Genomic DNA, 72,089 nt, shown 5'->3' with positions numbered 1-72,089 from the left:
CCAGCCAATTACTTCCCTGTTCTAGGAATCAGGTAGTTGGCTGATTTGCAATCAGATACACAGGCTGTCTGTCCTTTGGGGGTTTTCTGTGGGAAAGCTTTCTGAACTGCATACATATCACCCTATCAGAAGAAAAACAGAAAAAAATAAAAACACTTCAGCAAGCTGCAAGGATCTAACTCACAGTGTCAAAGGGAAAGACTCAAGGTGACAAACCTTCATGCTCACTTTCCTGAGAGACACAGAATTTGCTGCTACTAAACCAGGTCTGTCGAAAGGACAGCTCATGAAAGTGGAATGAGGGAAAAACAAGTCTCTGATGGCTCTTCCCAGTGAATTGAAGCAAAGGGCTTGATTTTGCTAGGTGTATTGATAACAATTTATACAACACTTTGTAGACAGGATTTCCTGCTGAACCATTTCTATGCAATGTTAGCAGATTAGTATGAAAAATCTGTTATTATTCCTGCAATGACCTCACTCATGAAGAGACAAACTGGTTGTGGAATTACCTTGCAAAAGCTGAAGTCCAGCTTGCTGGATGCCCTTATATGTAGTTTTATAAGAAAGCCTAACTTTCTACCTGAAGAATTTTTTCCAGGTCTACAAGTTCCTTTAGAAGTCATATAAAAATACATCTTATTTTGCTGCCATACTGAGAGAATGATTCACTATGAATCATTTATTAAATGAGTTTAGCCTCTTTTTCTCGCTGCAGAATGTCTACAAGCTTATCACAGCTTTCTTGCATATATTTGTTATTCTAAATTACTTGACAGGTCTTTTTTGTGTGTGAATTTGTTTACTCTGTAGGTTGTAATGTTTATTCTGAAATTATAACTTAGTTATCAATTTGTGACTGGTTATCTAAGTCAGGAAGCTGTCTTTTTTTTCGCTGCTTGTCAAAGTACTCACTCCATTTAGGACAAATCTTTTGGTATGGCCAGTGCTCTATTTGAAGTTAAGGACACAGCTTCATGCATACAGGGTCAGTCCTTCAGGATAGAAGCAGAAATTTTTTGTGAAAGCACATGTTCATAAATTTAAAGTGGTTGGGTTTTTTCTTTAATGAATTTTTTGTAAAAGCCAATTACATCTTAACTTACTATAGGTAAGAGGATCAGAAACCCTCTTACAAAAAATGTGAATGCTATTATTTTTTCATTAAGAGCTTAGAGTCTTTGTTGTTGCAAAGCCCTGTAAAATTACCTATGCAAATAACCTGGTAGCCAGTGAATTCTAAGTGTCAAATGTACAAGCTTGGGAGAAAAAAATAAAGTTAAGGGATTTCCACTGAGAAGAATAATTTCTTCTGAACATAGTTCAGGCAAATGTTAAGGCAAGTTGACACAAATAATCTCTTAGGTCAATACAAACAGATGGAATCCCCAATGTCTGCTGAGCCCTGTTTCTTTCTATCTATCATTTTTATATATAATAAAAAAATTTTCATTAATCTAAGGAAAATAACAGTATTCATAGTAAATTTGAATTTTAGATACACCATTTAAAATATAACTTGAAAAGAATATTTTATATATAATTATCCTGTGTGATCTTTCTGAGTGTGTCTGGAGCACTTGGCATGAATGTGATCCCAAATTCCTCCTTGCAATCTCTGTGGAACTGTTCACAGATACTGTTAAGACACTTATGCAAAAGGCATGGAAACAAAAAATTTAAGTGAATCACAATCTGCTCGTACCATTTTTACAATGAGGTACGACTATTGATTTTAGTGGATGAAAAGCAAATGAGAATTCCACCTGTTTTGTCAGTGCAAGCTTTAAGTTGACACACACGTGCAAAAGAATGTTCTCATTTGCCCCAGAGGGGTAAGAAGACCTTGTAGTAAGAGGAAGGAAAAAAACTTCCTTTACCAATGAGAGATGTTCATCCATTGTCCTCAGAGAGACTAAGCTAAAATGGCCATCACAAGCTGAGCATTCGTATATTAAAGCTAACAAAAAAAACTCATTTTAATAGCTAATCTGAAACAAAGGAAAAAGGTTTCTGTTGAAATATAGAGGGGATTAGCTGCGGACATGAAAGGAATTGGAGCAATGGACCCATTGTTTTCTAGCCAGGGATTTAAAATTTAAATGTACAACTAGACTGTGGTGGTTTCCAGATCTCATTTGCACCTTCACTTCAGGAGAAGGAGGGGTGGCAGGGAAACTGGCCTAGCAGTATTACCCACAGTGATAATAAGCATAGGTTGCCCCAAGGAGAAAGAAAGGGAAATTAGAAATATAACATACATTAGAGAGAGTATATACTGTTGACTGAGAATTAGGCACTGACAGGCAGCAACTGCAGGGGAGCTGTCAGTGGTTCCACTAAGCTTTTCTAGCAGGCATCACTGTAAGATATTGGTGGCAAATAAACTGGAGACAGATTGGAAGAAAAACTGAAAAATTTTATAATGGAAGGAATGTATTCACACGTCCCCAGGTGTCCATGTGTGTGTAATGTCTTTGTTGTCTGTACTATCCATTTTAATAAATAACCTCATTTCTATTATAGAAATATATGCCATTTATGTATAAATATTTCTATTAGAATATTTCTATATTCTATATATCATTTATTATCTAAGCAATAACCTATTTCCAATCAGAAAATAATGTGAGCAATATTTCTGAGATCTGTGCTTTTTTTTCAATTCATGCTGGAAGATGCAGAATTCAGCCAAAACAGTGGCCTGTTCACAGATACCTACTAGATAGAAATGTTCTACTGACATGGAGTGGAACTAGGGGAGCACAGTGAGTAGTTTGGTGTGTAAATGCATAGTTGTGTATATGCACAAGCATGACTTTCAGCCCCACCTATGTATTCTTTCAATCCAGACTTGATATATCACCACTGCTGAGTCTAAACTAAAGGCAAACCAGCATGGTACCATTTCAGTAGCAATCATCCCTACTGTATGTGCCTTCAAGGGGCAGATTTGTTCTATTTTTAGGCTCTATTCCTAATTTTCTAATTTTCTCTCATTGCAATATAATTTTATTGTGTGGTTTTATACTTCTCATTCCTCCAATATCTTGCCCTTTAGACACTATTTCGATTTGTGTTCTGCCTGACTGGTTCCACAGTACCAGACACCTCCTTGTCAGACAGTCAGAAGAGACTGGCTTTATTGCCCATAACAAATAAAAGTTATCTTCCCTCTTTAAAACCTATCTTTGATTTGGACAGTCTACAAGTTCAAAACAGTGTTGATGGAAGGCTATAATATGAATGAGCAGATGAGACAATTAGACTGTAACCATTTGTTTAAAGGATTTAGGGTCTCTTTATAGCCTCTGTGAGCCATTATTAGTATTTTATTACTTTGCCTTGTGATGGAAGGACACATAAGACAAAACAGAGTTTTTCAGGGGCTTTTTTTTTTTTTGTGAAAGATCTGATAGGAAAATCCATGCAAACTTATGAATTACCTAAGGCATGTTCATGAAGAAGCTCTTTAATTGGAAAATTTTCTCTAAAGAAAACAGTTCTTCATTGTTTCTTTTGTTTTCTTGGTTGAAAATTACTTTATAATCCAAGAATTTGTGTAGTAACTGTTCCCTTAGAAATTGTACTCATAGGTTTTCTATCAGCTTTGCTGAGAAGTATATATGAATAATTAGAAGCAATTTTACTACATTCATTTTGTGTCAATTACAGGGAAAGAAAAAAAATTAAGTTTTCAGTCCAGGGAAAGAGTGACATTCAAGAGTAAAGGAGGGGTGGGGTGAGAACACTAAATACCAAGACCAAAAAGAAGGAGCCTTTTCAAAGGCCACAAAATCAAGCACGCAAATTTTTATTACAAGCAGAAGAATTTTGACCATAATGCCCCAGTCAAAGGTGGTAGATATGCAGGTCAGGGGCAAAGGTGTTTTGAGTCAGCACTGCATTCTATTTCCATTGGCATGTTTCAGCATCTGTGGGCAGCAAATTGTTTGGATAGCCAGCTGGTTATTGACACATTACAGAGAATTCACTTTTTTCTTTTTTTAAATTACTCTTATAAGGATATTTCCAAATAAAGCAAACACATTCCATGGGATACATTGAGTTCTTTGGCTCACAGGCTGCTCCAAGAAAACTGTACATTGGAGGACTGTGAGATATTCAGAGACTTGAAAAAGGCAGCTTCACAAGCTACATTTAATGTTATTTTTCCCTTTAATTTTTAGGCATCTCAAACTTCAGAGTTCAAAGCTTGTTCAAGCCTTTCAGCTTGAAATGTTAAGAGCTTTACAAAGCAAACATGTTTTTATCCTCAAAGAATGACATTTGAAAAAAAGTGAGTAAGGGTAATAGTACATTTTGATTTTTGCTTATAATTCTAGGCCAAACAGTATAGCATCTTTTTTACAGCACAGTAAAAAAGATGCTATACTTTGTCAGAATGTCAGTGCTTTAATTTATTTATTTTTGGCTAAGAAAAGATTAAGATAAGAATTTTGCAGTAAAATATGCAATCATAGAATGACTGCAAATGTGATACTGAGAAAAGAAATCTGTAATTGCTTATTATCTTAAAATGAAAATTTTTATTTGCATCTACTTCTAATTACCACCAGCAAATGAAATCAGCTATTTCAAATAGCTGTGTTAGAGAATTGTAGCGTAATATCTCAGTAATTAACATGGTGCAAATTAAGAGACAAACAATAAGGATTCCACATACAATATGATGGACCAAAAAGTTATCTTAGGGTAGGGCAAAAACACTTGCCTGATTTGTAGTAGTCACATGTTTGTTCAGTTACCATCCATAGTACCTAAAAAAGAAAGAAAATATTTAAAAATCACCTTATAATAGTCATTACTAAGAGATAAAAAGTCACCAAAATGAAAGTAAAACTAGATTGAAATTAAAGTAGCCTTTTAACATCATTAGTAGATTAAAAAGATCCTTAACATTTAGGATGCTTTGATCAAAATCATGTTTCCAGTACAAAATGGAAGCATCACCTTGTGTAAATCATGACCCATTTGAGAGAGACATTCTTGTCTGCTAAAAGGAGACACTGTCTGAAAAAAGGAGCCAGTTCTATAAACTGATGAAATATCTGAGCTAAAATGAAAGTGTGATCTTAAGATACCCCCCGCTGCTGCTCATTCTGTACCAGCTAGATGTGAGCTGAGTAAAACCTCACTGCATTTGCAGACACCTTCAGCCCTTTTCAAAATGACCTTGCTCAGCAAATTGCATAACCAAATTTTGTCCTCAGTTGCCACTCAGGGTGACCTCTCCTAAGTCTTCTGATTTCAGTGTAAGATGTCAAATGTCACATGAGTACAAGAGATGATAATCTTTTAGTTGTGTCAAGAGACAGCAGGAAGATGCTACTTTGCAGATCCACTTGTATTATATATCGTTAATCACAAAGTAAGTCTCTAAATAGATTGTCACAAGTTCACATCACCTGATGACTTGTTTCTGATGCATTTAGAACAGAGGGACTTAGTGGAAAAGCAAATGAGTGTGGATTTAAAAGATACTTTCTCAATAGATTTAATAACTTATGGAGTACTTGGAAAAGGTGAACATCAGTAAGTGCTTATTTTGAGTGTCTTCATTAAAAAAAAAAAGAAAAAAGAAAAAGAAAGCAAAAGAAAAAAACAAAGAAAAAAAAGTAAAACCAATATTGCTTGCAACAGTATTTTATGAAGGTGAATATTCTAACCTATGAGTCACAGACTGAAATGGCAAAGTAAACTTGGGATGTGTTTTGTTATGATATTTGTTTACAAGAGAAACATGACCAATGTTTGATGATAGGTGAACAGTATTTAGCTGATATAATGAAAGAAAGAGCACAAAGAAAGAGAGAAACCTCTCCCTGGGGAGATCAGGGATGTCTGAGAAGACAGGAGGTAGAATCTATTTATTAAACCATCCATCCACTGTGAGATTTATAGTGTGTAACGAAAGAAAGGAGTGATGCCATATACACTATTTCTCTGCCTCATGGCAGGGTCAGTTAAAGCTAAGTTGTTCCAGAGTGGTATTTGTCTAAACTGTGTAATGGATATTTTGCATTAGTCTTAGACTTTCTATCTGAGTAATTGGCTATTTTTATCCTAGGTTTTCTTTTGTTTTGCTTGTTTTTGTTTCCCTGAACTGTTTCCCAATTATTCTAGAATCTATCTTGTTGTGCTGTAAGACTGCGTCTTATTATCCTACACAAAGTAGACCTGGAGAATAATTTATTCCTTTCATCTTTACATGTCTGACTACCTCTTTCCGATAACCTTCCCAGGTATATAATCCAATTTTTTTTCACTCTTTCCTTACAAGTAATATTCTAGACATCTGATCATTATTTTCTGCCTGAAATTCAGCCTGGCAAAAATCTTGTATTGTTCTAGCACGATCCACTAAAAACAGAGCGAGAAATAATTTCACAATTTTTTACAAACGACCGTCATGTTTATGCACTGAGGGATGATACACCCACCACTGCATGTCAGTACTCATTCCTATTCACTCTGTGGTCTTCTCTAAAGCACAGGTCCTCCTCTGGACACCAGCTACATAGACCACACCAGTCACCCTTCTCATCTCCTGCAACTCACTATTTTACTTCTCAGTATTTAATGCAAAACAATCTTTTTTGGTAATTTTTGTAAATTTTTGGGGCCATTTATAAATCTCATCTTTTCTTCTGGATTGTTTGATAGCTCACTCACCTTGGTATCAATAGTAAATCTTGAAAGTACCAATCTGTGACATTCTGAGCATGACTGGGACAGGACATCCTGTTGATCATACAATATCAATAACTAAATGACTTTGAATACTATGACTGCAGAGAACACACAGTGCTCATATTATTTGAATAGAATTTCACAGCTGCTTCTATATCTACATTATAGAACTTCTATCTAAATCACATTTCCTTGTTTTTTAATTCTATCAGAAAAACAGTGTTCAACTTCTGTAAAGTCAAAAGCAGTCACATCAATTGTTTCGTCATTCAAAAAGGTTCTCTTAACCTGTGATACAAATAAATTAGTTTAGCTTGAAGATTGGGTTTTTTTCTTTACAAATATATGCTGGCTTTTGCTCCTCTTCTTGTTATATTCTAGTTGTTTACAAATTTTTGGCCAAGTCAAGATTTTTAGGGTATGGAATTGTTTTGGTTTGGGGCTTTTTTTTAATTTGGTTTTTGGGGGTTTGTTTGCTTTTTGGGTGTTGGTGTTTGGGTTTTTGTTGTTGTTGTTGATTTGGTTTTGGTTGTTTTGTTTGGTTGTTTGGTTGGGTTTTTTTGGGATTTTTTTTGTTTGGTTTTGGGGGTTCCTTTGTGTTTGTTTCTTTGTTTGTTTGTTTTGTTTTGGGGGGTTGTTGGGTTTTTGGGGTTTTTTTCATTTGTTTTGAGGGAGTGGTTTGTTTGGTTTTTTTGTCTTTTGCTTTGCTGAAAGAGAAATTAAGGGCAGGTGACTGTTCTGCAAATTCATGGTTTGTTCAGCTCATTTAAAGAGCACCATGTGCCAAATCCTAACAACCTACATTAAACTCCAATTGCTACTATCAGTCCTTCGTATTAACTGAGTGTATCTCAAGGACTAGAGCCTTAAAAGGAAATATGTGATACAAACGTTTGCATGATTACTCATACAGGTTTGATTATTTTTCTGTGGTTTCTTTTTTCCAGCCTTCTGGAAGGTTGTTATGTAACAGGAAGTAAGACCAATGGTTTTGAATTTTCATTTTTAAGCAAGTAGGATAACTCTTAATGATGTTTTAGTATTTAGTGTTCTTCCCACTAAAGAGCCACTAAAACCAAATTATTTTGCTTTTGACTGAAAACCAGAACAGATTTCAGCTTTTAAAAAAGAATGCTAAACTTTCAATATTGACTTCTAGATCTGATGAATGCTAATATATGAAAGTACACATCTTTTTCTAAATGTGTCTCATATCTGGAAAGAGAGTAAAATAATGGAAATCTCCTACTATGCAGACTGTAGAGAGTCAATGGTTTTTTCCTATTCTGATTTGAAATGAAAGTAAAAAATTCTGAAATAAAGCACCTCCATTCCTTTCCTCCCATAAGACATTTTAAAATCAAATTGGTTTAAATTTTCTTTTATATGTATGAATAAAAGTGGACAAAAAGTTTTTCTAAAAGAAAAAAATTCCTATAATTTTATTTTTAAAGTTCTGAAAAATGAAAATTTAATGTTCCTGGAATGTATTTCTTTCTCTTTTTTTCTTTTTTTAAACTTATTTTGTTCAATTTACTTTCTTCTACAGAAGAATATGAGGCATTTAAACTTCATTTTTCCTGAGGGAAGACAGCTTTTTTCAAAAAATCATGTCTTTTGAATAACCCACATAAAATTCTGCAGCACTGAAGAGACAAGATTATTTTAGAAAATAAAAATGGACTGAATATCAAATCAAAGAATCTTCACTAGAGCTTTTATTTTGTGTCTAAATTGCCTGAACTAAGATGAACCTTCTTTTAAATGATGATATCAGAAGTCAAAGCACAGCTTCCAAACTCTTGTCTTGCAATTATAGCACTACTATCCACATTTTGAGTAAATTTGAGAAAGAAGCCATTTAATAATAATTGCCAAATGACAAAAGATTCTTCTGTAGTCACAGAGGATGCTAACAATGAAAAGAAAATTATTTCTTATGAAAATCAGAGCAACTCCCGCATAGTATAAACAAGTAATTAAAAATAAAAATAGCTAAATCAGTATATAATCCAATTTAGCATTTATTGTTTGGACCTTTTAAGTAACAGGAGAGGATAAGTGAAGAACTCATTTGAGGAAAGCACTAAGTCATGTAAAGAGAAATGGATTGTGTCAACTCCACCCACCAAATAATCACAATATATTCTCTCCTGAAAATTAAAAAGAGGGAAATAAAAAAAGGAAACATTTCTAAGTTATAGTCTAGGGTAAAGTGGACTTTAGGTGCACAAATTGAAAGAGAATTTATCTCAACTGACACTGTATTTATATGTTTGGCATTTGAAACGTATGCGGTGCTGTATTAATTAAGTGGGATTAACTACCTGTCACAATTTTCAACAGCTTGATATAGTTCTGAGAGTCAGGGGGATTAGCAGCAACTGTGACTTCAAACTACAAAAAGTATCTTCTTATGTTTCATTTCCAAATCGCCATCAGTTTAGATCTCTGAGCAGACAAAGATTTTGAATAAAAGCCCCACTGTTTCTTTCTATTTCTAAATAGCTGCTGAAACAAGGCCTTTTAGTTTTTCAGTAATAAAAAGCAGTCACCTCACTTTACACCCATGTGCTGTAGTTACTCTATCTACACTATTAAACTCACAAGATTTGACAAAGGTCTAAGAAAAACTGTATATTAAAAGCCCTTGTTTGCTTTTATCATCAATTTTATTTTATCAGTATATTGGAATTTCAGAAAATAATGTACTGCAGCCAGAGCTTGAGATAGATCTTTGTGATATATACCTAAACTGGATTCAAAATTCATGACTGGAGCAGGTCAAGGGATCTCTCTGGAGGATGCTGATGCCATGCAGGCTACATCTTGTTAATTCCTATGACATTGCTCTCAAGTGAGTTCATCTGAGTTTTTAAATTTAATGCTCTGCGGGAGTTACCCTGGTTAGATACCAGGTGCCCAGAAAAGCCACTCTATCGCTCCCCTCAGCAATTGGACAGAAGAAAGGAAATATAATGAAAGGCTCATGAGCTGAGATAAGGACAGGGAGAGATCACTCCCTGATAGTGACAGAAGTCATGTGCAAAACAGACTCACCAAGCTTGGGAAAATTACTTGACCCTTATACCAACCAAAATCAGAGCAGGATAATGAGAAATAAAAGAAATCTTAAAAACACTTTCCCTCCACCCCTGCCTCCTTCCCAGGCTCTACCTCCTCCACCCACAGCAGTGCAGGGAGATGGGAATGGGCGTTATGATCAGTTCATCCATCCCATGTTTCTTCTGCTGCTGCTTCCTCCTCAGAGAGAGGTGTCCTTCCCCTGCTCCAGTGTTGGGTCCATCTCACAGCAGACAGTCCCCCATGGACTTCTCCAACATGAGGCCTTCCCTCAGGCTGCTGTTCATCACAAACCGCTCTGATGTGTCTCTTTTTCCCGGGGTGCAGTCCTTCAGGAACAGGCTGCTGCAGTGTGGGTCCCCCATGGTGTCACAAGCCCTGCCAGCAAACCTCCAGGCTAGCCTCCTCTTTCCATGGCTCTGCAGGTGCCTGCCAGGAGCCTGCTCTAGCACGGGCTTCCCACAGGGTCACAGCCTTTTTCAGCCATGAGCCGTCTCTGTGCTGGGGCTCCTCCACAGGCTGGAAGTGGATATCTGCACTCCTATGACTGCTATGGGCTTAGGAGGACAGCCTACCTCATGCTTGTCTTCACAATGGGCTACAGGTGAATCTGCTCTGGTGTCTGGAGCACCTCCTCTTCCTTCTCATTCTTCAATAACCTTGGTGTCCGCAGAGTTTTTTCTGTCACATGTTCTCATTCCTCTCTTTTCTTAATTTGTTTCTGTTTTGGCTGGAAATACAGCTTTGTGATTGATAAAAAAAAAATTCCTTGACTGTAAGAAAATGCAATTTGTGTTGAAAGGTAAGGGATAAACTCCAGTAGTTGTAACAGTCTAGAATTTGCCGAATCTCAACCTGGAGAGGGAATGCAGAAAAAGCAGTCCAGTGTAACCACTTCTTCTGGAGATGAAAGTCTATAAACTGCATAAAAAATTACATTTGTGATCTAAAAACTGCCTTGGTTTTAATGTTTTGGTCTAATTAATAGGGCTGAAAACAAATGAGCAAAACCAGCACAATCATTCATTCTCAAAATGTGTGATGCAGCTGTTCAGATGAGGATAGTGGTGGTGATCTGTCTCCATAGTGCAACATTTAGCTGAAGTCATTCAATTCTTTTTTTAGTCAGTAGTGCTCTTGGCAATATATTTCATCAAGAGATTTTCATTGTGACTTTGAATAGCCCACAGTAATGAAAAAAAAGACCTCTTCATAGCAGTCTTGAACTATCTTCCCATTCTGCAGGAACTTAAAAACCAAGCTATGCAGAACCTAGTGAATTGTTTCAAGAGGGTTATGAAAATATTTGCTTAACAGCTATGTGCCATGCAGTTTTTGTAAATATTTGCTCAAATTTCAATGTGACTTGGCTGTGCACCTTCTCAGCTGTAACAACTTGTTTTGAGAATATATTTGTGTGAACTTTGCAAGCCAAAAGCCTGTTGTGCAGCTCAACTTCACACTTTTGTCTTGGCCAGCTACGTGATTAAGAAATGTGATGTTGCCTGGAACAAGGTTTGTCTTTCATTTTTCAAATATTACTGGAAAATCCCAGCTGTTCTGGAAATGTTACTGACACAGAGGTAGGTAGTCTTTTAAGAACACACATGAGGAAAAAATGTGATATCTCGGACAACTAGTTTTACATAAAATTAGCCCTAACTGTCAGTATGCAAATTAGAATTATGCAAATTTTACTTAAATTACTTAGATTACAAATTGTAATATGCTGGGACTCTCTTTTGTCTGGTGTTCATAAATCACCTAGCACAATACAGACACTGCTTCATCCATCAACTCTTAAATACTCACAAATTAGTATTACATGGCAGTGTAAGCATTTGAAACATTCTGATTCATTTTAGTTTTGCAAAATACATCCAAAACACTAGTCTAGGTTCTCGGGACACTTTTCAAGCAGTTCCATGTATTTGGGTATTAACAAAGGCAGCTGTTTGAGACAACTGAGGAGATTCAGCACACCAGAAGGACTGAACTGATTTGATACATCCAAGATACGTCAATTATCTGAGCTAGCTCAGAGGTGTCTCACTATTCTTTCATGATTTCTAAGAAACTACTGAGTGGAGGGGTTAGTCAATCAGTTGGATGGCCATGCACGTACATTACTCATCTCTTCAGAATAATAACAAGTGTACAATTTAAATTTCTTCCCTTTGCAAGTTATCTAGATACAGGTCATGAATTTTACAAATATATATTTCTATTTACAGCTCTTCAGTAAATAGCTTGTGTCAATAAATATTTACTCATGATTTATTTATGATATGATCATTGAGAATATTCATTATTTATGCTATATAATTTGTCCTGTAAATTACATGGCATTATTTATATTCCCTGAATAGGTGATTTATAGATAGCATTGTAAATAAAATTAATTGTATTTTCCTTTATCAGATAAACTGTGAAATTTCCTTGTTGTTCAAATCATCCAAATAATAAAAGCAACCTGCAAATTGCACTGCTGATCCCCATAATTCCAGTGAAATTGATGGTATCTTTGTTGTTGGTTTTTTTATTTAGAAATGTCAAAAATAAATACTTATGCGTTGGAATATAGGTAAATTAGTGAATGGCAGAAATTGCAAACAAAACTGTTGGAGGTATTATGAGTTCTGTTCATATAGAAGCAATACAGTGGTTCATGTACTGAGATATGTGAAAACATTACAGGGGAGAAATATAGGGTAATTCAGGCCAGCCTTAAGATTTCAGGGCCATTACTGACTTCACAAGAGCAGACATATTTCTCTTTCTTACTTTGAGAAAGAAGACACTTGTTTTTAAAGTGTGAAACATTTTACCAACAAAGAGAAGTGAAGGGTCCCAAAGTTATTGAGGGTGGGGAAACTAAAAAAATCACATAGCAACAAAACCAAATTACTGTTTTCTTTTCAGTGCTGCCTAGTCCGTGAGCAGTAACAGGCAGTGTGCAGAACAGCATGGTGCAATCCAAATGTCACTGGTCCTGGGGATAGCAATGCCCCTGAAACAATGAGAGGAGGTGGCACAGCTGCAGTATTTCCCACAGACTTGCATTTTACAGAGGTATTTAGAGCAGCAGCGGCATCTGGGCCTTCCAGCTCAACTGCACAACACAGTAGGGGTTGAACAAAAAGAAAAGAAATGGGAAGCAATGTACTTGATTGGAGTCCCACATCTGCCTAGCACTTAAATACCATTGAAAATGCCAAGAACCCATTTCTCTGGGATTTCTTTAAATAATAAAAACAACAAAAAAACCCTCACCATGAACAAATACACAAAGTCTTCATTAAATTCCTTTTCTAATAAAACAGACAATGAAATGACACAACAGATTTGCTTCAGGGATGTCTTTTATTGAAATCACCTAGGATGCAAGGGAAAGCAGTAGCATGAGCTGACTGCTCTACATCAGGAGCAAGCTAGGAGCCACCAAGGCAAGAAGGGCAGCATCCTTCCTGACAAACACTGCAGCCCCACAAGGTCCAAACAAGAGAAGTGGGGCAGGCATGGTGACAGTCACCAGGAACCTGCAAAGAGTGGCAGACTTAGCACAAGAGTTTAAATGTGGTACCTGAGACAAAAAGCAGAAGATGCATGGGCAGAGGTCCCAGCTGAGCTCCTCACAGTTTTTTGCCACAACTTAGCGCTTTCCTAGAATTTTGGTCCAAGGTCACAGAGATAGATGCTATCTATTGACAGTGAAGGCTACAGGTAGGTCAGGGCATTTAAAGTTTGTCAGTGAACTGAAGACTCTGACAACCATAACACACCAGGCTTTGCCTTAGATCTCATTTTGATTTTGGTACTTATTAAAACAGGCTTTATACTAACTGCTAAAGGAGATGGGTAAAATATTTCAACATTTCATTGCCGTGGTGGAGTCCTTGAAAGTCTTTCAATGGTGATTCTTTTACTACAGTTTGGGGACTGCTGACTAAACTCAATTTGCTGCCCTCTTGGGTCAAACCTCAGAAAAGCAAGTTATCCCCATCTGAAATATGGTGAAAAAGAGAAGTTCTCTTGCTGAGAGATGGCAGCTAGGCAGGGAGAAAAAAATTAAGAGGCAAGTCTCTCCCGTCAATTATGATCATGACAAATACTCTGGATGAATATGGGCAGACGCTGGGATGAGAGAGGAGAAGAGCATTGCCTGCCTCAGACTGTCCATATTGCTCAAGTTACTGGAGTAAATATCTTCTTCCCAAGCAGAGGAAGCAGCTCTGCCTATGCCTGCCTTTGTTCCCAGCCACACAGATATTACTGAATAATGAAGCTTGGTTTTCAGAGGATTAATCTTTCCCCTCCCCAGTTTAATGCCTGGTTTTGGGAAGCACTGGTGGGTGATTATGTGGTCTCTTATGACAGCCGAATACTTTGCTGCAGTTCTCTGCCTCTATCATTGAGTCAAGCACTTTGATTCCCTTATAGCAAAGATCTACAAACTACTTTTTTATTAGAAAAAAGATTGGGTTGGGGAAATAAAAAAATCAAACAAGCATGAATGATGCACTAAAACTATCCATGTTTTCTGCATTTCTGAATATATTATTTCTTTTGTGCCATCAGTTATGAAGATAAAATACCTCTGCTGGCCACTAAATATTCTGAATTAATAAGAAAAACTCTCACCATTAAGTTATATTAAATGTCCCATAGAAATGTTGATTAAAATCATGTTTGGTGATTGGAAAGCTGATCATAAGTACCAACCAAAAGAAAAAAAACAAACAAAACAAAAGGACAAAATAAACCTCAGCACTGAGTAAAGAGATCAAGGGATATTTGCATATTTTTCCAGTTATTATTAATCTAAAATGGAGGTAATTATATTAGAGGTCAGTGTGGTAGAATAACAATGCCAAGGTTACTATTTAAGTAAGACACAGAACACTTTAAATTGTCTGAAGCAACAAAATAGAGGCAAATTAAAATCATGATTGTAGGAGAAGGTAAACACAAAAAGTCAAACTGGAGCAAATATTTCAGCCTAATGTGTTTAGTGAAGGTCACTGTAATTGGTTTCAAAATGTTCTACAAATTTGGCTTTTAAGACACAGTTTTTCATTCAATACTGTAAAACAGTGTTATGCCAGAAGCCACTGCTGAACCTCAGAGGGGCAGATCCAACTTACCTCCTGGCTGTCAGGAATTAGGGGTTTCAGGCCTTTTTTTGTTATAGATGCAAATGTGGGCAAACCATATGTATGCAGGCATTTGTAGGTTCTGAACTTTATTGGAAGTTACAGGAACCTGCAGAGTGAATGAAGTCCTGTGTTTGAAAACATGAATCTGCCACAGGAGCTATTTCTTTCCGTCAAATATGTAGAATATAGGGAATGACTATTCTGCTTCCTTTTTTAAGCTTAGGCACAAGTCATGAGAAAGAGATGACCTACGTGGAAGCAACAGGGATATGATCAGTCTAATAACCCAACCCCATGAGAGTTCCCTGTGATTGCTAGGAAATCCACTTGGGATTCTCAGTCCAGAAATCCTGAAGTGAAAGCAGGTAGCAGCAGGAGCTTTCTTTAGTTGAGCGAAGTAAGAATAATTTCTGTCTCATAAATTATGACTGCTCTTTTTCTACTTAATAACTTATTTACTGTGGTGTTCTGCTAGAGCATGAGATAAACCAGTACAATTCCTTCCCTAGCTGTCTTGTAACATGTCCATTTTACTTGAAAAGTACCATGGATAAACCATTAGTACTGTCTTGGAAACCAGGACCACAAAAAAGACCTCTGCCACAAGTTCAGTGAATATCCTGAGGGTTAAGACTGCTGTTTGCCCTCTAGTTAATTTATAAACTACAGTTTTGGTAAGATGAGCAGAAATCTGTTTTTCCTTCTAAAAAACCTAAGTCTAGCTTCCACTGGTGTCTGACCTCTCTTAATGAGAACCGAGCTGTGTCTGTATAACTTAGTAGATAAAAAAGCAGTGCTTTTTGGGTTTCTGTTCACATCCACACTAGTGAATCCACAGTGCTCCTTGCAGCTGCAGTGTGGTGCTGCATTGGGATGATGAGACCTTCACTCTGCTCTCCCTTGGAAGAAAGCCCAGGCATGCAGGCAGGGGATGTACTTGTAAGGGAGCTCTGGTGCAGGCAACTACAGCTTGGAGACTGTGAGACATGCTGCAGAATGCACTGATATTGTATTCAATACACACAGCCTTTTAGGTTTAAGCACTTTCTATAACTGCATTGCATAACAGACAAACTTCTGCAAACAGACAAAACTTCTAGATATTAAAATAATTTTAAGGCTAGAGGACATGAGAGCTTAGAACTGAGATTAGGTTTGAACTCTAAAGTTTGGCCTGTAAGAATTATTTTAAAGTACCCTCAGAAATTTTGGTGGGTTTTGTTTGTGTTTTGTTTGGTTGGGGTTTGTTTTTTCTGTTTGTTTCCTTTTTTAATCTGATCTTCTCTCTTGCCTACCACAGATGATGTAACTCAGTACTAGGGTTCAGTTTAATAACTGCTTACCTGTATAGGCAGATGGGGCCAAAAGTAAGAGACAGTTTGAAAATGATGGGCAGATAAGTATTTTGGACTGAAAAGCCATAAAATATCTGCATAGATACAACATGCTATGTACTTAGAAGTCAAAGTAAAGGATCTGATTCTCCTATCAAGCTTAAAGTTAATTATGTTTTCAGTAAGCAGCATTAGTTAAGTCTTTCTAACACATTGTTTTGAGGTTTAGGTTAAGATGTTTTCCTCATCCTAGGGCACTTGTTATAAGCAATTGGAATTTAATAATAATTCCGGATCATTTAATTTTTTTTAAAATTAAGAGAAACGGGAAGCTCTTGAAATTATTTAAATAGCATCCAGAATTATAAGAAGGGAATGATAGCAAAGGTAGGACAAAATATTTGCAGTATGAATGATTCAGACTTTAGAGACCACAAATTTAAATGCAGGGAGGGAGATAGCACACAAAGAGTTCAAGCAGAGAATTTCACTTATTGCAGTTGCCAAGTAAAGCCATCAAAGCAAATAGCTCAAATGAGTTTAACAGAGAACCTTGCATGTCTGATCGGGAAGGGAATCAAAGGATATAGTTACTAAGCAAGAAAATGGGTGTGAGATAAACTTAAAGGGAACAGTTTATTGAGTCAGGTGTCCTTTTCTCTCTCTCTGGCAGTGCCTTGTGTCCTTGTTTCATAATCTTTCATAAAAGAAGGATTGAAAATAGACATAAGGAAAAGCCCTACAAAGACTATAATTAAAATGTACTGCAAATGTTTTAATCTGACTGACTTGTGTTTTGATTTGGGGTTTTTACATTAATTAGAGAGACTCTAAAGGCTGTGACAACCATGTCATCAAAGACAAAGGCTTAAAGAACAGCCCAAGACAGAGAGATTCCTTCTTAATGAAAACTTGTTAAATATGTTAAATATGAGAACTAAGAAAATGTTGAAACTGTGGATCTGAAGAAAGAAAGCTACATAGATGTGAAAGGTGGAACATAAAACCTATACTTGGGAGAAATCAGAGAGTAAAATCTCTGTCATAATTGTCTACCTGAAGCCCAAGCATAAGATAGATTCTGTACATCAGTATATTATTTTTAATTAGTGACACAATTTGCATGTCATAATTATCTTTCCAACTGTCTTCTGGGAGATAAAACCACATCCATTAACAAAACTCCAATGTATCACAGTTTCTAGACATAAATAATAAATAAATTTGCTCTATTATATTGCCTGGCAATCTTTCCCAAAAATGGAAAAGCATAAATACGCTTCATTAATCAAAAGGACTGGAAATATTTGAGTTTTAAAATGTTAGTGCTCAAAGAATATTTTGTACCAAAACCCATTTTAATTATTTGCTTTAATAAGTAAAACCACAGTTTTATTTAATAGCTTGATTACATACTTCTTTAAAATGTTTGGGTTGCTATAAGCTAGAGTTCAGTGCTTACCCACAAAACAAACTTGTTAAACCGCGGAAGGATTTCACAAAGGATAAGCTGTGGCCATCAGTAGTAAAATCAATGTTTCTCATGTAACCAGGTGAAAGTGGGATACTCTGAAGTGCTGAGGATTTTGAGTGGTTGCTCCTTAGGCTGAAGCTAACTGTGAGCCCAGGATCTATCTTTGGTTCATCAGATAATTTATAATCTTTCACACCACCTACATTAGTCTTGCAGGCCAGAGGTACAAGATAGGACATGAATGTATAGCTAGGAGTTACAGGATTTGAGAAGATTTTCTGAACTATAAATAGCTTTTTGTGTCTCCTGTGTTTGAGTTTTAGCAGTTGCAAGGATAAGACCATTGAATTGTATGTCTTCTTTGCTGAACAGTTTGTGTGTGTATGTGTGCAGAGTATAGTTCTTTCCTGTCTTCAAAGTACTGCATTTCAGAATATTGTTCTTTACTATCTCTAATTTAGAATAGATAGATAACCTAAACCCCAGGCTTAACTTTGCAGCCACTCACTTGGGGTCAGATGGCACAGGCTAACAAACACAGCATTTCTCCCTTCCCTTCCCTTCCCTTCCCTTCCCTTCCCTTCCCTTCCCTTCCCTTCCCTTCCCTTCCCTTCCCTTCCCTTCCCTTCCCTTCCCTTCCCTTTCATTCCCCTAGAAATGGGGATTTTTTTTTTCTCTGTAGTTTTCCTTAGGACTCTAATATTCTTCAAGGAAAACAGAGCACGAGGTTTTCCCAACTTCAGCCCTAGACCACCTGATTGAAGCCCTCAGTGTTGATACTGGGAGACTACACAATTAAAAAGCAGCAGTGGTGAACTTGAAGAACATAAAGTCTGACTGATAAGTTATTGGCTTTCTGTTTTATCTTTGTCAAAATTAGTGTCTGCAGACTGGTTTGATTCTTATGGCATGCTTTCTCTCTAAGAGAAAAATAGAACCAACTCTAGCATACAGACACACTGTGGTGAATCATCCTATGATAATTTAAGACAGTAACTTACGCCGCATGCAAAAGAGGAGAAGAAAAGCATACTTGAAGCACTCCAGTCACTGTCTGGTGTAATCACTTTAGCTGCCAGCAGTGGTAGTTTGTGCTGCTATGCCAGAATGAAGCAGATGAAAGATGCTCACAGACTCCCCTCTGCCAGCTCTGCTATCAGGGTTTAACCTCCAGGAAGCACACGAGGCAGGCAGCAGAGCAGTGGTAATAGCTTAAGTAGCTGCAGAGATCTGCTTTACCAAGCATGAGCAAGCCTTTAGCTCACAGCCAGGCTGTGCATTTTTGCTGTTGGAAGCATGCAGCTCTGTGTGTAATACCTGATGAGTGGAGAGAAGAAATATATAATTTTAAATTAACTTCTTGGTGGGGGAGTAGAATGAGACCACAGCATTTTGCTTATTTTGAGATAGGTTTGAAACTATGCTTCTATACCTACTCCAAATGAATGATGTACAAATTCCCTGTACTGCCTAAAATTCCTCCAATCCATCTGGATTTTTGAAAATCATATTTTTGTAAATTTAATTTATATCATGAGATCCTTTGAATTTCACATGCTTTTATTCAAAAGTGCAGCACCTTACTTGCACTTAAATCTCAACCAGAGAGAAATAATGGGTTTAATCTAACCAGACACATTACCGCAAACTAAAGTAAAAATATATTTTTTTTGTCAGTGAATTATCTTCACATTTTTTTTTTCACCCCAAAATAAACTTTAGCTTAAATGCAAAATGCAAATGTATGAATATATTAGAATTTACTTTGCACTCTGCCTGGAAGACTCAAATTTCTTTCACACCTTTGTGAGTTTTTCTTTACCTTTAAAACATAGGCCTTTCTCTTTCCATCTTTTTTGTTCCATAACTCCCTTTTCTTTGAGTGTCTGTCTCAAAGACATGATGTGAATAAACATTTTCACTCAGGTTGTGAGGGGCAATGAGCAGAGATGTGCAAGCAGACCCGTTGTGCAAACTGTCATTATGAGGCTTTATGATGTTACACCTTCAGCCCAAAGAGGCTAGTTGAAGTCATATTGAGTTCCTAACACTGATGCCAAAAAATGACAATTACATTAAGGAAAAATACTTTGTCACTTTATACTGCAAATGCATGTGATATCTCCAGAGAAAAGGTCAGTTTTCATTTCATTGTTCTTCCAAGCTCATATTATTCTCTACTGTTGATAACACTCTGAAGGTGTTTTGAATCCTTGTGGCTGTGATTATCTTTGACAACACTTTCAAAGCTCAGACAAGCTGATTCAATTAAAATAAGATCTGAAGTTGTCAGTATAGGAAGAAGTTGAATAGTCTTTTTATATAATTAATTGTACATCTGAAACACAAATGAAACAGACTGAAAAAAATCACATTCTTTTTTCTTTAATAAAATTGTTTTGCTGAGAAGAAAGTTCCTCCTAGCTCTATGAGATTCAGCACATCCAAGAAAAAGTAGCAACAAGGCGAATATTCTGCTTCATTTTGGTTTTTGGTGTTCTTTTATATTCAACAGTAAAGAACTTTGTTTCTTGTTCTGTAAATATCGCTGTAGAAATTTGAAATCATCCATAACCATGGGGTCTATAAGGTTATATCACTAACTCACCTGTTTTTTTACTACCAATACACAGTGGATGATTGCTCAGAAAAAATAAGATAAAAGAACAAAGTGAAAATATAGCTTTCTAAATGTCAAAACACGCTCTCTTTTTGCTTCCCACTATTATTTAAGATGTGGGATACTACACAACCCACTTGAGCATTCGTGGGACAATTTACATAGCCAAAATGATGAGAAATACTTCTGAAAAAAATAGGAACATGATAGAGCATCTGCAGGCTCCAGGCTGCCCAATATCGATCTTCTGTTTTCATCAGCAGGTAGTGCGGCACATTTGTAAAATGCTACAGTGGCACTAAGGACCCAAGACCTGCAGGTTTGGTTTGGGATCATAACTTGAGACAGGCTGTAGGCCAGTCTCTTCCACCAGACACTCCTCAGCAGCTGCAGCATTCTACATCAGCTCCTGGAGCTTGGCTTCCAGTTAGTTAAAGCAGAAAGGAATGCAGCTGGTGTGCTTAAATAAGTCCATGGGATTTGAATCAAGCCAGCTAGGGGAGTTTTTCACATCTGTAGTGTTGCTTCACATGAAAATGCTGATGTCCCTTGTAAGTGGTGAGTGCTGTGAGGCAATCTGATGAACCTGATAATGTTCCTGTCATCAAGATGGGATAGGGCTGTTCAGACTGGGTCACATCAAAGGTTCAATTTACCCAGTGTTATGCCTTTGAAAGGGACCACAACAATCCTACAATCCTTCCATAGCAGAAAGAGAACCTTGCACATCACTGCTTGCAGTGGATGTTTATACCATAAATTTCTCTTAATTGCCTCCTAGACTGCTGTAAACTCTTGATACTCACTGAATTTCATAGTTGGAGTGTTGGGTGAATTCATGACACCATTTTAATTTTAAACTTCCCATGCAGTAATGATTTCTTCTGAAACTTCCTGGTTAATAAGCAGTCAACAATCACTTTTCCAAGCCTTCTCCTGGTTGTTGGGCTGGTTTCAGCTGGGCTAGATTTAATTTTCTTCACAATGGCTGGTAGAGGGCTGTGGCTAGCACAGGTCTTTCCCATGAGAATTCCTTTTGTGTTTTATAAATAAAGTTTGGATGTTATTAAAAACAGTGTCCCAAGATCTGGACGGTGCAGGCCTGGCCAATCAGGCCTAGGGGGAGGTTTCTGACTAACCAATCTGGGTGACCTTTGAAAACTCTATATATATGATGAAATCAAAACAATAAAGGTTTTTTCCTTCTTGCCACTGAGAACTGGGTTCTTTACTCTGCTAGCTGCTCAACAGCGACAGAGGGCTATGTTTTGGATTTGTGCTAAACACAGGTTTGATAATACAGAGATGATTTTGTTATTGCTGAGCAGGGATTACACAAAGCCAAGGTATTTTCTGCTTTTTGTACTGCCATGCTGGCAGGGAAGTTGGAGGTGTCTGGGAGGTGGGAGGAGACACAGACAGGACAGGTGACCCCAACTGACCAAAGGGATATTCCAGACCATATGACATCATGCTCAGTATATAAAGTGAAAAAGAAGAAAGGCAGGGGGAAGTTGGGAGTGATGGTGTTTGTATTCCCAAGTAACTGCTACATGTGATGACACCCAGCTTTCCTGGAGATGGCTGAACATCTGTCTGCCCATGGGATGCAGTGAATTCCTTGTTTTGCTTTGCTTCTGTGCACAGCTTTTCCTTTCTGTATTAAACTCTCTTTATGTCAAGCCACAAGTTCTCTTTTTTTTACCCTTCCAATTCTGTCCCTGACCTGCTGGTGGGAGACAGCGAGTGGCTGTGTGGGGCTTGGTGGCTGCCTGGGGTTAAACCACAACAATTGTATAGATCCCTACCATGTTCCCTTTTATCTATCTGTCTTTCAAATGAAAGGATCCTAGTCTGTTCAGCAGTCTCTTCTTGTACAAAAGCCAATCTGTGACACAGATTTACCTTTGACATCCTTCTCTAAACACTTTTGGTCTCTCTGTATGCTTGTTGAATTAGGGAGATGAGACCTACTCCTAATCCTAAGGATTCGTGAAGAATTATGCTTTCTAGTTTGTCCTTTGCTATTCTGTAGGAATTCCTGTCATTCCATCTGCTTCTTTGACTGCAATTACTAATTCAGAAAATGTCTTCATGCAATTGTTTGTTGTAAACCCTGAACTTTCTTGTTGAATATTAACAACATTGTCAGATGCCCCTGCTGTATATGTAAGGTTAAAATTCTTTTTCTACATGGTCAGATTTTATGCTGAATAAAATTGAACTTCATCAGCCATTTTTCCACCAAAATACTCTGTTCAGTGTAACAAAATGCTTCACAATCATTCCCAGGTCTCAGTGCCCTGAAGGGTTAGTACCAATATGTACAGCACTTGTTTATGCCACCTTAACCTCACAAGTCAGAACTTGATTTGAGCCTTACTCAAAGACGATACTGCATAAATGTATATTTCTAATGAGATTTCAGTGAACCTAGTGCTAATTATCATCACTGTTATTTTATACATTTTCTAAAAATACTTTATTAATGCTAGCTGTACAATCTTTCTAGACATCCTGTAGTTAGGATGGAATGGAACAGTGAGAGCACAAAAATCTTTCTCTAGAGCAGCTTTTTCTTCATAAGTTATAATTATTATATAACTTTCTTTTCAAGACAAAAACTTCCAATAGTCTTGGCCTTTTGTTCAGCGATTTTTTTTTTCACATACAATTTCTGGCATGGAAAGAAAATTACAAGCTCAGCCACTTTTACTGCATTTTGTCATTGTTATTGCTTCTAGACCAGCTTCTTCTGAGTGAGAAATTAGAAGGGCAGATTCACAGCAATAGCAGCACAAATCAGAGACCTTCAGCTCTGACAGTTCTAGAGGATGAACTTAATGCACATTGAACTATATCGTTAAATGCTGTAAATGGGCATGTCTCCTTTAAAAGCAAAGGAGACATGTCTCTGACACCATAAGACTGTCTGACTCATATTGATGACATGTCAAATGCCACAGGACTCAGTCAGAAAATAACTTCTCTTGAATATGCCTGATAGAATATGGTAACTAAAAATGTAAATTCATTTTAAAATTATTTGGTGAAATGTCAGTTTCCAGTTGCTTGTGAGGTAGTTGTCAACTCTGAGTCACAAATTAGTAAAAAATAGAAACAAACTATCATAGATACACTTTTCTTTTATGCTGACACTAGCTATATGGAATGCCAAAGTGTGTGGATTGTGGTTGGCTCCTGAGAAAGGACATAGTGTTAATAATCCAGGGCATCATGACAGCTTGGATCTCAGGGCTCTCAGAATACTCTAGATGATGAATGCCTGCAAATATAAATCACTCTACACTACTGGAAGTTAAGTGTTCAGTAACAGAAGAGGTTGCTGTTCAGACTCCATGAAGAGATTAGGTATTCTCATTAAAATTGCTCTGACTATGAGTGACATATCAAGCGGAAAGAGGTTACATTAATTTAGCAGCCAATTAATCTGCCAAAAAAAAAACCCCAAAAAAAAAAAAAAGATTTTTGGGAAATTTCATTTCTAATGTGGGGAGTTTTTTTTATCTGGTTATGTCTCATGTAATAAGCATGACCCTACAGCACTGCCCTTTGGTGCCATCTTGTAGAGCCTGCGGGAGGGCAAAATAAAAAAAAAAGAGAGATGCTCCTGCCAATATTACATTCTAGGCATGGCAGAAAGTAGCTGTAGTCACATGCATTTATGCTCCTTTATAAGTGGAGTCTCTCCTGACCTTCAGTGGGTTGGTAGGTTCACAATTCCAAAAGAGTAAGGAGGAGCTGTGACACCATGCCTGCTGACAAGCTGCTACTAAGCAAGAGTGCATTTGTTTGTCTGTTTTCCAGGGTTCCTGTGATTGAATTTTATGTATTTATTTATTTCTGTTGTTTCTTACTGCTTGTCTGCATTACTCTTCTGCTGATGTACCTGTGTTCTCTTTATGCTCATGATGTTCTAATTTACATTGTAGTTGACATATATTTGTTTTCATTGGGTGTCTGATATTCTCTCCTATTTTGCTGCTAATTTGCATTGTTATTTTCTGAGATTTCTTTCTACCTGTACTATATTGTTCTTGTAGATTTCTCCTGACAAAACAATTTTATTTGGACTTTAAATAAATAAATTCTAAAATTTCTTTTGTTGCTATTGTAATTTAATGTACTCTTCTGTTTTATGTAATGCACGCTGGTGACTGGTGGGCAAAACCCTTCAGGTATACTGTATACAACTTTTAAATTCTTGTAGAACATGACTGTGCCCTTCTGATGTCATTTAATTGAACGATTAATCTCTTTTAATATTTCCTCATAAACTGGCTTTCACATTGTCTTAATAATTTTTGTTGCTCATATTCCAAGTTCTTCTCCGAGCTGGGTGCAGCGTTACTTGCAAAGAAATTTTTACCTTCCTGCTTTTGATATCATGAAGTTTGATTACTTTACTATTTTTCTTCTTTTTTCCCACTGTATTACATTACATCTTCATCTCTCCTCTCCTTTAAAGTCAGGGATTAAGTCCTCCCCAATAGCTCCTTCTCAATTAAAAGTCTATATTGTGATTCTTTTTTCCCCCTGTAATATGCGAAGTCATCTTTTTTAGAGTGAACTTCTTGCCTCTGACCCTTTTTGATTTATCTCTTTGGCCTCCTTGTCATTTGTAATACCTCACATTAAATAGGGCCTGAAGATTTTAATTAATGTGCTGTTTACTGCTTCATGCAATTCAGTAATAAAAAAATTATGGTTAAGTTATTAAGACTATTCTTGACAAAGGGCAAATGTATTTCAATAGTGATGTGAAAGACTGAAGCTTAGGAAAATGACTACACAGCACAAATACATTTTAGCTGAGAAAAGTGAAGTGGCTTGCCAAGAGAGGCTGTAAGCCTTTGTTTCTTTGTATACAGAGTGATGACATTCAAACAAACAAAAAATGCAGGACCTATTGGCAATGTAAATCAGAGGTAGTGCAATGTCATACACTATCACCTCCTTTATCTCACAGAAATATGAGCTGAAGTAATGAAAGTAATGAACAGTGCAAACGTGAAATATTTATAGCGGTTTCTTGGAAGCCTTGTAACAGTGTCAGAATGGGGGTACAAAGCATCAAGAATTACTTGGCATCTCAGAGAAACCTGGATGTCCATGCAGTGTTATTCCTTCTAGATTTCTCAGTAGCTAAATGTCAGTACCTACCATGGCAACATCAGAAATATTTCCCTTTTTTCTTGCCATTATGAATGTGTCTCTCTCTATCACCATCAACCTGAAAAGTGTCACCATAAGCCATTCTATTTCCCAGCCCCATCTGAGCATCACTCAGGTCATCACTTCTGCTCTCCCTCCTGCCATTCGAAAACAGTATTTTTGTACCTCTGCTAATATAATGCTACATACTCCAGCATTTCTTACATTTTTGCTTCTGTTGAGAATATTGAATAGGAAAAAGTACATTCTTTTTAGTGCTGGTAGATTTTGCTAGCACTGAAATAAAGGCTTAAAACAGGATGGAATACGGAGGAAAATATGGTGTTGTCCAAACTATTTTTGATTTTGCAATTCCTATTCAAATTTTGATCACCTTTTGGCCACATTTGTACCTCTGCTGACAAATAAGATATAAATAATTTCTTCATGGATATTAAATCACAAGCAAAATGTCTTAATTGAACTCAGGTCAGGTCATGCTCAGGAAAACAAAAGAGTGTTCCAGCATTTCTTCGGGTCTCATGCTTTCACCATTTACATATATATATATTTATCGTATTAATCCATATATAGAAAGATACATAGAATTACATATACTGTATAATATATTATATTAAGGATGTATACGTATATAAATACACATACACATATTTGCATCTTGTAAAAAATAACACCTTCCCCATCTTGAGGACAAACTTTTTCCACTGTGTGTCTTTGGGCAGGATGCTTATTTGATGTAAATTGCTTTGGCTTCATCTCAGATCTGATGCTTCCAGAACAAAGTGGCTGAACAGCATTGGCCAGCAGATAATGTATTACACTGCTGTATTTCCTGACTGTTCTACATGAATATTACTAAACTCCATGAACAGCATAAGAGTACTAGCAGCTGCTTGTTTAAAAACAGGTTAGACAGGAAAAATACATTTAAATTACATACACATACCAATGGCTTCTGTGTGATTTTTGATTTCTTTAAAGTTCAGAGCAGTCTCAAAGTTCATGAAACTAGTCACAGCAATTTTGTATTAGTTTTTTTTTTTTTATTCTTGGGGCCAAAAAGAAGTAAAAAAAAAAAAAAAAAAAGCCAAAACCAGAAACACAAATACAGTTCCCTACTCGTATATGGTTGCACTGAAACAAACACATTTTATAAAATGAAAGCCATTCCAAAGAATTCCCTCGAGGAGTTAACAGCCACACAAGGCAGCTATTACTTGTACTCACAATTGCATCAATCTTTGATCTTTATTGTTATGGTATTATTTCTATTCTAGTACTATAAAACTGTTCCTTGTGGATTTTCCGTAAATAATATATGTTCCTGCCCTAAAACTGCTTGAAAAAAGATATGGTTGCAGATCAGTGCTGCAAATAAAATCTAAGGAGCCCCTTTATTTAATTTCATCCAGAAATGGCTGTGAGATTGCTATCTTGAGAGAGGAACAAAAATTAAGTTTTTGCAATTTTCTATTTCCATGACAATCTGTAACATGCAGAATAGATTTTATGCCATTTCCTGTTCTTACTTCAACTTTCATCCTGAGACTTGAGACTGCAATAGAGTTTTAATTTCCAAATATATCATATGAAATATCAGTGGTCTGTACTTCTCAGAATTTCTCTTAAGTTGTATTTTATGCTTTGATATATTGATAATTAATTTACCTAAAGCTTTTTGGACACTATAAATGAGAACAAAATGAGAATTCAGAAGAAGAGGAAGTTGCTTGGCTTATTTTAAATTAGGGTAAAAGCATGCAGAAGATTAACAAAAGGATGGTGAACAACTGCACAGAAGAGGAGGAAAATGTTACTGTCCAATCTGCTTACAGCTTACTGCCAAGCAGACACAGGAGTCATGGAATCATTAAGGTTGGAAAAGACTTCCAAAATCATCGAGAATGTGTAATACAATCTTCTTTGTAAGTTATTACATTCAGGTTATTTCACATTAACTTTAAGAAATGCAAAAACAAAGATTATATACATGCAAGAAGAATATTTTCATAACTTAGTCCATCTAAATGCCTTTCATCTTGTTCCTATAGATTGCTTTTTATTTACAAACGTTTTAAAGCCACAAATTGTTTTGTTTATTTCTTATTCTATTTGAACTTAATGATTCTTGAATAATTGTATTGTAACATGCCACTTAGTTGTTCTTTATTCCCTGGATTAAATAATTCACACCCACAACAACAGGTTAGATAGAGGAAAAAGTGACAGTCTTCTAAAATTGAGCTGGGAATTTTCCACGTAAAATCTACCATGAAAAAAGTATGACTGGAAAAGTATCTATATTCACCTCATTGTACCTTTCCCCCAGCCCCCAATAAGTTTGGAAAACACACTAAAATAATTACATTAATATTCACCCTACTACTGAATGCACAGGTGTCATGGAATGCTATAGGGACTTTTATGCAAACCATATTTGTGGTCACTTCTGGAGCTGTTTATCACATGCCAGTTCTTAGCAGTATGCTGTCTTAAATACAACACCTTCAACCACATAAGCTGCATTGTCAGGTGTCAAATGAGAGCAATGTTTATTATTCATTTTCCTCCTTTCCACTTCCATTGGAAATACCAAGACAAAATGATGAGAGCAAATTATAAAAATGTCACACTCCCTTTACTTCTCCACAGTCATCTGATTCAGTAATATTTGACTCCATTGGAAGGAACATCAAATTGCTGAAAGTTGAGTTGTGGTCCCATGAAGCAATGGGTAAGACCATATGGTTAACAATACCTAAGTGAACAAATGGGAGGAAAAATAACCTTTTAGTGTGAAATATACTGTTCTCAGGCTCTTTTTCATGCTACCCAAAAGGACACATTCATCTTGAAAGGTCTCTGATAGCTCATTTAATATTAGATTCTTTTCTTATCCATTAATAAAAGGTAATCAGTCTCTGGAACCCTCAGTATGCCTTTTTTACCACTATATAGCTGTTCCAGTGGGAGATCCATCATTTCGGAGTGAAGAGTATGCCAACATGCAGAGAGATAATTTGGGCCTATCTAGTCTCCAAACAATGATCCAACTCCATAAACCCAGTGTGAACAGCATGAGTTTCTAACTGCTTTAATAAAGAAGGGGAGTAATTTCTTGCAAAGTCCAAAGTGCTGCCAAACAGTGGACAGTCAAAGCAGCAGAGTTTGGCCTACATTATTTTAAACACTGGTGGGAAACATCCTTTTTTCTCTCTCACTGCACTGAAGTGAATACAACCCTCTTCTCAAACTGGAGCCTTTTATTAGTTTTGGCTCATAACAGCTTCACTCTAACCAGTTCACTCTGATCTGTGTGGCTCAGACTCATTACCTAGTCATTAAAGTAAATAAACCTGAATTCCTCCCATATTCAGAGTGCAAATCTGCAGGATGTTGCTGTAACATTAGGCATAATGGTGCAGAATTACTGCTGTAATATTTCAGTACTGTGCTACAGAGCTGTCACATTCAGGATAAACCACCTAACTGAAATGCACAACAAAAAAATTGAGCAGCAGATCCAAAAAGTTCAATTGCAAATGTTAGAAGGATTTTTTTTTCATTTTAAAGGAGTAAAACCTGAAAATGCTGAAGTGGCAGACTAAAAGAAAATATAAAGCATCCTCTTTTGCTTTTTGAATTAAGCTTTTGGAAAGGTCATTGACTAAAAACATATAGGAAAAGATATTTAAACTTAAATTAACATATTTTGTATCTATTAAGAGATATTACACCTTGAATATGCTGTCTATAATTTAAAAACCATATTGTACTCACATTTTCTTTTCAGTTTTAGAGCAGGCAGAGGACCCAATTTTGCTGTTCTGTTTACTGGTACAATCTGTAACTGAGCTTGAGAATTTGCATAAGAATTGCAAATAGTGCCTATAGTAGTTACACTTCCAAAAATAGAAGTTTCACTAAAACCAGAGGGAAAATCCATTCCCTTAAAAAAAAAAAAAACAAAGTTGTGTATTATATGTGACATAAAAATGTCCAAATTTAGCATGCACTTCTATGACTCTCTAGATACCCAATGTTTAAATATATCTCAAAGGGCATAAAAATACTTGTGTAAATTGATATAACATTGACCTGAAAATGGATAGCAGTTAGTTATATGTTATTTCAAAACTTCCATCCAGAGTTTTTTCAGTCTTATTTACCAAACACTTCCCACTATAACTGCTCCTGATCCATTTATACTGTGTTCTGCCTCAGAAATTCTACACATGATATGCCACATGACATAACGTTTCAGTGTTTGTTTTCGTTTAGAGCTGGATGCATTATGCTTTTAAGCAATCCTCCTTACAGGCTGCACATCTAATATACACTTGGGAGGTTTGTTTTTCATTTTCCAAAACTTGCCACAGGAACAGCAATGGATAGTTGCTCTTGGACAGACTTGGAAGATAGCATCTCAGACACTATGTGGGGAGATGCAATTTCCCTGTAAGAGATTCCTGAGCAGTTCATTCCTTTTACACTTCAGCAACCCTTCTGTATATCTTGTCATGCTAATAAAGACTCATTGAATGCAATTGACACAATTGCTACAAAAAAGCTGCAAAAGTGTAGTAGAATAAAAACTTCACTTGCTTAACTTCATAGCCATCAGCTTGAAAATGCAATTTTTCAAGCAGTGAGAAAAAGCACTCTATCCAGAAAAAAAGACAGGTGACATTCAGATTCACAGCAATTTACTCGTAGTCAGAATGCAATTTTTCTTTCAATGAGGAAAAGCTCATAGTCATACCCTCTGGCTCCTTGTGATGCACCTCTAGTAAAATACTGCAAAGGAACTAGGAGAAATAAACATCCCATCATCCCATACATTGTGTTCTTGCCTGTATACATGTATATATACACACACAATAACTAGAGTGATGTAAAACAATGCAAAAAATCCTGGAGAAAGTAATTTTCAAGAAGGTTATGAAAGCAACATTTTTCAGGAAAAGTCGGAAAATTAAGAGAAGTAGAAATTCCATGAAAGGATCAATGCCCTAGTGGATTGGAAAGTTTAGCTATGATTGCAAAAATTATTTGGTTCCTAGGAAAGGAAAGTAGTATGTGGTGAGATACCAATATTTTCCATTCTAACTTATTCTATGATTAGAAACTAGTTTAGAAAGACTTCTCTTTATTCCTATTTTAATTCTAAATATGCTTTTCGGAGCCTAGAGAAGCTTGAAAAAGTATGATCTTCTTTAACAAAAATAGCAAGCTACTTCAAGGGGGTTTTTTACCTCCTTTTTAATACATTTTGCAAGATATGAATACAATAGCTTAATCAAAAAGCAAAAGCCAATAATCTTTCTCTATTCAAGTAGTGTCACTCATACCTTTAAAAATGAGGGAAATCCTAATGATTGAATTGGAACTCATAGACTCATGTAATTATAAAAAAAACCCCTCATAATAATATTCACATTTTAACCAGTAAAATGATGCTTAGATAAAGTATCAGGACTTGGTTATCCTTGATTTTTTTTTGGAAAAAAATGAATAGAGTAACTGAGACAATTACATTGCACAGGTATGCAGTTTTGGGAAGTTGAAAAGGTTTTACTAAAATGTTTGCAGAAAAAATAACTGTTTCCAGGTCTATTAGCTTGCTGCAGAAATCTTCTGCAAAACACACTGTGGTCTATTGCCAATACAGGACCTGACCTTAATCTTCCATTTTCATACAGCCAAAAGAAAGCTGCCTGGAAAAAAAGTAGAGTACATGCCTGCATTAACCTTTGAGAATTACATTGAATGCTGCACCTTTACTCTGTTCCCTGAAAAGGGAAAGTTTAATGTGACAACTTACTTTGGTATCTGAGTTAGGTTTTTGATGTTCCTATAGTGAGTGGAGTTGTTACTGCAGGCTCCAGGAGGGTGGCACAGGCTGGCTCCCGCCCGGAGCGAAGTCCCTGCTCTTCATAATTCCACCGGATCCGGAGTGGGCAGCCCCCAGGGTGCCACGGGCTGATGCAAGTCTCCCAACCACAGAAATTCTAGCAGGAAACGTAGTGATACAAAAGAACGAGCTGGAACTCCATCTCTGTTCTGTCAGGAAGGTTTATTTGGGGTATGGGGAAAAGGGGTGCAGGGAAGGAGAAGGGAGACAGGACAGGTAGCAGATGCTAGCAGCTCAAAGATGGAAGACCTCTCTCTGATGCAGACACAGGCTTATAAGGGGAAGAGAAGGGGCGGGATTTTTCTCCCCTGGAGCCAGTCCCAGGAGATGGAGGGGGAGAATTTACAAGGGGAACACACCAATAGGTTTTCAGGTACAGCAAAGCATATTTCAAAATGAACCAATAGCATACAAGGCAGGGAAACAAAGGGAGCACATGGACTCCTAAACCCCCACATTGCTACATGGAGTGGTTTTCAGTCAGCTGGAGAGGAGTGGAAGAGGTCTCTGCTGAAGGAAGCAACTTCACTGAGTGGCTTGACCACTTCCGCTGGATGTCTGAACTTGATGCTCCATGTTACCTTGGTTGAGCTTGTCAGCAGTACATAAGCAGTCAGAGACAAGTGATTAGGCTGGTTTAAGTCTTAATTTACTGATCTAAGTTTCAGCCTGTAACCTGCAGTAATTTAATGGCTACTATATAGTCCATGGATTCATTGACAACTGCATGACATCCTAAGCCCCCTCGAAAAGTTTTTATCCCACACCTGTGTTTCACAATGGACTACAAAGGGAACCCTATAAAGTTTAGCCATTCTTTTAATTTCATCTGAACAGCATCTAGCACAGCCATAAACACTGAACTCAGACTAGAGTCTTCAAGCCCTTCATTATAAAATGATCTAATTTGAAAACAACCCTGGTATACCATCTCGAAATTCATCATCAGTTAGCTTGATTTCTGAGCTAACTGCCCAATAAGCAGTTGACTGTTTACATATGCTAATTTTTGAAAGCATAATTAGTACATTATCATTGTGGTTCAGAAACACATTATTTTACAAACTGAAAAAATAAAATAAAATATAATATTTAAGGAATATTGTAACATCAAGCATAAGAATTTTATATTTTTAAAGAGAACAGAAAACATTAACAGAGCTTCAACGTGACAAAATAAGAAATATTGGCACCATATGACTGCAATCAAAAAATTGAAATGTCAATTTCTAACCATAAAACAATGAAAATATCAGTCATTGAGGAAATACTCTAAAGCAAGGAAATTCAATATTGACAGAAAAGAATGATAAGTCTAACAAACTACATGCAAAAGAGAAATTATAACATATATCTAAGACTGGATTTTCCCAGAGATTAGAGAACATCAGCTGGAGGGTTAGATATGTTGAGCAATCCATATTTAGCTTCATTTGATAGGGAAAAATAATGGAAAATTTTTCCCTAAGTTTGGCAAACAATTTGGAAGTTATGTCACGTATTGAAAGTTAAGTCATACAGAAATTAATAGTGCCTGTAGTATTCCATGATATTACACAGCATCAGGAATATGAAGCAATAATGAAATTCACCAAACAACTCCATGAGTCTTTTGTCCCTTCACTTGCCAAAGAAAAACAAACAAAAAACAAAAAACAAACAAAAACAAAAAAAACCCACAAAACAAAAAAAAAAAAAGCAAGGAAATCGCAATTTTAACTTTTGGGAAGTTTTAGTAGATTTCATTCCATGTAGTTCTCTCCCTCTCTGACATTGGAGATACACACTGCTTACTGTAACTCATTTGTTCCTTTTTCATATGCAGTCAGCTGCCCTAATTTCTTCCTACTTAAACTGGCATCTCTAAATCCTTAGTATACACTTTGAGTCAAGATCTGTTTGGAAAGAATAAAGTCCAATATCCTAGTGAGAGCAAAGCCTGTTGTATTTTCCACTTAAAAGCTTCCCTTTGTGTCCCAAGGTTCCCAAGTGATCCATACAAAAGTACATTATCTCTTGTCAGTATTTTATCTCCTAGTGTTTTCTTTTAAAAGGCTTTGATTTAACTCTGTGCATTTAGGCTCGATAAGATCATACAGAAAAGTGTAGGTCAAATAGTATTTTTAATAGCAATGCAGATTGCAGGGATTACTTAAATTTCACTCTATGTATGTCTAAATAGCCTTCTTCTAAAATTGTTGTATGTCTCGGACTTTTTCACCCCATGAGCAAGTCTTTTCTGGGTTATATTGCTATGAATCAAGGCTCATTCTTCCAAAATCTCTGGAATTACTCTAACTTAAAGCAGTATAAACTTAAGGTACTGGAAATGCAAATTTATTCTCTGATGCCTGGCTAACTGTGACCATAACAAGTATAAAAAGTATGCAGAAATACATTAATTTGATCTTCTGAGGTAGCTTGCAGAGTTAAAAGAAGTGTAACTGAAAAACAAGACGCTTTTTTAATGGCTTATACATTCCTTCTCTGAAACCATCAGCAAGCCTGTCTCACAGCAAAATTGGACTCTTTCAGATCATGATAATAGAAGATGTATAAAAAAAAAATATTTTGCCCTAATTTCACTGAGTAACTGTATGTGTGAATAACACAGCATCTTATTAGACTGGTTGCCTGCCACAGCTCTGCTCAAGATTACTTTCTTTCTTTCAGGAGGTCTCAGATATGAACAATAAGATATACTGTGTCTTTTTTTTTCTTTTTCCTTCAGCTGGACTGGCAGCAGAGGCTATAAGCCAGGTTTTGCAAGCCTTGTGTTGGTAAAGGAATTAATCACTGCACTCTGACTCCTCGTGTGCCACAGAAATATGTAATGTGAGGCGACCCACGTTTGTTGTGGTCTATCAACACTATATTTACTCATGTGACTTCTAAGAGTCTTTCTAGACACAGCAAATCCAGAAGCTAAATACTGCTTCATTTGCTTGGTCCATGCAAGTGGATTGGATCAGCTGACAGTCCCAGTTAAGATGCAGACATAAATGAGGGACTGTTGCAAATAGCAGCAGAGGTAGGCGTTCACATAAGAAGGCACTGGGCAAGATTTACATCCTATTGTGGTAAAATTAATTGGAATTAGAAGCTTAAACATTAAATAGAAAAGTCTCTTTTCACAGTAGACTTCTTAAGCTATGATTTCATTTTAGCTTCTTTGATTCTTTGTCACAGCTGAAAGCCCTTTGTCAGTGTGGATAGGAAGAGGAGGACTGTGGGGAGGAACCCCATCTAGAGCAAGGTGGCATCATTCTTATGGGATCCTCACCACCACTGTGGGAAACAGAAATCTTCAATGTACTCCAAGGGGAATTAAATTGGAGATGCTATTTCCAGAGTCTGTTTTTTGTGTCACCCACATGCTTTCATTAAAAATAGGTGACTGTCCCTTCTGCAGGAGACAGCTTGGCCAGTTCTTCTGAGAAAGCTCAGTGGTATCAAAGTTAATGTCTGGCAGCTTTGAAATGCCAGCCACCTGCATGGCTTCTGATTTTTTATGTAAACTTCAGATGTAGATATACTCTTGACAAAAACTGCAATGGGCCTATCAAACAAAGCTAACAACAAAGCTAAATGATTCGAAATTTGGTTCCCACTGTGGTATTATTACATTAAGCTGTATTTGAAGAGTTCTGAGAGAATGGTGACATAAGAGAACTAAAACAGAATAGAAAATAATACTGTGATTTTTTAATCAGTTTTTTTATATATTAACATTATGAGGTTTGGTTACTGAAACAGTATTTCAGGTTGGCTTTTTTGTTTTATTTGGTTGGCTGTGGGGTTTTCTTGGTTTGGGTTTTGTTTTTGTTTTTTTTTTTAGAGTTTCTTTGTCATAGTAATGGAAGAAAAATGGAAAAGGGGATGAAATTACCACTAGCTTACAGAGCTGTGACATTGGAGCAAGGGAAAAATTGCAGTGTGTCTCTCTGAGCTAAGCACATTAGCTGCTGAATGTGTAAATTGCAAAAATAACTTAGAAGCCAAAAGTGAGAACAAATGAGCAAGCAAGTGATCTAATCTCTGCTGGAACACATCACCCATGTGATTTGCAGGGTCTCTTGGAAACAAAGAAGCAGATGAAGCAGGAGTAGCATTTGTGTTATCAGCAATGGAGAAAAATCAATAACAGATAAGGTCTGAGTGTCAGCAAAATAAAGGAACTTTCCATTCCTCTCTGAAACACTGACACAACTGAAGCAGGGAAAGCCAGGGGTCTCATTACAGTGAGAGGTTCCCGGAGCTGCCCACATTTAATGTTTAGTTACAGTCATATGTAGCTTTAAGGCTGCTAAAGCTTAACTATAATACCAAACTTTTTGAGGTAATAGCCTAAAAAAAAAGTGTCTATTTTGGAGAGAGAGATGTAAATGTAAAGCACTGCCATTTGTGGAGCAAATCAGAGATGGGAGACACACTTGCCTTGTAGTCCCTGGGAAACTATGAAATCCAGAAATAGTCTTATTTAGGACACAGACTGTTCTTCCTTACACCAGAGCAGCCGCCTCTCTAAGTGCTGCTGCAATATGAATTGCAGAGTGTAATTAATTGGATTTCACAGTCTGCTAGAACTGTGGGCAGCAAGTGCTTTGAGCAGCAGGAAACCCTTCTTTCGGACATGGAGCTCCTGAGTGGCACCAAGGAATCACATTATGAGACCCAGGAAACTTCCAGTTTCAGTGAAAGAGGAAGTGCAGGTCAATTACAAATCAACCAATTTTTAAAAGGTTTTGAACTGGAAAGACACCTCAATGTAAGCCAGGTAATGGTCCTCACAAGTGTAATTCTTTGAAGGAGCATGAAACTGTTGTGTTGGTTGATCCTGGATAGGCTGGGGGCACTGGAAAATAAATCTTCCATTTTTGTTTCATGCAGTGGACAATGACTACATATTTGAACCCTGTACACAGTTGCTTTCTTCAATGTTCTGTTTCTACAAACCTAAAAGAGCATAAAAGGCAGAGCAATAGGCTTTAAAAAAATGCCACATATTTATCTTTCAGTGATGTCCAGAGCCACTAGACCTTTCCATGTAATTGGAACTGAAGATGTTTGTGGTAATAGATAAGGAAAATATTGACTATCTAATTGTTTGTTGTTATGTTTTCTGCTTTTATGTTGAAGACTCAGAGGTTTACACCATATTTCCAATTAATGTCTTGTCAAGACTAACAGGCTTGGCTTTAAACCTGTGCATCCAGGAAGGAGTATAACTAAGAAATAGAGCTGGTTATTTGTATAAGATACTGAAGAAGATTGGAAAGGTGCACTCAAGTACATAATAGTGAAACTGAAGCTGAAATTAGTTATTGGAAGGCTATCCAGGGATTAAAAAAATCCCAAATCAGAAGTGCAGCAAAGTACTACATGTGTCTTAGCAAGAGTCAAATGGGTAATGAAACTAAGAGATGGAACTACAACTAGTGGTAGGACCCAGGACATATACTACCAAGCCTGAAATAAATCCTCTGTGAAGGGCTAGAGAATCTTGTAAGGTATCTACTAGTACTAAAGAGGTCAAACAAACTATTATCATATGGAATTACAAACAAAAGTGGTTTAGAATTTTAGAGAGCATATGGTATTAGAACAAGAGCTTATTAAACTTCACCACACTGGAACCTGCCGTTTTTTGACCCTAAAAAGGAGTAGTATAAATAATCTCCTTTAGTCAAAGTATATTTGTCTACAAAGCCCTTGTTAACTGTGTCTTGAAATCTGGCACTCTCTTAACTGTTCTATTGTTTGTATTTTCAGAGAACTTAGAAAGTCTTGCTATTCATGCAGTTACTGTCAGTATTATGTATAAATAGTGGTAAAAAATGATCACTATAAAGTTTGGGGCTTTTTGCAGAATTTACAGTTTAATATTGCACAGTGTAATAGAACTCAGGAAAAAAATGTCCTTGTGAAATGGAACCTTCCAGAAATATTGGAGCATTGCACTCCACAATTACCCTTTACTCTGATGGCTAGAAGAGCCATGATTTTTCAACAGCTATTTTCTCTTGTTTGGGACCAAACTCAAACCATTTCAGGTGCACTGTAGCTGTTTTAGACCATCTTGTGGTGACTGTCAGCTAAAGAAAAGAATAGTGGTTAAATTTTTCTCTACTGTTAACCAAGCTGAAAACAGTGTAGGTGCATTCTCCACTCCCTCACTGTGACTAGCTGATTTTTCAGAACTTGTCCCACTGTTTGTGTGTTCATACACAACCCATGATATGGAAACACAAGCTTGGTGCTTATTTTCTAATAAAACCTCTTTTATCTGGCCCAAAAGTTGCTTTCAGCACCTTTTTGGCAGGAAACCTTAATGACTATGAACCATAGGCACAAATCCAAAATATAAAGTAAACTGGATTAAGATTTGAGCAGCTAGAGTTAGGGCACAATATTGGTTTTTAGAAAGAGGATACAAATTTTAAGCACCACATAGGGAAAAAGAAAAGCAAATAGATCCAATAAAAAATCCTTGGATATATCCCTGGTCTCTGGTTTAAGTAAGCCAGGTTACACCACCATTTGCATAGTTTGTGTTGCAGTTTTCTTTTCTCAAAATTAGCAGATAGTTTCCAAAGTTGGTTGTCAGCTCTCTGTCCTTGTAAGTGTGAAACTGGTATGAAAAGAAAGCTTGACAGTAGTGCTGAAGAAAATGTGCCCACATTTGTTGCTAATTATGGTTAGATGATGAGGCTTTCACCGTGATTGTTATTGAGGTCCCAGGAACACCTGCAAACACAAAAGAGAACATTTCCTAACAGAGCTTACACATCAAGCTGACTTCAGGATGACTTCAGTGGATGTATCCATAAATGGTGAAAAGCAATTGAAAGCACCCAAGCCATAAGACTTGGGTGTTGTTGTTAAGCCGTTTTTTTTTTTGCTCCTTTTTACTTTCCCATCAATTTGTGCCACATGCTTAATGTTAGAGGTCACAGTCACATTTAGATCGTCTCTTGTTTCCTGCATGCTTTTTTTCTCCTTTATCCCAAAGTAAGCACTTGATGAAACTTGTAATGACACAAATAATGTTCTGATGTTTGTTGATAAAAAAATTTAAAGAATGGTACAATGACATTTACAAGTCAAGAAATAGATGCACTTGTACAGTTATAAATCAAAACACCTCCAGGCAAGCAAATGTAAAATGGTGAAACATTATATGAACAGGTATTTAATGTGTTTACTCAGAATATCTGAGAGGCAAACTGATATGTGTCTTTTATTGCAGTTATGGGAAATTAAAGGTACTTTTTGAGAAAATGAAAGAAAACAAACCACAATGACATGTTTGAAATAACCCTACCTATAAATACAAGAACAATGGAAGAAAATAAGGTAGGATACTCTGATCTTGTTTCATGCACTGGATTGCATCACTGTTTTACATAAATTTGTTTTTGTAATTCTTTCTTTGTTTTTTGTTGTCATACTGGATGTATCATCTCTGAACTCATATGCTTCAAAGGCAATACAGGCCTGAAATAATATATAGATAACAATTTAGAATTTAAATTACTATTTAGACTGCAGAGAAAGAATTCCTAGTGGTTCAGCTAAGGTTGGGTTGAGAAGTGGTTCCCACTGTTGCAATGTCCAGCCATGTATCCCTGCCCATATCCTCATGTGAGGAATTACATTTTGCTGAGGAAAATCATTACCATGACTGCAAAATTTTATGAACTCTTTTGTTTACATGTATGATATACATATAAATAAAAAATACAATACAATATAATGCAAAATATTTCTCTTTTTATTTTAGACAGAGAGCATGCTACTGAAAGTAATAGAAGAACTTTTTAAATGGGTCAGTGGCCATATATTAGGTCATATGGAAATGTGTATTGCTTGAGGTATTTTGATTCCCAAGTATGAATCTCATACTTAACTACCATTTAGATATATTTAAGACTTAATTATCACAAATTTCTGAAACATTTTTCTATGAATATAAAACAGACAAAATAAGTACAAAATTGTTTGACATAGTTTACTGTATTAACAAACATAAATGGAAGAAGAATGCAAAATAGTAAGAATATTGACACTGTTTGTACACATAAATACTCGTATTTCAGAAATAAATCTACGACCAAACTGACAAACTCTCACTAAGAAAAGCCATATATTCTGTCTTCCAATAAATGCAATTTGCATTCATGACTGATAGCAGGGGCTTGTGGGAGCAAGAGAAGGAACAAGTGAGAACACAATGATTTCCTCCTGGGTTCATCCCACTGGTTAACCAGTTGCCTGTTTAGTACTTCCTGGACAAAATAATCACATGTGTTTCTGTGTGGGATTTGCTGAGGCTGAGAAGGGAGGTTTCTAATTGTTATTATAAGCTTAAGTATCTTTCCCTTCTTCCTTTTCTGCCACAGGGCAGCTGTATGTATTGTTTATGTAGAAATATATCTGGGATCAGAATGCCAGAGGATAAACTGGATTAGGGAAGACAGCTGAAGATCTAGCACTAGGTATTATCTAAGAATTTGGTTAATTAAAGCCCTCCTGTCAAAAAAATAAAGAACAAAATCTAACCACACATTTTTGACAGTATTATGCATAAAACCCAATGGTGGCAAAAAGTTACTTGAGAGCATTTTCTTTCACTGATACCAGCATTGGAAATATATATCATTTATATTTTCTGGAGGATATGTGGTGGTTAATTATTTGCACTCCCTGATATAAAAGGGGTAGTTTCAATGCATTGTCAGTAAGTTATGACATTGAGGTAGAGTAAAAAGAAGAATGAAGATTCTGTTGTATAAGAAATCTGTTCTTCCCCATAAAGAGGCATTCTGCATGCAGAGAGGACTCTGAATTCAAGGATCCTTAAGAAAGAAAATATTAAAGATACAATTTTGTATTCCAAACTATTTTGCAGTTGTGAGGAAAAAAAAAATCAAAAAAAAGCCTAAACAATATAAGTTCAGTTACTTGTATTGTTCTGTTAGGATATAACAAAACCTGGAGAAGTGTCTTGGAAGTTATTCTTCTGCAGAGAGTGAAAGATGATCGTCCTCCTCTGTTGTATATCAAATTTACAAGCTGATGGAGAGAGAATACCAAGACAAGACTGTCCAGAACTATCATTCAATAGAGAGGTTCTGAAAATGAATAAAGAGAATTAGGAGAGTGCCACAGATATAAAGAAAGGAATTGAAATGAAAGTGTTTAAACAGCTTCCTGAGAGCATGAATCTTTAAAGCAGGCACTTCTCTTGATACAATCTGATTTCAGAGTCAACACACTTCTAAATGGCTTAAAATATTTTGCCCTTTCCATAAGCCTAAGAAGTCCCTGAAGGATTATGAAAATCTAAATTCTAGTTCTTCTGACCAAATGTTTGAGGAACAGGAGGTGGGCAAAAGTCAAAATCCTAGGTGTGACATTTATCTCTTGACACTTGTTTTGTGAACAGCTTTGTGAGCTAAATCCAATTCTGAATGTCTTATCTCTCCATTTTAAGATGAGTCAAATTGACACATTTTCATTTGGAATAGAAATAGTCTTAGATGAATAAAAATTCCCTATAGTCATTAATAGCTGACCAGCATAAGTTGTTAGAGTGTTATTGTCCAGTTAAAAATTCAGGCTGGAGACCAAGATTCTATAGAAAAGATTCCCCTGTATGTATAAGGTCAGGATTTATAGCCGGGACATGAAGAGAATTTTATTTATGGAGACCAAAAGCAAATAAAATGTTTTTAAAAACATCAATCTAATTTCAGAAGCAAATTCTGTGAATCTAGGCTCCCTCTGAAGTGTAAAGTATTGTATCTGAAAGTCTCAAAACCAATTACAAATATTCTGTTTGAAAGAGTGGTAAGAATTGTTTGAATTTTTTATAGCTTCATTAATATTTAGTCTGTTAGAAACCAGTATGAGTTTGTTGTTAGCTTCTATAAGAATACATATTTCAATCATAGATCACAAATCCTTGCCTTAACCGTGCCATTGTCTGAGCAGTTGTTTTGTTCTTGCCTTTGCACCAGCTTTCAGGGGTTAACTCAGGTAAGCCCTGTGCACAGCCATACAAAATAATTCAAATTGTGTATGATTTTCTTCCACAGGTGCTAAATTACTATATTCACTTTTATTCAATTAAGCATGGAAACTAAAACATCCCCTCTAACACATGCTGCTTGTTACCGATTTAGAATTATAGATGATGAAATGCTTCCAGGGAGATTTCCTACATCCTTTCTCTGAGATTTTCTGATCTAAAGCTCTTGTGATAGATTAATTCTATATACATCTGCCGGATGTGTGAATTTGACACAATTTTATAACCTCTGTTTATGTTATATATGAACTGATCTTTGATAGCACTGGAGTAATTTTAGATGTATCATCAAGCTGACTTTACCCCCAGTGTGTCCCTGGGATGTCCACAGCCTTGAGAGAAACCTACTTTGGCCCAGGAAATTCTCCCAAGCTGTGGTGGCCATGGTATGAATTGCCCAAAATGAGAGAACCTGTATGACACCTTCAGCAGGGATAAGGTTCTTCTTTGTACTGGCTGTGGTGCAAGTAGAAAATGCCTTTACTTGGTTCACCTTGGGATAGTAATTACAATGTAAATTCTGGCTGTAAAGCTCTCTAAAGGTGAGGAAGAAATACAGCATTTTTCTTCCTTGTGTCATTTGGAAGTGATCATTTTTGTCACGATTATCTGATGCAAACCTCACAGAGAATACCCTCAGTGATCTGGGGAGAAACTCATAAAAGGTTTTTGCTTTGTGCTGAATTTTATTCCCTGACTTCTCAGCAAGATGGTGTGAGATATATTGCTAATTTGAGAATGAGTATTCAAGGAGTACGTTAGGGGAGACTAAAAGTAGTTGGTGGGATCATGAACAGCAGTGGTAACTTTGAAATTACATATGAGCAGGAGACAGAGATGCTTTCAGTAAGGCTACGGTCTATCCACATATTCACTTGGAATGTACGTTTTCACTTTTAAACTTTCTTTAAAGTTTAGGAAAGATTTAGGAAAGATAGGGAAAAACAAATCTTCTGCCACATATTTCTTTATTCCAAGAATTTCCAAAGGACTTGCCCTTTTGATCCTGCCTGCTTCATCTGTCGATTCCTTCAGAGACATTTGGTTCCTAAAATGACTTTTACAAAACTTAGCCAACATAAGCAAAGAAAGCATAAATTGTAAAAGGGAGCTAAGGATAAATTTTCCCCTCTGTTCCTTCCCTCGTGCTGGAGGGAGCTGCTGGATTCTAAAGTTCTTTGATGATATTTAAATTTGTACCAAGTATTGGCCTCTCACCTATACATCTAAGGAGCATTTCTGAAATCTAACCACAGCTTCTACATTTCAATAAATGCTTGTCCCCAGGAAACACCTGAAGTGTAAAAGATGCAAGACTGCTGTCTGCTTTGATTCTGACTTTGCTCTGTTATCAGTTCCAAGTGTTTCTCTTTGAGTGTTTTGTTTCCTTTGCTTTTAAAAGTGAAATGTGAGAAGTATTTGGGATTCCTTTTTCTGGTTTAGAATGCACACTCTCAATCAAAACTTTGAAAGAATTCTTGTCAAGCTGTAGCTAAGATACACTCCACAGTGATGAAATAATCCATTCCATGTCCACAGCTGACATTTGTACTGACATGAAATTTACCCTGTTTTGTGCAACAGAGAACTTTTCTTGCCTCCAGCAGTCTGGCTCCAGGAAAAGGATTCTTTTCCTGTATTTTCTGCATGTCTTATGAGGCCTTGATTAAATGACGTACTTATCTTTATTGTTTATTTTATATATCAAGACTAATAGAATAAGATTTGTGGTTTTATATATATGCATATTATGAGAGCATGTATTTATACAAAAAGACACTGCCATTACACAAATCACAAATACAGCAAAAATATTCCCATTAGAGTTCATAAAACACAAGTCATTGTCTATTTAAAGCATTAAAAACCTGACCATAAGCATGTAATCTAGTTTATTGAACATCTTTTATTATTAGGCCATCAGAGACTTGAAGCAAGTATACGACACCATGAAAAAGTCTTTGTCTAGAAAAAAACATCCTTTTTAGTCAAATTCCTATTCAGTCCCCTTATTGTTGTCACCAGAATATTCCTCAGGCAGCACAATATTTGTCCACAGAACAACAGATTAGAACCTTTAATTGAAAATTGAGGATTACATGGGCAGCTAAAGCATATATATCTATAAAAATAATCCTTCTGTGGAAGAACATTATAAAAGAACATTGCCAAAAATACATGAACTTATTCAGCTTCTGCTAAAATAGAAGTTAAACTAGGCATGAAATTGCTATTAAAAATTTACAAAGTCCTACTTTAAGTCTTATTATTAGCTGTTAAATCCAGGCTAATAATTTATACAACTTCCATGTCATTTTATATACAAGAAGTTTACTTCTTTTTCTGATTCTAAGTTTCTGAGAAATTAAAATTATTTATTTACATGATTTCTTCAGCAGTTTATGTAAGGCATATGGTCATTACTTTAAAATATATTAGTTTTATCTTTTTCTTGTTGGTAAAGCATGTTATATTTGCTTAATCCCAGAATAAAAATTGTCATATAGGCAAGAAAATGTCGTGTACAGTAAATGTTTGCCCATCGTCCTTGAAATGTTAAATGTTGTGGTGGATTGGCTGGCAGATCATGGGACTATTAACACAAAAATATCTGCAGGACAGAAAAAATCCATTCATCCAGGTTAGATTCTCTGCATAATCCTAATGACATTTTTAGGGACAAAAACAAAAGGGATAATATGGATTAACAGTGTTAGCTGCTATCTGTGCCCACATCCTAATCTGAGACAGTCTTTTATATTTTTTCTTTCAGAAGAGGAGCCTTGTTCAGCATCTGCAGTCTTCAGGTTGTGAGGTGGTTGCCTGTGCCCTCAATGTTACTTTTTCCATACCTGATTAAATTAAAACACCTGATTCGATACCTGATTAAAATAATTAGTTACCTGCAGTTTGAAGATAGACAAATACAGGGTTTCTTTTTTGTCTGGACATTTTACAAGCTGCTTAGTTTTGTTGTCAGTATGGACAGACTTATACTGGTAGAACAGACAGGGCCAGGCCACGGGTACAAGCAGTGGCAAGTTATCACCACAGAGGTGAAGCCTTAGAAAACAACCCCCTTAGAAACTTTTGGTCCATGCCAGCCAGTTTGCTCAAACACAGTGCCCAGGTATGAACTGGAAGTAGCTTATCCAGTTTATTAAAAAATGCTATTTTGGCTAATAATTTTCTGTCATGATAACAATTTCTACCATCACCTTTGTGATCTTTACCCAAAAGTCATGAGTAAGGAATTACACATAGCACTTCTTTCTGCTCTAATTCCAACTGATGCCTGAAAATATTGACTTTAATATCATTCGGGATGTAAAACTTGTGCCAGAAAATCTATTTAGAAAAAAGCTCTCTACCAGTCATCTTCAGATTTTTCTCCAGCCACCTCTGAAATTCAATAATAATCTTATATAATACTTGAAAATCTCTTCTAGCTACTTTTTCATATCCTAAGATATGTACTATTTCAAATTAATTTTTAGTCTCTGCTTCTGTTTAATCTCTAAAAATATATTTCAATACATTCTTTTTTATGAAAATCATATACTTGATATATAGCTAGGAAGAAGGACTTTATATTGAAAATATTTTCTGACATAAGGTTATTTTTATTTTATTTCTTTATAGTGACACCTCAGCTTACTAATGTACGTTTGCAAAGCAGATCAGCCAAATTAATGAAAATTTTGCCTTTCAATGTGGAATTCATATCTTGCTAGGTTTAAATTCATATGTAATAAGTATTTAATTTAAGAATTGTTTCAGGCTTCTTCCACTCTTGGTAAATATTAGCACAAAAAACCTCAAAGTGAATGGTTTTTTGGTTTTTTTTAGAGAGATGTAAATGAGACTTCTGGTTTTCCAGTTCTTGGGTGTTCACTTCACATGAATTTCACATCACAGAGTGGAACTCAAAAATCTAAAACTCAAAATTAAACCAGAAAATCCAAAATGGGAATTTAACACATGAGATCTCACAGGCTAAGTAGTCTGACAAAGACAGGGTTCTTAATATGAAAATGTCACTGCGCAAAACTAAGCAAAACTCTGATATCCAGAGAATTCAGTCCGCTTGACCCCATGAAACACAATGAACACAGGAATTTTTCAACCACTTGTAAGGAATAAAACAAAATATGGCCAAAGGTGTTTACACGGTGAGGTAAAGAATTAAGCAGATATTTTACTCCATTCCTTTTCTTCATTCACTGATATACTTTTCTGAAAAAATCCCTGTTTGACAGTCTTATAGATGGTATGAGTGTCTGTAATTACAATCCCTTCTTGGAAAGAAATTTATTGTGAAGGGCTTGAGCTGTTCTTCTTGCTGGAATTCAGTTCTGTTTCCTGAAAACAAAAAAACCAATGACAAAACAGAAGGGCAGGTGAAAAAAAAATGGGAGGAGGAGGAGAAGGATAAACAGCTTAGGGTCTGGATTCTTACCTGCATGATTGAGGCAGAAAAAAAGAAAAGGGAAAAAAAAAAGACATAGCATGTGGTTTTATCATCTGCTTTGAGATCTGGCAAAATTGTGTCAATGTCAAAGCATTTAAGGTACTGCTTTCAACTTCTTTTCTGATCACAGGCTCACAGCAGTACTGCCAAGAATCTGTCTTGGCTGGCAAAGTCAGGCTGTTTTCAAACAGAAAGAAGGATTTAGATTAGAAAGAAACAACTGAATGCAGAAGAGAAAAAAATAAATTAGAATGGGTGTAAATTAGAAAAATTATTAAAAAAAGTGAAGTCATAATTCCAGTCAGAATGTCCAGGATAACACTGAGGGCTTAACCAAGGCAAGTAGAGGTTTCATAATCCTTTGGTCCCCTTTCAACTTATTGCTAAATAGCAGGATGGTGGAGGATTTGGGGAAAACTGTTGCCAGACAAGGGGAGATGGCAGCAATGGCATGTAGCTGACATGGGCTATTAGATTAATTCAGTGTTTTAGGGATACAAAAAATTTTGGCTTTCAAAAACATGAGAAAAAATGCATTTAAATTTTTTACCTTGAGCAATTCAGAATATCTACCTAAGACAGCTGAAATTAGGACAAGCTCTTCGCTTTCAAAGTATTTTATACTGAATAAGACACAGCTTTTGTTTTGGTCCTAGAAACTGAAAATTGGACAATTCCTCCTGCATGTTATGTTTTATAAATAAGTTTTGTACACCTGTAGTCACCACTTTCAAAAAGGAGATGACTGTTCACTGCAGTGAAGGAATAAATCAGGAATGCATTATTAACTATAACAATATAGTCACTAACATAAATAGCTATTGCAATATATTTTTTTCTTGCTGGTAGAGTTCTGTATATTTCTAATGCAGAAAAAAATTTAGTCCCCTCAAAAATCAGATGAGCATTTTCAGTACCTAAAGGTAAAGTCATTATAGGGGGTAGCTCGCTTGAAATTTTTCCCTTCTTTCAGATAACCATACATTAATAGATAATGAGCATTAAAAACCTGCACTGCCTTCTGGCAGACACTATGCTTTAAATTATCTTCCATCAATGAAATTACAGAAGCTTAACATGGAGGCACTGTTCTTCAAAGAACTTAAGGATGAGTATCAATAGTGTAGGGAAGCCATGGAAAAAGCAAAAAATTGAATATGGTCACTTAACTCATCCCTTCTATATGAGGAGGAAATCATTGCTAGCAGGATGCCTACAGTTAAAAAAAAATAAAATTATATCATTATGCAATATCAACGCTGCCAATAAAACCTAGGATAAAACTGTAAGGATAAATGTCACCAGAGAAAGCAATGTCTAGCTCCTGAAATGGTCCATGATCTGAATAAAAACTTGCTTTATAAACAGAAATGGAAAGTGCCAGAAAGGTATAAGTTGCCTGCTGGAGTACTGCTGATTTGGTGGGAAACTGTTTCAAAGAATGAGCTAAAATGTTCAAAGTAATCTAAGATGCAAATGTAATGCATTGCTCCAGGAGCTTTATAATTGTTTCTCAGTTTGGCAGTTCACTGGACTGTACTGAGTGTTAGTCAGAAAATAAACAGATCTATTTTAACTTCAAGCAGATCTCGATGGCTGCAACTGGCAGAAAGATGATTCTTAGCAGTTGGAGATGACATCCTCTTTCTCTGCATCAGTAAAGCAGAAAAGACTTGTAAAATAAAAGTAGACCTTAATCTATGTATCAGATATGTAAACAGAAATGATGGGGAAAGTTTTATACTAGAAGAAATGTTAAAAACAATGACTTGCAATAGAACTTTCCTAGTTATTATTGAAAAAAACTCTATATTTTTAACACAGAAGCTGGCATCTTAAAGTGCAGCGTTTCACTATTATTCCCTTCAAACAACAACAAAAGAGTTGAAAGGCAGATATTTCCCAATTAACAGAACAATAATGAAATAGTCACATTGTATTTTAACATAGATTCTGATACCTTTACCTATTTTCATCTGTACTTATGAAGCTGGTGGAAACTGTAATTGAATATAATGCTAGTTAATATATATAAAGACATCATCATTAATCTCCCAAAACATACATCCTAGTGAAAATATAACACTTTAAACAGCTATTACATATGACACCAATTATATTGGAAATACAATTAATTTCATTGACACCATTAGCACATACTATCACAGTGTTTCTTAAAAATCTTTATTTGGCATATTATCAAATCTAGATCTTTTAATTTTATAGTAGCATGTAACCAAGTAACAGACTGCCAGGTCAGTTTTCTTCACAGCAGGAGTCACAGAATAACAAAGAAATGGATTTACAATTATGAAGGAGAAAATTAGCAATGAAGATGGAATCATTAGAAAAAATGACAAAGACAGAATCATAAGAAAAAATTAGAATACACAATATTAGAAATCCAACATTGAGTTTTATAAGGGGTACTTATAAAGAAAGGACACATTACTTTTCAACTTTAAAAAGTACCTCTAATATTCTGTAGAGAAATAAAAATTGTAAGATTATTTAGAAACCATTTCATGGAAAGATCATGTTTTATATAATTTTTCAAATATTTAAATATTTACTCTGACTTCTAAAGAGTACTTTAGTTGTCATATTCCCCAGATTCCTATGAAACCAGTTCTACAGCAAAGAACGGTTTCCGAGCTTCATCAGTTTTTCTGGTCAGAAAAAATCTAATTACTAAATCATGTCCATGCATTAAATTTGTCAGCTGATTTTCCTACTTTGACAAAATCCTGTTAAAAAAAGATTGAAAAGACACTGTAGGCTTTCATGTATATGGAAATGTACTAAATATCTGTCTTGCCTGAACTTGTGGTGTACTTGGCTGATACCCTAAAAGAGATATTTAAAATACGTGCAACAGAAGAGTGAAATCTTGCAGTGAGACTTGGTTAAAAAAATATAGAAGAGAGGATCACCTGCTTCACCTGGAACATTTTGCCTCCTTTTTTTACACTTGATTTTGGAGTACAGTGACTTCCCTGGACCTTCTATTTCTGAGTGTACATTCCAGGTAGCAAAAGGCACTTAATCATATATGCTGGCAACACTACCTGGCCCAAACCCTTAGCTATGATATATGCCTTCATAGGTACAGCTGGCATTATATATGGTGTTCCACTTTCAAGTTACTAATGTGTTTCTCAATTCCATATTTAAAACTTGTGTAAACTTGAGAGAAAGGAATACAATAATCTCCTACACATCACATTTTCTAAACTTTTTTATCTTGAAAATATTCAGGCAAGAGGGGTTTTACACAAGCTTGTGAAATACTCTTTGCTGTACGAGGGTGGGGGAACTTATTCCACAGAGACAATTAAATGAGCCAGACAAGGATCTGGCTGTCATTTTTACAGATAGGACAACATATAAACTCTCACATTTAATTGGTGTGAATGTGACAAGAGAAAACTGAACATAAGGTCTCTAGACAGCCAATAAATCTGGCTTGTGTCTTTCTCCCTCAATCAAAGACAGAAACTGGCTATTTTTATATCTTGGGTTCATGTACAATTCCCTGAGTGTGTGTGTACAAAAAAGGGCAGGAAAGAAAGCTTTTAACAGGACAAAAATGCCATAAGCTTGCTTGTTTTCCTCTAATGTCTAAAATATTCTTCAATCTAATGTCCTTCTGAATAGGTCAAAACTGCTATTTATTTTTGTTTGATTTGTAAAGTCTCCTCCTGTTCTAGGTCAGACAAATCAGACACGTATCATCCCCCATACACTTTATTATTCAATTTTCTCCTATGTTAAGCAGTGTACATCTCTCAGAAAATATACGGTCTCTATAGGAGCATACCACACACAGAATAGAATGGGAAATGAAGGAACATACTCAAAGAGTGGTATTTACTGTCAGGGCAAGAAGTAAATCCCAGCTGTTATACATTCCAGGACAGTTTCAGGATATTGAATGTATTACTTCTGTATCTGTAAGGCCATGATAAAATCTAAAGAAGATTGGGAGCAGAGGAAATGCTGAAATTTTGTTTGTTTTCCTAGCCTTTTCTCTCAGACTTTTCCAAGCAGCTCATACAAATCATGTTCATGACTAAAAAATGCCCGCTAGGTCAATTCCTGTTGATTCATGGTCTGTCCACTCCAAAAATACCCCATGAGAGTGTGTCATATTTCCTGTGTGTAGAGTAGCCAGTGAGGGGTATAATCTGCAAAGACCACAAGATCTGCTTTATTCAGTAGGAATTACCCCTCTAGTAGTCAGTGTAGAGTAAGGTAAGGGATGCAAAAACTCAGGATCACCAATACAATCATAGGGAACAAAAAAATTTATTCTGCAGAAGTAATATTGTTACTAATATGTCATATAGTACTCCATACCAGCCCTAAAGGAAAAGTATCCTCCATAACTTTGCATTTTATCTCAGCTTAATACACACCAGCTGAAACATGCAGGCTGAGAGTCTTGAAAGTTTAGCATTAATGTAGAAATGACGCAAATAATTTTGAGTTTTTCACTTTGAACTTGCTCTCTGAGGTTTCAATTTCAGTGCCCTTCCACTCAAATTTCTCGTTTCTTCCTATGGAATGAACTGCCAATGAAAGGAATTGGAAAGTGAGGCAATAGAAAAAGGAACTTACTCTAGAGATCAGAAAAGTTTCAGTTCAGAATCATGTAGGGAACAGCACACAATACCCTTTACATGAATTTTGCAAACTAAACGACCTTTGAATATGCCTAGATTTCTGGATAGATATATTTTACATATTTCAAAATAAATAAACATCAATAATTCATAAGGAATAGAAGAAATTCATGTACATCTTCTATTAATTATTTAGGTATGCAATCTTCATTTAAAGTATTTCTGACTATCCTTTCTGTGAGCTAAACAGTACTTTTGAAAAATGAGCCTTGAACAAACACAGTAATTTTCATAATATTCTTTTCTTCTACATGAACTCCTAATTCATGTGATGAATGGGAAGTTTTGTAGTGTTAAAAATCATTATGTGAGGTAATAACTGTGAATACATACTAATATGTTCCTACTCCATATTAATATATGTAGCAACCATTTCATAAACTACAAAAACTACAAGGCAGAACTTAGTTCAAACTAGTAATTGAGCAAAACAAGAAATACTGCATTTCAGAAATCTTTGACTTAATTTTTTCACCACTGAAAAGGATTTCAATCTAAATGTGAGTGATATAATGGAGTAAGGATGGTTAAATTTATTTTTTCTTCACTGTCCTGTTAGCATGGAGGTAAATTGACACCATTACTTTTATAGCCTTGCAATCCCTTTTTTCTCAGCTCATGGATGACCATACAATAACAGATGGAGAAAATGTTTCTTGCTATGGATGGAACAAAAACTTTAGCCTTTTCATTCTACTTAGAATGATGGATGGTCTTTTGAATTAGGCAGATGCTCTTGTCCTTGATAAACTTCTCATACATAAAGTGGCAAATTTAACTCTCCTGCCAGAGGGAGAATATTAAGAACAGAGGTTGCAGCAATGTGATTTTATGATATAGTCATCATCATGTCTCAGTAGTGTAGAAGAGAATTCTTATGGAATACTGACATATATTTAGTTATCCTTGGAAATGGTGTAAAAAAAATTATTGGAACTTTTATTCACACACTCTCTTTCTTTTAAATCAACAGCCTCTTACCACATCTGCAGCCTTGCGAAGAAGTGAAACTGCCTGTAAAAAATAAGCACAGAATGCTCACAATAAATGACAAAAAATAAGCAAAAATGTTCAGATATTTCTCAGGAAGAGTCTGTGTGAAACTAGACATTTGGCCTAAGTTTCCAAGAATAGAAGAAATTATTAAAAAAAAAAAAAAAAGGGAGAAAATGAGATAGAAACTAGAGCAAGCAAACAAAAATAAGTGCTTTGTTCCAGTGTTGTTGGGCAGTCACAGAGACAGAAACTAACAAGTTGGTATGATTTATACATTTAATATTTTTCTATTTATAAGGTATTCTGTGGCATGTGCAATATCAGTGAGCAGAAAAGTACCTAAAATCCATGTTATCTCCACTTCACAGAGAATTTACTTACCAGGTCTCACACTATAAAGGTATTTTTCTTTTCAAGGACTTGGGTGGCATTTACTTTTAGTCTTTAGCTTGCTCATTCTTGTTTTCACATGCACTTGATAATGTGATGACTCTGCAAGTACAAATTAATACAGTTTTACTGTATTTTGCTGCTTCTTCTTCTACACCAAGTTTATATTATACCTGTGATCACATAATGAGAAAATTAGGATGCATCCAGATCTAATTATTTTATCAATATCTTTATGTTGGTACCTCAGAACACTTTATTAAACACAAAAGGCAAGATTAAGATAAACTATGGGCAGATGAAAAATCCTAAAAGATGACTTGGCCTTGATATTCTCCTGAATTCATCCTCTAAGCTGCAAGTTTTGCATTAAAAGTAGTGAAGAACGCTTTGCAATCCAAGGACTGAGATTGCAAAGTATGGCTGAGCTACTGTTTCAGCATGACAAAATGAGTATAATGCAACTTTTAAACAAAATTATTCCAAGAGGGAAACCATTTTTTTAAAAATTATTCCGTCTTTCCATCAAAAAGTAGGATTGACGTGCAGTTTAACAATTTTATTTTAAAAATCAAAATTTACATCAATAGAATCAATGTAAAAAAAAACCCAAAACACCTACTTAGAAGCAACAAATACATTCTTTGTTGCAATAATTTAATTTTATCACTGCATAATTTGAGACTTTTGATACAGACTCTGGTACAAGAAGAAGACTGAGGGATCAAAAGCTAATAACATATCTTTGCAAGATGGTAGGTCCTCCTGAAAGATAACCTCACTGCACACTATTTGCATTTCAGGTCATTTCGTTCTGTTTTACCAGGTGGATCTTGGTGTAACATAAATTTCATGTTCAGTAGGACTCAAATACAGTCGTGAAGGATGGTTTTGAAGAGACATTAAATCTTAGAATAAGGTTTTTCAAAACCCAGAGGAACCAGATACTCCAGATGTTAGATGAGAGGCAGATTCCAGCTCCTGGATTTGCATGCAGATTTCAGGCTATTTCTGGCGTCCAAAACACACTCTAATGCTTTGGAATGTCTCAAACCATGACAGAACTGTACTCAGAAACATCTGGTCTCACTCAACATACAGGTGTGGCACTAAAATGAATTAGAAAGTAAAATGGACATTTATTCTGCAATGTCAATGGTTTAAGTGCAAACACAAGACGCCAGGAAAAAAATCTCCAGTTTTACTCGAATGTTATGAATGTTAATAGTTGTCAAACTTTCAAGATGTGTGAGTCATTGCATGATATTATTTATGCTGACCTACAGAGCCATAAGTGCTTTATGGAGACAGAGGAAAGTAGTTAGAAGTTCTAATAATTTCTTGCTTCCTAATTTACCTACAGAAGTATCTCTTATCTCTTCAGAATCTCAGCTTAAGAATCTGCAATCTGTTTTGAAATAGATTTCACATTTTTCAAGAAGAATACCCATAATCAGTGACTTCAATATACTAAAAATTCAGACTAGCTTTCTACAATACCTACATTTTTTGAAAATCATATCCCTGAGTCATCTGCTTGTCTAGAATATATGAAATGTGTTTTTCAGTAGCATTGCTTCTAAAGAAGACTAAATAATTATATTCTGCTGTTACTGCAATTGATGTTTAATGTTTACTCAACATAAGGGTTGCTCTAAAGCTTCCCACTGAATCAACACAGAAGAATTCAGTGACTGAACGCAAAACAAAATGGTGGGAAGCAAAGATCAGAAAAGTGTCATGGTTTCTTTTTTTCTTAGAGAAACATCAGTTTCTTATAGTGTTTTGAAAGACTGTCAAGCTGGTATTTTAGTAGCTGAATCATCCATGGAATCTTTGCTTTAACATTTCTGCCACCAAAGGCTGAAAAATCCTCATTAACACTATTGCAACAGATCATCATATCAGGTGGTACCACTAAACAATTAAGTTCACATTCAAAGGCTCTTATTTACATTTTATTTCATTAAAATAAAATTTTCCTTTCCAATTATGCAAACAATAGCCATTTCCACTGGTGTTCTATTTTGGAAACTAAAAAAATATGTACAACCATTACGCAACTGAGAACATTTACAAATACACAAGAAATATAAATATAAAGAGGCATTAACAGCAGAAAACACAATGTATAATAAATAGAGCATGTAAGTATTTAATGAGTCAAGTCTTGCTGTGATTTAGTGACTAAGTTTATTACTGAATAAAAGGGATATTTCTTCCACAGCACAAATATTCTATGTGCAAACAAAAGGCATCAGAGACCAGAAATCTAATCTTCATTCCAATGAAGCTGAAACCTGGTCTTACACTCAAGTTCAAATATTTTACCAAACCTATCAGTTTTCTGCCATTTAGAGTTATTGTTCCTACAGTTGACAAATAATTGCTACTAAACATAACGTCTGCATGCAGGATGAGAAAGGATTGTGTCCTTTATTTCAGTATCCCATATCTCCTCAAACACAACTTTTAAAGGCTTCTATGACAGCAGTGTTCATAAAGCAAGAGTACTAGCATATTCTTACTACTTGGGCAGTGTTTATGGAGACTGGGAAGCACAAAAAGCGGGATAGTAGGAAATATCCATGTTTTCTAGTTCAGCAAGGAATTCAGAGTTATATAGTGGAATGGATTTTTGAGGAAATTTAGATTTCTCTGCAATGAAGACATTTTTGCTTAGAGCACAGTGTCCAAATCTGCTTGTAATCAACAGAAAGCAAACCCTTGTAAGCATGATTTATCTCACCCATCCTAGACACCAGGCTTTGGGCAAAACATTTCTCTCTAGAAATGTCTGTTTTGCCCCCCAGCTATCATGAGAGGCTGAAAAAAAAGTTCAAATGTAGTCATATAGATGGACAAATCCCCACAACATTTTGTATGTGAGGTAAGAGGGAATTTTGAGTATGGGAACAGGAAATATAAAAACATTTGTGTCTCCATGAGCAATGAAGCAGATGAAGAGTCTGGAGCCCAAGGCTTATGGGGAGCAGCTGAGGGAGACGGCATTGTTTAGCTTGGAGATAATGCTCAGGAGAGACCTTGTTGCTCTCTAAAACTGAAAGGAGGTTGTAACAATATGGGTGTTGGTCTTTTCTCCCTTGAAGCAAGTAATAGGACAAGAGGAGACAGCCTCCAGTTGAACCAGGAGATGTTTTGATTGGATGCCAATGGCATCCTGGCTTGTATCAGATATAGTGTAGCCAGCAGGACTGAGGAAGTTTGTTGCTCAGTACTTGGCACTGATGAGGCTGCACCTCAAGTGCTCTGTCCAGTTTTGGGCCCCTCACTTCAACAAAAACATTCAGGTGCTAGAGTATATCCAGAGAAAAGCAAAAAAACTGGAGAAAGATTTAGAGAAGAGGAAGAATTTCTTGGTTGATAAGCATTGGAACAGATTGCCCAGGGAGGTGGTGGAGTCACCATTCCTGGAATTTTTCAAGAAATTACTGAATGTGGCACTTAGTGTTATGGTCTATCTGACAAGCTGGTGGTTGGACTCGATAACCTTGGAGGTCTTTTTCAGCCTAAATGATTCTGTGATATTAGGGAAAATGTCTTTACCAAAAATGTTGTCAAGCATTAGAACAGGAATCCCTGGAGAGGGGTGAAGTCACCACCCCTGGAAGTATTTAAAATATGTGTAGATGGTGTGCTTAAAGACTTGACAGTGCTGGGTTAACAGCTGGACTCAATCATCTCAAAGGTCTTTTCCAATATAAATGAGCATATGATTCCATGATTCCATGCCAAAAGGAAAAAGGCAGAAGAGAGTAGAGTTATTTTTGCTGCTGCATAGCAGATGCATGGCACAAACCTGTGTCAGCAACATGCCTGTTTTCCTGTCTCACTGCCAGCAGCCATACTGCTCTTGCGACCAAGTAACAGCCTTCACATGGTGCTGTCGTCTCCTGAGTGGGCACCACAACTGCCTCAAGGATTTCTAGTGGGATAAATGACAGAGGGATACCACGAGGTTTCACAATGGGAGCCAATGAGCATTTGATGTCAGTGCCAAAGTATGTTAAGGTGTCTGCTATGAGCAAGGGTCTGTAGCTGTGCTTGCTGTTGAGCCAACAGCAGGTGTTCAGCAGAAGGTAGTACAATCTGCCTGGCTCATAGACATTTTTCTTGGAGTAAAAAGATCCTGGAAGACATACTCAAAGTTAGCATGGGTGGGCATTTCTACTTCTCATTAGAAACAGCGCACCAGTACACAATGAATGTTAATGTCTGTATCAGCTAAAAATATGTCAATATGAGCATATGCTAGAAATTTGTATGAAATCATCCTACAAAGTTAAAAAAGTCCTGTATCAGGACTGTATGGCAGAGCACTCAGGAAGAACATGACATTCCCCCCAAATGATGTAATTTTGTATTTCTGGAAATGTTCAATCTGCTAAAAATTTCCAGAATGCTTCATAGTGTGAAGCTTCAATGAACCATTTGGTTTGTACCTCACATGTGCAGATGGTTTCTTGCAATAACCTTTGGACCAGGTAAAGTAAGATCTGGAAAAAAATCCCTGCCGAGTAAAAACTGAGCATTTATCTTTTTGCAGGTTAAACCCACTTGCAATCTGTGCACAATCCACCTTTCTCCTAGTATTAGTTAAGCAAGTACTGGTTTTACCAGGGAGTCAGTATTAGAATGTGTTTATCACCAAGGAGCTGTTGGAGGATAGGAGCAACAGGGGGAAACAATCCTGTGATGAAATTCAGCTTGCCACTGAATCAGAGAAAAAAATCTCTTTTAAGAAATACCTGTTCAGAAAAAGTAGGATGGAGAAAAAACTCTTCTGGGTCATACATCTCCCGATATCCTTGTAAAAAAAGTGTTCAGGGTTAAAAGAAATGCAAAGTCAAATATACATTTTTACATAAATCTAAGAACAATAAACATAATGAAAAAATACTTTAATGTGAATAGCCCTAAGAAGGCATATTCTTATTAAGTAGAAAAGATGGGCAAAGCTGATAAAAATTGAGTGATATTGTGCATCAAAAGTCAGTCTGTTACAAGTGGCAGCTCATGTGTGCTACATATCCAGGTATAAGAACTTCAATCTTATGTCTTCATTTTCATGTCTTATGTGTATATTTCCAATTTGAAATTTGCTTTCTGGAAACACTAGATAAGTTTTTCTGTCTTCACAATAATATACTATTGGCTGTGCCTGATAAAATATTTTTAGAAATTTAACACTTCGTGAAACAAATCCATAATTTTTATGTAAGTGCAGATTTTGAAAAGACTTGGATCTGTGTCTGATTATACATAAGCAATGGTCATGTAGAAAACAAAGTATGCCAGGATTTCTTTTAAAATCATCAAATTTTGTTCAGAAAAAATATAGTTTTTAAGTTCTTGTTAAACTATTAAGACTACAGTTTTCATTTTTGGAAAGAACTTTGATATTCAACCACAACAGCTTCTTGAAACTCATTTATTTTGAATACCTGACTTTATAATACTATATTAAGCAAAAAGAAAAGCCATAAACTTAAACCCATTCCAATTATGTATAAAGTTATTAACAAAATGCTGGCAGAATGCCTGATCTACATGAAAACCCTGCAGACACCAGTGTAAATAATTGTGTTTGAGTTTTAATGGCAGATACTTGGTCATCAAATAGCTATGTCTGTGCATGACATAAAACATTTATACACAGTTGCATTTGCAATCCATACAGTCTGTTGCATCTCATTCTACATTACTGCTTCAAGACAACGATCTTTAAATATCACTGACATAAAATCTCTTGGTAATTTTGATATTATGAATAATGTTATTGTAAAATCAGGGTGTTTACCAGGCATATAGAATATACTATAGACTTGGAGGGATTTTGAACTTTTATTTAGGAAGAAAAAAATGAAATAAAATTGTACGTTTAAATTTTCTTGTATTTCAATGGGACAGCAGGCAATGACAAATATTATTTCTCGCTACTATTGTGTCTAGGAGCCTTAGACAAACAGCCTTTTGTGCTCAGTACTGTATAAGGATACAACAAAATACAACCTCCCTCCCAGAGAACAGATAAAATCAGTAATACATAATACTAAAAGTTTAAATAGGAAACAGAAAGAAGAAATACGAGGGATTCATAAAAACATATTGCAACAGACCACCACATTATTGTAGGTATGATTCCTGGGGTTTTTATACAGGCAAGTTTTCATAGATTACATTGTCATTATGCTTTCAAGCAGTAACAGTGTTATGGAGACAACAGAAATTGAATAGGCAAATAAAATCTTCTAATGGTTAAATTGCTCATTAAAAATATATTATGAAGGAATTGCACTACACTTGTATTCAAAAGCCTGCAGAAGAGCAATAACATTGACTTTTATATGATTCTTTTTCACTATAAGTTAAATTGAATTATTTCTAGAGTGTAGGTAATGCTGCATATTAATTCCTGTACATAGCTTAAAATTTTCATCTCTAGGTTTTTTCCCATAAATCAATTTAAGAAGTATATTGAGTGATAATATTTTTGTCCTAATCAATTTTATTGTTTCCTTTCTGAAGGGTTGATTTTTTTTTTTTTTTTAATATAACAGCCTTTTCCCCTGAAGAATATCTCTCCTTCTTTGCCAAAACCACCTGGAAAACCAAAGGGTAGTGGAACTGATCCAAAAAGTGAAAACTCAGTTTTAAGAAATAATTTAAAATACTGGCCTTTTCTCAATTGTCTTTCAATGTATACCTTTTCAGTCCGTAAAATAATTTGGTACCCTCTTCCAGTGTCACTCACACTGCTTTATAGATAAAAAAAGTCATTTAGTGAAAGTCACAGCTTTTACATGAAAAAAAAATGTTCAGTCATTGTTTGATAACTTTTAATCAAGAAGTAGTTTTTAATAAAGAAATGAAAAAAAAATCACCAAAGCTGCTATTTTATAAGGAATAAAACATCAAAATATTATCTCTGTTTCTCAGAAAAAAAAAAAATTAAGTAACCTTGAAGTGACTCCAGTGACTCAGGCTCTAGGTGGGGGTAGAGGACATGGAAAACAATGACTGATGGAAGCCCCAGCCATCAGAATGGAGGACATAACTCACAGCATTGACACCTTTCTGTCACTGCCCATTTTACACACCTTTCAGAGGCACAAGGAGGCAAGCATCTGCTACTAGGTTGATGTAGATTAGTTCTACAATGCCCGTGTGTGTGTTTAAGCATGCCTTAATCTTAAAGCCCAGATATCTCTTTTGGCTTGGTGATTGTCCCAAAGTCCAAGTGGCCTTCATCTGACAGTATAGAAATTGAGAGATGAGAGAAAGACAAAAGGATTTATTTCTTTTCTTGTCATATCCTCTTTTGGATGGGACAAAGAAAAGCTGTCTTACAGGTAGGATATTCCAAGTAGGATAACTAGCCTCATGTCTTCATCTCCTGATTCTTACATTACAGATAGAAAAATGGAAAACTCCCTTTTGTTAGACTCTTGGGCTTATCACTGAATAACTTGCATAGTGTAAAGACCAGTAGACTGCAGATCAGCCCTGCTATGCCCAGCCTTGTTTTATATTTGTTCTCAGGGTTTATGAGGAACTGATGACCAAGTAGCACCACAAGGTTTCTGCAACAGTAGTAGATTGCATCAGTAGTAGATTGCCAGAGTCCAAACATCTCCCAACCATCCTTCTGTTATTTACTAAAAAATCCATGTCAATATATAACAGTAACAGTTTCTATTGCATTCTTATTTTGTGAAAGGATATTTTATATGTAAGAAGAATTTTCCCAGTATCCTGATGATTTTTTTTTTACTCGAACAAAGAATAGATATAAAGGGGAAAAAATAATAAGTTGTAGACAGGAAAGCAATAAATACTTTGATTTTTTTCTACACCAGTTACTTCTTGTCTTTAATTATTTTTTAGACTGTGTTTTTTCCACTGTTTGAAAAAACATTTATATGAAGTTGGAGACCTAGTACCCTGAAATACTTTGTAACCAGGAAACTGTAGTATGTTTGAATACTACCATACACACATCCATAAGCATATACATAAATTTAGATAATTTTACAGAATGTTACACATTTCATCCAGCATAAGTCTTGTGTAAAATGGAAATTTCGTCTACAATTCCTGTCAAGTTCTTACAAAAGAAGATCTAACACAGGAAAGATCTGCCACAACAACTGCAAAGAATGCTTCTCAGGTTGAGAAAAATGGTTATGGACTTACGAATGGGAAAACAAAAAAACCCCAGAAATTATTGCAATTTGCATTTATGACATAACTGTATTCAGCACAGATTAAAATCAGAGGCTCTACTAACAATCACTTTCACAAAGAAGATTGTGGTATCATGAACATATTTTCTCTTCTGATCCTTACGTGTTGAAAGAATGCACAGAATACACAGTGCTTGGGATTCAGTGTCAATTAGAAAGCAGCTCTCTACAGTTTGCCCTGTAGTGGATGCCAGGTATTGAAAGGTTACCAGCTGGCTTTGGAAGAAAAGAGAATAATATGCTAATAGGAAAATGTGTTTAGTCTTATTCTATATTTAATGAGATTATTGTAACATGGGTGCTTTCTCAGGATCATAAGAACACAGAATACTTCAGGAATATCTTCTTCCTAGAAGCTTTTCTCTTCATGGAGGAGGAAATGCTGACTCTCCATGAAACACCTTGTAACTTCTTTAATAATAATGCAAGTGCCTTGGAGTTTCAGAGTCCTCCTAATAAAATTCTTTAGAAAACAATTTTCTGCAGTGGTGCCATGCCACCTCTATATTGTGCTGGGAAAATGCTAGCCTGAAATAAGACAGAAAAGGAACCCAAGAGAAAAAACTTTGAAGCTTTATAATTTCAAAGAAATTATTAAAAATGTGGAAAATGCTGATTTTTTTTGTTTGTTTTTTGAATGTGTAGGAATTAGACATTAACTCTCTAAATCTCATCACTTTTATTTAGCTCATTCTTGAATCTGTTCTCTGACTTACTTCAATTATTTAATGATCGCTAATGTACTTATGATGAACACATGACCATGATAAACCCTAGTTAAAAGCTAACAGCTGAAGTACATTAGATGAATATCCTTGGAACTCAAATGCTGCTACATGAAAAATCAGAAATTAAATCCTATTCAAAACAACCACAAGTGGATGATCTTGCATTTTTAAAGCTGCAAAATCCAAAGTCTCATCTTGCTCTTAGTCCCTTTACTGAGATCATTATCTTGTCTAATGGCCTGAAATTGCTTTTAATATACTCAGTCCAGTTCCAGCAGTTATAAAATCCCAACTCTGCTAACTGCACAAAACTGAAAAAGGCTAGCCCATAAAGAAGTAAATTTCAATTAAATCCCAAGAGTCAAGCCAAAGTGCATTTGGAAAGTTAGAAGGCTACCATGGGAAGGTATATACTAGCTTGCATGAATGAAACTTAGGCAATAATCTGTTTTTAGATTATTATGTCATGAACAAGAAGGGAAAATAGCTCTTACAAAAGATAATAAATAATAACTATCCTAATATCTACCCTAATAAAAAATAACTCCTAAAAGACATTGCTGAAAGTTCTGAATATCCCATCTACCAAAATAAATCGCCCCTTTTTCTTGCTATAAATGGCTAATCTGTACAGTTGCATAAATCTGGTTTCACAATAATTGCTTTTTTTATGTGTGAACCACAATTTAATACAACAGGTTTTGCTAAAAAAGGTTACTGTATGAAGGTAAATCAAGGTTTATTTGTTTTGAAACATAAAATGATGCTTCGCTTGAGCACAAAATCAGAATAAAACATCAAGTAACCTGATTTTGTATTACATGTCTTCTGTTGATATGTGGAAAATTATGAAAGCAATAATGCAACCTTCAGTGTTCTTTTTTTTTTCTGACAGTCCAGAAATAGTAAGAAGTATAAAGCAGAACTTTTATTTCTCAAAGAAATTTATACACCCTCACATATCACATTTGCGAAATAAAAAAGTCAGCAAATGTTTCTACTGCCAGCAGTGTGTCAACACTGCACAATTGAAGGGTTACTGAGTAGATACTTTTCCTAACTTGAAGGGAGACTGAAATGGTCATTCTGTGAAATTACTCAGTCATAAATGATTGAAATTATTGTGGCTTTAAAATTTACTGAAAGAAATTGGCTGGAATCATGAAAGGATGTCACAGGAAGCTTTGCATGTTTTATCATCTCTGTAAGCAGTGTGTTGATTCTTCACATTATATTTAATGGAAGGCATTGCAACAATTTATGTGTCTTTTTTCTGTTTTCCATGCAACATTTTGGGATATTAATTTTTCAAATTGTCTTGTTCAAGTGGCTTAAAATGAAGGATCTTAAGTTTCATCTAAAATCAGAAATATGTTGATTTTGATTCCATTTGGAAATGACTGAAAGACCTGCATTTTAGTTATGTAATGACCTGTGGACAAGTCTCTACATTTGAATTTCAATTTCCAGGATGCAAAGCAGTCAGTAGCTTTTATGAGTCATCACTTCTTTTTCAAAGAACAAGTTTTGACACATCATGGGAGGAAAAGAGCACCCACTATCACTAGCCTTGAGTCCATCAGCTTTGGCACTGGTAAAGAAAAAGCAACAGATTTTAGTTTAGCAAATTTATCTGTGTGTGTTTTCTTGTATTCATCAAGTTGAAAAGTTTTGCAAGAAGAAGAAATTGACAGGTACCCAGAATATTTTCATTCCATAATTCAGTAGTGATCAGAATTTCTAGTCATATGGTCTTACATCTTAGAATCATAGAATAGCTTGGGTTGAAAGGGACATTAAAGGTCCTCTAGCTCCATCATCCCTGCCATGGTCGGGGAGTCTTCCACTAGACCAGGTTACTCAGAGTCCCATCCAGCTTGGTCTGAGCAGCTGCAGGGATGGGGATCTCACAACCTCTGTGGGCAAACTATTTCAGTGTCTCACTATACTTAAAGAACTTTTCCTAAGAAAAAATCTTTGTGTGTTTCAGTTCTTGAAGGAGTACCAGCATGACTGATTTGCTAATCTGGCAACATGTAGTTTCTCCAACATTTTGAAATGTTGTGGAGTTCATCTGTTCAATTGCTTGATGCATCGTCCAGATTATTTTGTTGGAGCACGAGTTTCTATAAAACAGAGTCCTAGTGTGAGTCACATTTTATTGATGGTTTATAAATGTAATAGATACAGCCTTTTTAATATAGGCATCTAAAATACACATAAGATGTATTAACATAACATGATTGAAGTTCCCTAGATTTGCTGAAACCAGTGGAGAGATATTAATTCACTCTGTCTCTAGATCCAGCCTGATACTAGTTCCTACCCGTTATGGCCTCTGACCTGTAAAAGTAAGTGTTCATCTTTTTCTTCAGACCCTACTAATACTTTGTAATAACAGTATAACATTGTATTTGGACTAGAAATGCCAGGGACTTTTTTTCCTAGATAAGAAATGCAGCTGTTTACATTGGTATCTAGTGAATGAATACAACAGTATTTGTCAAAATCAGAGCTCCTCCTGGGCTGTAGGATCATTGTATATTTTTATATGTAAGCTGTTCTGACTTGTTTCCCTTTTGAAATGGAACCCTTGAAAGCTACAGCTGCAACTATGAAAATGCATGAGGAGTTTAGAGTCTTTGTGAGATTTTATTCATCTCCCTTTGACAAGACAGCAAGTTGTTTGTGAAAGACCTACATCAGATGCTTATGTTTATGCTATGCACTCCCATGGTAATAGATTTCTCATTTCATTTCAAGGTTTAAAATTTTCTTTCCTTTTACAGACATCCTGAAATTTCTGTAGAAGGAAAGGTTCCTGTGACTATTCTACTCACTGAAATTTGAAATAAAATTATGGACTTTTGGAATTGCTTGCCTTTTTTTTCCCTAGGGGTGGAATGGCAGGACAATTGCCAACAGTGAATTGTGGTTTCAGCGGTAGAAGTGAGGCACAGCTGACATGAGAAGGACAGTTGTTCCCTGAACTCTTCTCCTGTTCTGTGAAGAGCCTCACAGTGGGATGCAGGAAGGAATAGAAAATGCAATTCCCATAGAGAGAGAAAGTATTAGGTGAATATGCACTGTTCTATCCCACAACCTAGAGATCCCAGCAGCCTAAAATCCCTGTAAGACTTATGAAAGTGGTACAAATTATAAGTATTTTCATGCTTGCTTCTTCATGCCTAAAACTCTTGTAAATCTCACTGTTTGAGCCACATGCTGATCTACAAGATCTAGCACAGAAGCGCGCAAGTGACAACAACTGATCATAACAAAACACAGAAGACAAGAAAACCAAAGCAATCACAGATGCCAGGTAATTATGAAATCAATAAGCAATTCAGTAAGTCTGAGAAAATACTCAGCCTTTCAGAATAAAAGCTAGCATCTGTATAATAATAGATACCGTGTCAGATCAAATTGGTCAAGCTGATAGTCATTGGATTCATTGTACATGAAAATATTGACAGGCACCACCAAGTTAAAAAAATAAAAAGGAAGAAAACAAAAGACATAGACACAATAAAGACATTTGCTGTAGTTAGAAAAAATAAGAATATAATCCTGAATTTAAAGAGCAGTTTAATTCTTGGTTAACTTCAAATCCTTTTTCAGCCTTGTTTGTTTTCATCTTCTTTAATGTGCCTCTAATTTCTCTGCTCTTCCTCTGTAACCCACAGCTAAAACATTTTAGATTTGCCTATATACTATGTCTGTATTTAAAGGGTAAGTGAGGAAGTCTTTTTTTTTAAAGATGTGTAATAAAGTGCCCTGACAAGTTAGTTCTCTCTCTTGAAAAAATACCTGACTATTGCCTTTGTGTCCTTATTCCAAAAATATAAAAAATGTGAATCCATTCTTCAGAAACGCTTGATTTTGCTTGTGAAAATGTCATCAACTCTTTGCAGACAGATGTTTTGTTTCTGTTTTGCATCCTACATACAACTGTTTCCTGTACTAGAGATCTTGGCCTTGTCATATTAAAGTATGACAGGCTACAAGCCATCCTGATGAGATGAAGTCTGTGGAAACCTTCTTTTTTTTTTTTTTTTTTGAGTGCACTGTGAAAGTACCATGAAATTATCTATTTCAGCCAGCTGTGAAGCTTCCAGAGGTTTCCTCTGCAGCACGTACTGGGTTAAGATTAAACTCGGCAAAATGCCTAAAGAGATACTGAATAGATTTGATACAAATTACACTGTCCTGCTGGTTTGAAAGTACACATTACTAGAATCATTAACCATAATCATCCTCAATTACAAGCACTGTAAGCACACATACAGCAGACCAATAAATGAAGCCATTGTTTCCATGCAATGCCATAATTTAAAAAGACATGGCCACCTCATCCACAGTTTGACACAAAGATGTAACCTCCAATAGAATATTCTGAATTATTTTTAGTCTGAAACTGATGTCTCTTTCATGCCTCTTTTTTTCCCATTCCTACTAAGAGTCAGTCTTGCTATGTCTCATCATCCTAGCTCATGTGAAAAACACATTTTCAGTTTGGACAGGACTCAGAGAGCTTTTGAACTCCTGTAAGCAGCCAGCAGGGCTCACCACTCCAAAAGTTTTCTCCAGGAGAATGTTTCATGAAGTGACATTGTTGATGTATTTCCACCATGAAAACAGCAACTGGGAAAGACCATGATAACAATGAAAGAGCTTATTAATAGACTTGCTATCCTTTTCTGGGTCACCTCCTACTGTATTAGAGTCTTCCTGCCAGTCCTGCATGACAGCAGTGCTTGCAGCACATACAGCTCACGTCCAGATGGAGAACAGAGTTAAAGTACATTTTAATAATGTATAATCTATTGTATGGTGCCAGTAAGTAATATTATGGGGGCTACTATTACAGTAATCTTTAAATTGTTTCCTACTACTTTCTCTAATGAAATGACACTTTTGAGAAAACAATTTGCTATGGTAATGGGAGGTATTGAAAATCCCTCCTGCTTTCACTGGGGTTAGTAAATATATCTTTTGTACTGGCATATAACATACATTACTGCAGGTAGAGCTGATAACACTACCTATTATTAGAGCTGCCAGGTATTTTATAATAGGAGGGTTTATTTTCAGCTGCTCATGGCTTCAGAATTTTATATATTTGGGTTACTAATTCTTATACTTTTCCTGTCACAAAATCAGAGCATTTTTACCTGTTTGTTGAAAATTTTGCTTAAATGCTTTATTATCTCTTGGAGAGGGATTAATGATGTTAATTCTGTCTCTATCTGTCTTAAAATATAAATACTTTCATGTTCCCTCATGGGTTTAAGAAAACAAGATTTGAAAGTGTTTTGGGGTCAAGTGTACACATTTTGTTGTCCCTGTGGAAAATGACCAAAGGTTAGACAATTTATAAAGTTTTTAAAATTGCAATCTGAACTGAGTTGGAGACAATTTAAGACTTCAGCAGGTAGCGTATGCTGAGGAACTTACACTGACTATGCCAGTTGATGGCATTTTCCCAGAATGAGGTTACAAACTCCTACAGGGCTGGCTCTGACCTTTCCAAAGCTCCCAACGTGCTAGTGAGCAGTGCTTTTGATGCTATCCCAGCTGTATTGAGTTTGGAGAGCACTGACCCAAGCTCTGATGTGGATGGTTGCTTAGCTATTGATGTTTGCTCAGTTAGAAAGAAGTGGAAGAAGGTGAAGCAGAGACATCATGTTGCCTTTGAAAGGGAAAGCCATGTAGTGCCGCTGTTTGGAGGGGAGGTCAGCTCTGTTCCCTCTTTGCCTACATATATGATCTTCCCCCAGTGAAAATTTTCTGTGAATACAGACACCCTACATAACACAGCCAGCTCAGTCACTGAGGCCTCAGCGTGCTGACTACACCCTGATGAGACACAAAGGATGTGAGAACAGAGGAGCTCCAGAGCAGGCAGAGGAGTGTCATGGTGAACCTTGTGCTGACCTGTGGAAGCAGCTCTTGGATCACACCTACATTACCACCAAACTGCCCAAACAGGTGCACAGGAGAGGCCCAGCAAAGTTCACCACTCCTGAACTTTCCTCTCAGAGAATCATTCGCTAAGATTTTCTGCAAGCCACTCTCACAAAAAGAAAAGAAAAAGTTTCTCTAAGTCCAGTCTGAACTTGGCACCTCTACATGAGGATCCTCCAGCAGAAATTGCAGCTCAAATTATGACACAACTGGGAACTCTCAGAGTATTTTTTTTTTGTCATTAGGAGGAAGTTATGACAAGAAGCTGAAACTACCTCAGCACAATTATATACAGTTGGGAGCCTTTTAAATAACTCTTTCCAATAAGCTTTGGGAGCACATTAAAAGGCCTTTGGCCATCAGTAGAGCTGTTTCTGAATATAGCAAGGAGTTACTGTAAACGGGAAATTAAAGCTCCACATTCTTTTTAGATTCACATCATCACTGAAAAGGTTTTAACACAATAATCATGTTACTTATTGCTTGGTCAGAGTAAGGATTAGTTTGGCACCACAAAAGGAATAGCTGACAATCTGAGATGTGGTTACAGATTACTTCCAGGGGCTTTTTGAAAGTTAGTAGTATTTAAATTGAATCAGAAATATGTCCTTTGATATTGGGCTCTGAGTGGGGGGATAGTATATGAGAGGATTCATTTTCTGAAAACATTTGGAATTACTTTTTTTCTTGACTTAGCTAGCTAGTTACCGAATCGTTTCTGATTTCACTCTAAACCTGCAGAATATTACATCCTGGAAGTTCAGGATATTGCCAAAGTCAGCAGAAATCTGTCCTCAGGGCTGAAGTCTTTATCTTTATTCAAATATAGACGATTTTTAACTAGACTGAAAATATAAGTCTTTTCCCTTAAAGTGTATAAATTCTCCTTTAACTTAACTTTGATAGCTCATGTTATCTTGAAAATAATATATTAATTCCACTAGGAAATAAAAAAGAAGAAGGAAACACTGTCAGTAACACAATGTCTGTCTAGGTAAAATCTTTCAGTTATTCCTGAAATAAATCTAACGTTGACATAATCTGGCCAGATCAGCTCTGTAGTTCTGTCAAGAAAGGTCTTTTAAAATTTGTGACTATAAATAGTCAAAGATGGTGAGACAAAATTATTCTATTATTTTCAAAGGTATTAGAATAATTCAGAATGTCTGCAGAACCAAATGGTTTGAGATTCAAAAGAACAGCAAAAATCAATCTGCCAATGCAACAAATGGACTAACGTGTAACCAAAAGGTGTATAGAAATCTGTTCCTGGGTTATGTTAGTAGCTGTGAGGAATGAACACAACTCTGCTGTCAGTTCCCCTAAAACTTTCACCTAAGTGTGGTAGTGTTATTCCCACCTTTCAAAAAGCAGTATTTGGCATTCATGTAGAATTTGTAGGGGTGTGTGTTACAGAGGCTTTGAGAAACTGAGAAGACACCACCACAAATTAAATCATATTTTGAGCAGCATTGGCAGGATCAGTATGGATTCCTGGCTAAAGATTATATTTGTCTTTTAATTAACTGTTTAAAGTGACATAGGGAAATCTATGTTTGTTTTACTAGGCCCTGCATTACAAGACTTGTAATAAGCTTGTTTAAGTTCAATTGACAGATAAAACTTCTCTCATAACACGATTGAGAGCAGTGTACAAATAAAGCGATATCATTTCCTGCAAATATTTGCCAAGGACATACAAAAGGACTTCTGTTAAGCTTGCATGTTTTTTTGCTAATGGCTATCACACCCCTACCACACATTTCAGGAGCTAAACTCTTTCTATGACACAGATAAGGAAAAAACAAAAAAAAAGGCTGACTGTAACTTTGCTGAGAGGGATGGCATCTTTTGGGTGGATCTCCAGCTGCAGATAAGTGCCAGGAGACACAGTCACACGTTCAAAAGGGAGTGGGTGACTTAGTCAACATTTGGGCCTTAGCTGAACAAACAGAAAAGCAAAACACCTACCTGCGTCAAGGGGAAAAGAATCTATTAAGGAAAGAGGTGCTGGATTCTGCAGATCACAATACCCTTGTGAAGTGAAATGAAATCTGTAATCATGAAGAATGAGTTCCAAAAGGCTAAGTATGTTAAAATCCTTTTCTGAAGTGCTGTTCTGTAAACTTCTTGACCTTGCAAAACTGAACAGGAAATACTACATGGAAAGACCTTCCCATGATTTTCAAATATTTCCTTCTTTAAAAAGCAATGCAAGTATCATGAGTATATGAGTACTTTTGCTATGGGATCAGAATGTAGAACTATGGAGGTATTTGAAGAAAATTTATTTCAGTTTTGTCCAATATTTCAATATCAAAATTAGAGCCACGTTTCTTATGAAAGTCTACTTTTCTGCACTTGCCCTACTACTTGGAATCTACAAGAACCAATCAGAAGGAATAGCTTTCACTTCTCAATGGTTTTTTTTCAAAGTGGCTTTTAAAAAACAGTAATTAAGTAAAAAAGGTTTTTTCTTTGTTGTTTTTTTTTTGTTGTTGTTCGGTTGGTTTTTGGGTTTTTTGTGTTGGGGTTATTTTGGGGTTTTTTTGGGGGACTATTCGTTTGTTTGTTTGGGGGTTTGAGTTGGGTTGGTTTTTTCAAGATAGTTTAAAGCTCAACCTCTGACTAATTAAATTAAGTGTTCATTTGGAAAACATCATAGTCAATCATAGTCAAAGGTCACAAAGTTTTCTGTTGTCTTGTTCTTCATCAGTGAGCAGATCTGTTATACAGCTCTAGGAGTCTGTGAGTAGTGATCCCATCCATGTCTTAAATTCCAGATGACTCCGAGAAAGAAAGATTCCCAGAGTGTCTAGGGATTTTGTTTTGGAAGAATTGTTCTCATGATTTCTTACCTTCCTGGAAATTCTTGGGTCATAAGCACTGAGAGTCAGCACTGTGGGAGTATTTGTGGCTTCCCATTCAGCAGCCACACGGTAGTTAAAATAACGGTTGTGTTTTTTCAGAGTGCATTACACTCAAAAATAAACATTCCTTTCCCAAGAGTTTATCTTTTTCTGAGAGAACATTTAGTAGGGGAAAAATTATAATTACCAATCAAAAATGTATTTTCTATTTCTTATGGGAATATGATAGTAGCCAATTCTAATAGAGAGACAGAAATCAGGGCTCTTCATTTCTTACATTTTTTTACAAACAGTACCAAAAGGATCTCATCACTTTATGAAAAGCAGGTTCAGAATTCTTCCTAAAAACCTTGGGCAATTTTAGTTTTATTAAATCCATGAAGGAATAATCTGTGTCAGAAGAGAAGGAGAAAAATGTACCTCTTAGTATGTTTTAGAATATAATCATTTAGAGCATGTGATTCTCCCTCCAAGGAAGTTCTGGAAGTCCTATCACTCAAGCTCTTTACAAATAAAATTAAGAAACAGGAGAATACCTTGTAGGGATAAAGTCTGCAAAAGGCAGCTGGGAATAATGAAGACTGCTCTTCTAATTCTAATTCTATTACTGGAAAGATAATGCAACAGGAAGAGCAAGTCTTCATTTAAAGAGAAGATTTAATGAGGTTGAACATCTGAAAGACATATACAGATGTACAGACTAAACCGATCAAATAGCTATCAAAAAACAAATATGTGTGGGTAGTACAAATTTCCTCCTACTCACAGGCGTGTAATTCCATTCAGGCTCCATGCCCTGCCTTTGCCAAATATTCCCCATTATTTTTAAACCTGTTGCTTTTTAGCCGAAATTCCTTTGGATAAACATTGTATATGTGATTATGACTGGATATTCATGTGTCACATGTCTCTTCTCTCAATTCTGATAAAATTGGAACTAGTAGAATATGCTATAAAGATAATTAATTGTACTAGAAAATGTACAAAAATAGACAGGAAGAAAGGAGAAACTCTGCTACTCTGCTTTAGACACAAAGCACACTTACAAGTTCCAGAATCATCACAGAACTATCAAACAGGTCTCATATCTTCTTAGGCACTTCAAAGAGACATAATTCTATGGGAAGCCATGTTCATTAGCTCATAGGCTCCAGGAATTGCTTGTATTCTTTGGTCTTGCATGATATTTTCCCTGAGGTTAACATCCTTCATTCCCAGAAATAAATCATAAAGGAGTAATTTTTTTTTCCCCAATATGGTTAAGATCTAGGATTAGCAAAGAAGGGATCAAGAAGTTAGAAACGTCACTGATTTCTTTCTTTTTGGACTAAACCTATGAATAACCATGCAGAGGGATTTTTTTCTGCTCTGAGACACTTCAAATTGTCTAAGCCTATAGTGCCCAGTGATAATGGTATCCTCAATATCCGAAATCTAGATAAGTATATCATGCTTATCATTGGCTGCTATTAAACAAACATTTTTGAGAGATCAGGCCATATCCATCAAGTTTTTCTGGAGCAAACTGCAAAGCATCCAAACATAATTAGATATTTCTAAAAGCAGCTCCATATTTATGATCAGCAGTAAAGAAGAAATCAATCAACCTACAGTCAACAGAGAATTAAAAGACACAAGCAAGGAGAAAAGAGATGAGTTAATAAAATTCAGTATTTCCTACTACTGAGAACTATTTTATACTTTGGTGAGATCTTTCATGAAAATGTCTCTAAATTAGCTGGTGGTCAGCATAGAGAAATCAGTTGAAGTTTTTTATCAACTTGGAGAATGCAGGGGAGAGCATAAAAGGAGATTTTAAGTCTGCAGTTCAACAACTGCATTTATAAAACAATCTGCACATCAAACAAAGGTGGAGCAAAACTCAAGCTGACAGCATTGAAGTAGGAAAGGAACTGAAAAACAAGCTGCCCAACCATAATGGGCCTGGAACAACCGTTATAGTTTTTATTTGCTAGCTCTTGTAAAGATTGTATAATGGAACAGTGTTTCTAGCCCTGTACCACACCACACAATGAAATCTGCATAATACCTGGGCCTATGCTATCACTTCATATTAGAGAAATGGCTACAAATGGTGGTGAGTGTTGAACACCTTTGACATAGTTGTTC

The 72,089-nt window shown here is 36.0% G+C and overlaps 1 long non-coding RNA gene across 1 annotated transcript; it reads left to right on the top strand.

Moving 5' to 3' along the window:
• The first annotated feature begins 38,741 nt into the window (after positions 1-38,741).
• On the top strand, positions 38,742-51,998 carry LOC146441935 (uncharacterized). Its single transcript, XR_014849543.1, has 2 exons — positions 38,742-38,848; positions 51,715-51,998. It is a non-coding gene; the product is annotated as an uncharacterized LOC146441935 (long non-coding RNA).
• The last annotated feature ends 20,091 nt before the right edge of the window (positions 51,999-72,089 follow it).

This window comes from Lichenostomus cassidix, chromosome 2, assembly GCF_008360975.1.
Source record: "Lichenostomus cassidix isolate B80296 chromosome 2, HeHo_3.0, whole genome shotgun sequence".
Classification (NCBI taxonomy): Eukaryota; Metazoa; Chordata; class Aves; order Passeriformes; family Meliphagidae; genus Lichenostomus; species Lichenostomus cassidix.
Note: the sequence above shows the minus strand (reverse complement) of the source record. Positions and strands in the feature narration are given on the sequence as shown.